Source organism: Rhinoderma darwinii, chromosome 5 (genome assembly GCF_050947455.1).
Source record: "Rhinoderma darwinii isolate aRhiDar2 chromosome 5, aRhiDar2.hap1, whole genome shotgun sequence".
In the NCBI taxonomy this organism is placed as follows: Eukaryota; Metazoa; Chordata; class Amphibia; order Anura; family Rhinodermatidae; genus Rhinoderma; species Rhinoderma darwinii.
This window is the reverse complement of record NC_134691.1, coordinates 338756841-338824831: the sequence shown is the minus strand read 5'-3', so window position 1 is coordinate 338824831 and position 67991 is coordinate 338756841. Positions and strand designations below refer to the sequence as shown.

The 67991-nt window shown below is 42.4% G+C and overlaps 1 protein-coding gene across 4 annotated transcripts; it reads left to right on the top strand.

The window, feature by feature from the left end:
* The first annotated feature begins 31319 nt into the window (after positions 1-31319).
* On the top strand, positions 31320-65594 carry CCDC13 (coiled-coil domain containing 13). 4 transcript variants are annotated; one of them, XM_075827812.1, is made up of 16 exons: positions 31320-31438; positions 34528-34740; positions 37973-38121; positions 40102-40244; positions 40689-40772; positions 44420-44536; positions 44622-44726; positions 47030-47194; positions 49746-49922; positions 51601-51807; positions 52418-52545; positions 58858-58941; positions 59927-60192; positions 60471-60573; positions 62423-62599; positions 65468-65594. In XM_075827812.1, the coding sequence occupies exons 1-15, from the start codon at positions 31374-31376 to the stop codon at positions 62586-62588; spliced, it is 2172 nt and encodes a 723-aa protein (XP_075683927.1). In that variant the 5' UTR covers positions 31320-31373; the 3' UTR covers positions 62589-62599; positions 65468-65594. The 4 variants fall into 4 exon arrangements, with proteins under 4 accessions (XP_075683927.1, XP_075683926.1, XP_075683925.1 ...); XM_075827811.1 differs by having other exon boundaries at positions 65463-65594; XM_075827810.1 differs by lacking the exon at positions 65468-65594 and having other exon boundaries at positions 62423-63093.
* Positions 65595-67991: the final 2397 nt, after the last annotated feature.

Sequence of the window (67991 nt, the reverse complement as noted above, 5' to 3'; positions counted from 1 at the left end):
GCCGCCGATGGGTGACAGAGGGAGCCCACTCCTTTTGTAAATTACTCAGATGTAGCGGTCGTCAATAACCGCTGAATTTGAGGGGTTAAATGATCGCGATCTAAGTAAACTTCGATCGCTACCGTTGGAGCAGGAGCCCGGCTGTCATCAGACAGCCGATCCCCCGCTCCAACGTGTAGGGGACACCCGTGCAAGACATTGATTAGACCGCCGTGAAAAGGCGGAGAGGCCTAGAATAAAGCCCCTTTGACCACCATGAGAAGGCGTATCGGCGGTCATTAAGAGGTTAAAGGAACACTCCAGGACAACAGAGTTATTCCTAATGCTAGTTGCACACGACCGATGTGTCACTCAGGCCGTTTTTAACAGCATCCGAGTGGCACCCGATAGTCTTCATGGACTCTAGCGAGTGAATCGGGTTCGTGAAAACTGACCCGACTCTCCGATCCGATATTTCCACGGATCACTGACGGGACTCGGACGGCGCACAATGTCGTGTGCATGAGGCGTAAGACAGGGCAGAACATGAGGGGGCACAGCAGGACTCATATATCCAAAAAACACCAAATATATGACATGCTCCGGGATCCCCCTCGAAGCTTCTGACTGTCCCATAGGGATTATTAACCCTTTCAGGATGCAGCCATTTCTTGGATTTTCGTTTTCATTTTTTCCACCCCAACTTCCAAGAGCCATAACTTTTTTTTTTATGTCTATATAGCCGTATGAGGGCTTCTTTTTTTGTGGGACAAGTTGTAGTTTTCCACGGCACCATTTATTCTACCATATAATGTATTGGGATACTGGAAACAAATGTTCGGTGGAATAGGAAAAAAACAGCAATTCCTCAAACTTTTGAGGGGTATAGTTTCTATGGCTTACACCATACGGTATGGTGCGTACGCTATTGGTACCATTTTGGGCTACATGAGACTTTTTGATCACTTTTTATTTTTTGTGGGACATGAAGTGACCAAAAAACAGCAATTCTGGCGTTTTATATTTTTTTCTTTTTATGGTGTTCACCGTGCGTGTTAAATAATGGTATATTTTAATAGTTCAGACTTTTACAACGCAGCGATACCAAGTTTGTATATTTTTTTTATTTTTGACATTACTTCAGAGGAAAAATTTACTTTTAATAAAAAAAAAAAATAATGACACTACTAAAAACTTTATTTTACTTTTTTTTTTACACATTTGATTACGGTAGTCCCCCTAGGGGACTTGAACCAGTGATCATTCGTATAATACACTGCAATACTAATGTATTGCAGTATACTGTCATTTTACAGGCTCCCGGACACACTGCTTAACAGGAGATGAAGAAAGGCAGCCCTGGGGGCCTTCATTAGGCCGCTGGGCTGCCATGACTACTATCAGCACCCCGCCTCCCCCCCCCCCCCCCCCGATTGCGTTGCAGGGGGGAATGAGCTGCCTGAGGGGGTGCCCACTCTTTCTAACGTCTTAGATGCTGTGATCACACTACTGCGATCGCAGCATCTAAGGGGTAAAAACGGCCAGAAACAGCACGATCGCAGCATCTAAGGGGTAAAAACGGCCAGGAACAGCTCGATCGCAGCATCTAAGGGGTAAAAACGGCCAGAAACAGCGCAATCGCAGCATCTAAGGGGTAAAAACGGCCAGAAACAGCACGATCGCAGCATCTAAGGGGTAAAAACTGTCAAAAACAGCGTGATCGCTGTTCCTGGCCGTTAGTCCCGGGTATCGGCTGTAAAACACATCTGACACCTGATTCGCGAACATAGGACATTTTAACGAACCCTTAATTTAAAGAGGGGGTCCGTGAACAGGACGGCTGCTATGATTTAAAGGGGACTTAACGCCGTCGCTTAGCAACAAATGCCAAAGTATGCAAGGGAGACCCACAGACCTCCGTGGTCCTGTGTCGCCGTGTTGTCATTGTCTCTACCACTGGTGAACATAGAAGAGAGGGGGCACGATAGCACAGAAAAATATGTGCCCCCTCTTATGATGCCGGGTTTTACCACCCAGGACAGAAGGACCTGATGTTTGCCTCCCTATCTATGACCCTTGGGTCATTTTTTAACCCTCTTGTTTGCTAGTAATGTATTTCCTCTGATGACGGGAATCCTGCAGAGGGATTCGCCAATGTATAAAAAAATGGGAGGAGTCAACTAGAGCTGGGCCCCCTCTCTCCAGGGGCCCAATGCAGTCACATTGGCTGTATCTATGATACATATACCATTGCACACAGACGTATCACTGCGTCCATAGAATTTGAAGGGATATTTCTCTTTCTGTCAAGGTTCTTTGGGGTTTTATTTTATAGCTTCACTTTTTTTTTCATTTCTCTTAATAATTAAAGATTTTGTTCCACATATTTAAGTTCTTTTCTTCTCTGTTATGATATGATTAAGAATTGGGCAACGCCGCTTCTATTTAAATGTAAATTTTTGGAAATGCAATGAATTAAAACAGTCGTTCCGTGTTTCTGCCCTGAGAATTCTTCTTTCTATGAAACAATTCTGCGGCACAAATCTCTTACTGATCGATGGGAACGCGCGGGAACTCCAAATAATTCATATTTGGCTCAGTTAATTATTGCACCATATGGCGCTCGTCACTTAATCGGGAGGGGGGGAGAAAACGATAATTTGTGTAAATATATTCATGGGTTCTCTGGATCCGGGTTTTTATTTTAATCTTTGCCAATACCAATCTCCGTGTCTCTTCATCTCTGCGTGCTCCGACTCTCTCCAGATTACTGCTGAATTATTCATCTGTGCTCCATGCCAGGCACTAGGACCGACGTTAACCCGTCTGCTGCAAGGGAAGGCCCAGGGGGAATCAGCGATGAGGACGGCTATAAGCGTGCCCAGAGCATTCCCTCAGACTGCACAAGGCACATTATGAAGGACAAAAAGATGATTTCGGTAGAACAAAGATTTTAATAGCACAAAAAAAACAAAAACTAAAAAATAATTAAAAAAAATTAATTGTAATTTAAACAGAATTAAAAAACTTCTGCAAGCATTTAATTGACCGTATTAATTATATATTTTTATATATTTTTAAAAAATTTTTTATTATTATTTCCATATTCTCTATGAAAGAATGTAAAAAAATTCCACTTCTTTTTTATATAGATTTTTAACATTATTTTTACTGACATTGAAACATTTCTATAATATCAGACTGACATGGAGGATGTTAAATGTGTTATTAACATATACTATATTATTTAATCTAAAATATATATCTATACAAATTATTTCTTTTTTTATTTTTTTTTATTTTTTTATATTTCCAGATTTATTTTTTGGAGTTTTAAAGAATCAAATACCAAAAATAAAATTTTTTTAAAATATTATTTATTTTTCTATTGTCTTTTTTCATACCAGTTTTCAATACTGATATTGAAAAATCTCCATAATGTCAGGCTGGGGTATTCACTGACAGGAAGCAAATTACTGGTCATGGCTATCAGATGTTTGGGATCTGCTTGCGGTCCAGCAACTAAAAATATTGCACACATGGCCAATACTGTAAAATCCCCTTTGGAATTCATGTATACGGCCCAGTCCCTACAGTCCCATATTAAGGAGTCCTAGGCATTCTATGTGCCAGTGTATGGTGCACAGTATTAGGGCATGACCAGACGTGGCACAATTGCTCTGGAAATCCGCAGCGGACCCGTTTCTCCATTGCCTTCCACAGCTTTTTAGTTGGGTTCGTTTGCACGTTGCGGACAATTCCGCTGCGGAGCATAGGCTGCTGTGCGGAATTTGGTGTCCGCAGCATGCTCTGTCTGTTGCGGACGTGTGGCGGACTGGTTGCGGACTCATTGCGGAATTTCTCCATTGACTTCAATGGAGAGTCAAAATTCCGCAATGAAGTCTGCAGATGTCATGTAGATGTTATGTGTGCTGCGGATGCGTATTGGTTTTACTAACATGACATTTCTTCATTCTGGCTGGACCTATGTATTTCTAGGTCTACAGCCAGACTGAGGAAGTCAATGGGGCTCCCGTAATTACGGGTGACTACGTGTGTGCACCCGTAATTACGGGAGCGTTGCTAGGCGACGTCAGTAAATAGTCACTGTCCAGGGTGCTGAAAGAGTTAAGCGATCGGCAGTAACTGTTTCAGCACCCTGGACAGTGACTTCCGCTCACAATATACAGCAACCTGTAAAAAAAACGAGAACTCCCTGCTTCTTCCTCCAGTCTGGCCTCCCGGGATAACGTTTCAGTCTAAGTGACGGCTGCAGCCAATCACAGGCCAATCACAGGCTGCAGCCAATCACAGGCCAATCACAGGCTGCAGCCAATCACACGCCAATCACAGGCCAATCACAGGCTGCAGCCAATCACACGCCAATCACAGGCCAATCACAGGCTGCAGCCAATCACAGGCCAATCACAGGCTGAGCCAATCACAGGCCAATCACAGGCTGCAGCGGTCACATGGACTGCCGCTTCATCCAGGGAGGTCGGGCTGGATGGCGAAAGAGGGACGCGTCACCAAGACAACGGCCGGTAAGTATGAAATTATTTTTACTTTCACTAGGGAAAGTGCTGTCCCTTCTCTCCATCCTGCACTGATAGAGAGAAGGGAAGCACTTTCACCTCAATACGCAACGGCTAGTCCGCATCAATTTAATGCCCATTTTAGGCAAAGCCGCAACAGAATCTGCAACGCAATGTATGCAGAACTCCGCCGCGTCTGGGCATGCCCTAACAGATATGTTCTCCTCAATGCTGTTATGGGAGAATATGTCCGTTATTTAGCATCAGGGGGAACATAGAACGATTTTTATCTTTCGGACTCCGTTGCTACAGAATGAGCCCATAGACTTTTATGGGTACCGTATTACATCTCCATACAACTGGGAACATGTTTGAAGCGATAATATGTGTCCATTAATGTTACCTGCTGGATTATCAAAAATTCTGGATTAAAAAGGACCATAAAAAAATATATAAAACTCATCCGTAAGGCAGGAAAAGCAGCGTTATTTACAATTGAATTACGGCTGACACATAAAATAACACTATATATCAATAGAGACTTGTAATAAGAAATGACAGCGCTGCGAGTTGGCACTGTAACTGTCTCGTCACACCGAGAGGACCTCCAGCTGTGGTGCCACACATGCCGCATAATAGCTGAGATTTCCATCAACAGGTACAGGGAGAAATACGATTTTACATTCCCAGCCCGACAAGGTTTCCCGAGCGTCCTGTCAACTATTGAGCTGCCTTCTGCCACCGCCACATTATTACTGCCGACGCTTCATGCTTTATTGCTTCAAACCTGACACTGGGTCTATTATTATTTTATCGTATTCATTAAGGAAGCGCCGCAGCGGAGATCCTAATAAAAATCCCATGTGTAAAGGAGGCTAAAGTCATAACTGCGGCAAAAGACACATTTACACAAAGGATAATAGACATGATGTCTTATAATGGACAATCCAACTCAAGCAGATCCTCTTTTATTAAAACATAGAAGGCACCTTATATCAAGCACTGTATGGGTCCCTTGTTTTTGCTTGGAAATGAAGATAACTTATATAATACTGCCTCCAAAGCACAAGACTATAACTACTATAAGGGCATGCCCAGACGTGGCGGAGTTCTTCCGCCACTGTCCGCATCAATGCCGTACAGAATCTACGTTGCAGATTCTGTTGCGGCTTTGCCTAAAAAGGGCATTAAATTGATGCGGACTAGCTGCTGCGTATTGAGGGGAAAGTACTTCCCTTCTCTCTATCAGTGCAGGATAGAGAGAAGGGACAGCACTTTCCCTAGTAAAAGTAAAAGAAATTCATACTTACCGGCCGTTGTCTTGGTGACGCGTCCCTCTCTTGACATCCAGCCCGACCTCCCTGGATGACGCGGCAGTCCATGTGACCGCTGCAGCCTGTGATTGGCCTGTGATTGGCTGCAGCCTGTGATTGGCCTGTGATTGGCTGCAGCCTGTGATTGGCCTGTGATTGGCTGCAGCCTGTGATTGGCCTCTGATTGGCTGCAGCCGTCACTTGAACTGAAACATCATCCTGGGAAGCCGGACTGGAGGAAGAAGCAGGGAGTTCTCGGTAAGTATGAACTTCTATTTTTTTTACAGGTTGCTGTATATTGTGATCTGTTAACTCTTTCAGCACCCCGGACAGTGACTATTTACTGACGCCGCCTAGCAACGCTCCCGTAATTACGGGAGCCCCATTGACTTCCTCAGTCTGGCTGTAGACCTAGAAATACATAGGTCCAGCCAGAATGAAGAAATGTCATGTTAGTAAAACCAATACGCTCCGCAGCACACATAACATGTACATAACATCTGCGGACTTCATTGCGGAATTTAGAATCTCCATTGAAGTCAATGGAGAAATTCTGCAATGTGTCCGCAACAAGTCCACTACACATCCGCACCACAGCCTATGCTCTGCAGCGGAATTGTCCGCAATGTGTAAACGAACCCAACCACAAAGCTGTGGAGGGCAATAGAGAAACGTGTACGCTGCGGATTTCCACTGCGGACCATCCGCAGCTGTATTCAAGAGCAATTCCGCCACGTCTGGTCATGCCCTAAAACTGCCACTTTATACAAGAATATAACTACTATAATACTGCTCCCTATATACAAGAATATAACTACTATAAATACTGCTCCTATATACAAGAATATAACTACTATAATACTGCCCCTATATACAAGAATATAACTACTATAATGCTGTTCCCTATATACAAGAATATAACTACTATAATACTGCCCCTATATACAAGAATATAACTACTATAATACTGCCCCCTATATACAGGAAAATAACTACTATAATACTGCCCCTATATACAAGAATATAACCACTATAATACTGCCCCCTGTATACAAGAATATAACTACTATAATACTGCTCCCCTATATACAAGAATATAACTACTATAATACTGCTCCTATATACAAGAATATAACTACTATAATACTGCCCCTATATACAAGAATATAACCACTATAATACTGCTCCTATATACAAGAATATAACTACTATAATATTGCTCCTATATACAAGAATATAACTACTATAATACTAGCCCTATATACAAGAATATAACTACTATAATACTGCTCCTATATACAAGAATATAACTACTATAATACTGCCGCTATGTACAAGAATATAACTACTATAATATTGCTCCTATATACAAGAATATAACTACTATAATACTGCCCCTATATACAAGAATATAACTACTATAACACTGCCCCCTATATACAAGAATATAACTTTTATAATACTGCTCCTATATACAAGAATATAACTACTATAATACTGCCCCTATATACAAGAATATAACTACTATAATACTGCCCCTATATACAAGAATATAACTACTATAATACTGCCCCTATATACAAGAATATAACTACTATAATACTGCCCTATATACAAGAATATAACTACTATAATACTGCCCCTATATACAAGAATATAACTACTATAATACTGCCCCTATATACAAGAATATAACTACTATAATACTGCCCCCTATATACAAGAGTATAAACTTTATAACTACTATAATGCTGCTCCCTATATACAAGAATATAACTACTATAATACTGCCCCTATATACAAGAATATAACTACTACAATACTGCCCCTATATACAATAATATAACTACTATAATACTGCCCCTATAAACATGAATATAACTACTATAATACTGCCTCCTATATACAAGAATATAACTACTATAATACTGCCCCCTATATACAAGAATATAACTACTATAATACTGCTCCCTATATACAAGAATATAACTACTATAATACTGTCCTTATATACAAGAATATAACTACTATAATACTGTTCCCTATATACAAGAATATAACTACTATAATACTGCCCCCTATGTACAAGAATATAACTACTATAATACTGCCCCTATATACAAGAATATAACTACCATAATACTGCTCCTATATACAAGGATATAACTACTATAACACTGCCCCTATATACAAGAATATAACTACTATAATACTGCCGCTATATACAAGAATATAACTACTATAATACTGCTCCCTATATACAAGAATATAACTACTATAACACTGCCCCTATATACAAGAATATAACTACTATAATACTGCCGCTATATACAAGAATATAACTACTATAATACTGCCCCCTATATACAAGAATATAACTACTATAATACTGCCCCTGTATACAAGAATATAACTACTATAATACTGCCCGTATATAGAAGAATATAACTACTATAATACTGCCCCTATATACAAGAATATATAACTACTATAATACTGCTCCTATATACAAGAATATAACTACTATAATACTGCTCCTATATACAAGAATATAACTACTATAATACTGCCCCCTATATACAAGAATATAACTACTATAATACTGCCCCTGTATACAAGAATATAACTACTATAATACTGCCCCTATATACAAGAATATATAACTACTATAATACTGCTCCTATATACAAGAATATATAACTACTATAATACTGCCCCTGTATACAAGAATATAACTACTTTAATACTGCCCCCTATATACAAGAATATAACTACTATAATACTGCTCCTATATACAAGAATATAACTACTATAATACTGCCCCTATATACAAAAATATATAACTACTATAATACTGCTCCTATATACAAGAATATAACTACTATAATACTGCTCCTATATACAAGAATATAACTACTATAATACTGCCCCCTATATACAAGAATATAACTACTATAATACTGCTCCTATATACAAGAATATAACTACTATAATACTGCCCCCTATATACAAGAATATAACTACTATAATACTGCCCCTGTATACAAGAATATAACTACTATAATACTGCCCGTATATAGAAGAATATAACTACTATAATACTGCCCCTATATACAAGAATATATAACTACTATAATACTGCTCCTATATACAAGAATATAACTACTATAATACTGCTCCTATATACAAGAATATAACTACTATAATACTGCCCCCTATATACAAGATTATAACTACTATAATGCTGCCTCCTATATACAAGAATATAACTACTATAATACTGCCTCTATATACAAGAATATGACTACTATAATACTGCCCCTATATACAAGAGTATAACTACTATAATACTGCCTCCTATATACAAGAATATAACTACTATAATACTGCCCCCTATATACAAGATTATAACTACTATAATGCTGCCTCCTATATACAAGAATATAACTACTATAATACTGCTCCTATATACAAGAATATAACTACTATAATACTGCTCCTATATACAAGAATATAACTACTATAATACTGCTCCTATATACAAGAATATAACTACTATAATACTGCTCCTATATAAAAGAATATAACTACTGCTCCTATATACAAGAATATAACTACTATAATACTGCTCCTATGTACAAGAATATAACTACTATAATACTGCTCCTATGTACAAGAATATAACTACTATAATACTGCTCCTATATACAAGAATATAACTACTATAATACTGCTCCTATATACAAGAATATAACTACTATAATACTGCCCCCTATGTACAAGAATATAACTACTATAATACTGCTCCTATATACAAGAATATAACTACTATAATACTGCTCCTATATACAAGAATATTACTACTATAATACTGCTCCTATATACAAGAATATAACTACTATAATACTGCTCCTATATACAAGATTATAACTACTATAATGCTGCCTCCTATATACAAGAATATAACTACTATAATACTGCCTCTATATACAAGAATATAACTACTATAATACTGCCCCTATATACAATAATATAACTACTATAATACTGCTCCTATATACAAGAATATAACTACTATAATACTGCCCCTATATACAAGAATAAAACTACTATAGTACTGCTCCTATATACAGGAATATAACTACTATAATACTGCTCCTATGTACAAGAATATAACTACTATAATACTGCTCCTATGTACAAGAATATAACTACTATAATACTGCTCCTATATACAAGAATATAACTACTATAATACTGCTCCTATATACAAGAATATAACTACTATAATACTGCCCCCTATGTACAAGAATATAACTACTATAATACTGCTCCTATTTACAAGAATATAACTACTATAATACTGCTCCTATATACAAGAATATAACTACTATAATACTGCTCCTATATACAAGAATATAACTACTATAATACTGCTCCTATATACAAGAATATAACTACTATAATACTGCCCCCTATATACAAGATTATAACTACTATAATGCTGCCTCCTATATACAAGAATATAACTACTATAATACTGCCTCTATATACAAGAATATAACTACTATAATACTGCCCCTATATACAAGAGTATAACTACTATAATACTGCCTCCTATATACAAGAATATAACTACTATAATACTGCCCCTATATACAAGAATGTAACTACTATACTACTGCCCCTATATACAAGAATATAACTACTATAATACTGCTCCCAATATATAAGAATATAACTACTATAATACTTCCCCCTATATACAAGAATATAACTACAATAATACTGCTCCTATATATAAGAATACAACTACTATAATACTGCTCCTATATACAAGAATATAACTACTATAATACTGCTCCTATATATAAGAATATAACTACTATAATACTGCCCCTATATACAAGAATATAACTACTATAATACTGCTCCTATATACAAGAATATAACTACTATAATACTGCTCCCTATATACAAGAATATAACTACTATAATACTGCTCCTATATACAAGAATATAACTACTATAATACTGCCCACTATATACAAGAATATAACTACTATAATACTGCCCCTATATACAAGAATATAACTACTATAATACTGCCCCTATATACAAGAATATAACTACTATAATACTGCTCCTATATACAAGAATATAACTACTATAATACTGCTCCCTATATACAAGAATATAACTACTATAATACTGCTCCTATATACAAGAATATAACTACTATAATACTGCCCTCTATATACAAGAATATAACTACTATAATACTGCCCCTATATACAAGAATATAACTACTATAATACTGCCCCTATATACAAGAATAAAACTACTATAATACTGCCCCCTATATACAAGAATATAACTACTATAATACTGCCCCTATATACAAGAATATAACTACTATAATACTGCCCCTATATACAAGAATATATCTACTATAATACTGCCTCCTATATACAAGAATATAACTACTATAATACTGTCCCTATGTACAAGAATATAACTACTATAATACTGCCCTCTATATACAAGAATATAACTACTATAATACTGCCCCCTATATACAAGAATATAACTACTATAATACTGCTCCTATATATAAGAATATAACTACTATAATACTGCCCCCTATATACAAGAATATAACTACTATAATACTGCCTCCTATATACAAGAATATAACTACTATAATACTGCCCCCTATATACAAGAATATAACTACTATAATACTGCTCCTATATATAAGAATATAACTACTATAATACTGCCCCCTATATACAAGAATATAACTACTATAATACTGCCTCCTATATACAAGAATATAACTACTATAATACTGCCCCTATATACAAGAATATAACTACTATAATACTGCCCCTATATACAAGAATATAACTACTATAATACTGCCCCCCTATATACAGGAATATAACTACTATAATACTGCCCCTATATACAAGAATATAACTACTATAATACTGCTCCTGTACACAAGAATATAACTACTATAATACTGCTCCTATATATAAGAATATAACTACTATAATACTGCCCCTATATACAAGAATATAACTACTATAATACTGCCCCCTATATACAAGAATATAACTACTATAATACTGCCCCTATATACAAGAATATAACTACTATAATATTGCCCCCTATATACAAGAATATAACTACTATAATACTGCTCCCTATATACAAGAATATAACTACAATAATACTGCTCCTATATATAAGAATATAACTACTATAATACTGCCCCCTATATACAAGAATATAACTACTATAATACTGCTCCCTATATACAAGAATATAACTACTATAATACTGCCCCCTATATACAAGAATATAACTACTATAATACTGCCCCTATATACAAGAATATAACTACTATAATACTGCTCCCTATATATAAGAATATAACTACTATAATACTGCCCCTTATGGTTCTAAACAAGAAAGCTACTTTTAGATCTGACTATATAGTACTTCAGCTCCAGGTGGTGGCAGTTTCTCAGTTAGTATTTATAGTTGCGCCAAAATATAGGAAAATGTAAGAACTAGAATTGTATATATATTTTCTTCTATTTCTACAGAAACAGTTCCCGTGTTGTGCGTAAATCTCCCTCGTGTCTTAGTGATTATTATAAGACTCGGCACACTTCTCGTATTCATTCACTCTTAATCTTAACAGAATAATCCGACAATTATAAAACATTTTTGACATTTACAGTCGGCGCAGGACGCAGGCACTGGGAGCGCTATCCGTCTGAGCGTCTCATTTTACACCGTTATATTTGTTTTGTTTACATGATTTCTACCAATTCATTGTATGAAACGTTCTCTTTTACAGTGGGGGAGGGGGATTCATCATTAGATTCGCGGCAGTTTTTTTTATTTTAAACAGTCGCATATCATGCCACACGCCTCTAATAAATTTGGCGCAATTCACTCAGACGCACTTTGTTTCACCCTGGCGTAGAAATGCTAGTCTTCATAAATCTGCTTCTTTGTGTTTAAATTCCTCATCATTTTTAAAATCTCTGCTTACTGTCAATGAAAGGAAACATTCTTTTGAAACTCTATTTAAAAAGTAATCTTGCTTTCCCACCTGCTGAAAAGAATGGAGCTGATTTGCAGTGTTGATTTTCTCATGCAGAATTTAAATGGACACTAACTTTTCAAACAACTGCTGATAATCTAATATTATGCCTGATATAGATCAACTTTGTAATTTACTTACTGTTAAAATGTAGTTGTTTTATCCATGTAATTCTCTGTCAAGTTACTGCCACTAGCTGTCCCCCTTCCTGTAATCTTCTGTCCACCCTCCTGTTGTCAAGCAAAATATGACCCTAGTTACAAAGCAGAATTGACAGACTGCAGTAGGTGGGAGAGGATTGTCTCTCCACTGCCTGCTCATATAGGTCTATGGAGATGGGAGGGGGAGCCAAGTGAGACAAACGCACACAGACATGCTCCAGCCTCTAGTAAGTCTTTTATCTCACCCCAGTGCTGGATTCTCTGCTACACTGCTCACTACTGCCAAAGGATCTCCGCAATGCTGCTGCTTTTATATATATATATATATATATATATATATATATATATATATATATATATATATATACATACATACATATTTATATATATATATATATATATATATACATATATATATATATATATATAAATATATATATATATAATTGCCACTACTGCTCATGCGCCGATGACATCAGACTACACCTGGATGAGAGTGACCTCTTCTGCTTCGCGATGCCGGAGGTCCATCTCTTCCGGGTGTAGTCTGATGTCATCGGCGCATGCGCATTAGTGCCGATCAGAATGGTGAATGTAAAGGGTGTACTGCGCATGTGCCGATTAACAAGCAGAGCCGCGCGCGCGTTCAGGTCAGGCGTGAACTCGCCTATTACACTGCCTGGCCCTTGTCAATCAATGAAAGAAGGGAGGAAGGGGGGTTTGGACTGGGGAAAGAAGAATTTTGGAGCAGTGGTGATGCTCTCGTTGCTCCAAAATGCTCATTTGCATAAACTGAATAAAACTATTTTCTTTGCAAAGGAGGTGCTCATGTGAAAAAGGTAATAAATGTTAGATTCAGGTGAGCCTACACTATATTACCATGTTGCTAGTTTGATAGGTACATTTCTGGTGACGGACTCCCTTTAAAATCGGCAACCAATCAGCTTTCATGTTTCCTGGGCAGGTCGGAAAGCAGAACTCCGGTTGGTTGTTGTGGGCAACAAGGACAATATATACACTATATACATTCATATATATATATATATATATATATACACTACCGTTCAAAAGTTTAGGGTCACTTAGAAATTTCCTTATTTTTGAAAGAAAAGCCCAGTTTTTTTCAATGAAGATAACATTAAATTAATCAGAAATACACTCTATACATTGTTAATGTGCTAAATGACTATTCTAGCTGCAAACGTCTGTTTTTTAATGCAATATCTACATAGGTGTATAGAGGCCCATTTCCAGCAACCATCACTCCAGTGTTCTAATGGTACATTGTGTTTGCTAACTGTGTTAGAAGGCTAATGGATGATTAGAAAACCCTTGAAAACCCTTGTGCAATTATGTTAGCACCGCTATAAACAGTTTTGCTGTTTAGAGGAGCTATAAAACTGACCTTCCTTTGAGCTAGTTGAGAATCTGGAGCATTACATTTGTGGGTTCGATTAAACTCTCAAAATGGCTAGAAAAAGAGAGCTTTCATGTGAAACTCGACAGTCTATTCTTGTTCTTAGAAATGAAGGCTATTCCATGCGAGAAATTGCCAAGAAACTGAAGATTTCCTACAACGGTGTGTACTACTCCCTTCAGAGGACAGCACAAACAGGCTCTAACCAGAGTAGAAAGAGAAGTGGGAGGCCCCGCTGCACAACTGAGCAACAAGACAAGTACATTAGAGTCTCTAGTTTGAGAAATAGACGCCTCACAGGTCCTCAACTGGCAGCTTCATTAAATAGTACCCGCAAAACGCCAGTGTCAACGTCTACAGTGAAGAGGCGACTCCGGGATGCTGGCCTTCAGGGCAGAGTGGCAAAGAAAAAGCCATATCTGAGACTGGCTAATAAAAGGAAAAGATTAATATGGGCAAAAGCTCAGACATTGGACAGAGGAAGATTGGAAAAAAGTGTTATGGACAGACGAATGGAAGTTTGAGGTGTTTGGATCACACAGAAGAACATTTGTGAGACGCAGAACAACTGAAAAGATGTTGGAAGAGTGGCTGACGCAATCTGTCAAGCATGGTGGAGGTCATGTGATGGTCTGGGGTTGCTTTGGTGCTGGTAAAGTGGGAGATTTGTACAACGTAAAAGGGATTTTGAATAAGGAAGGCTATCACTCCATTTTGCAACGCCATGCCATACCCTGTGGACAGCGCTTGATTGGAGTCAATTTCATCCTACAACAGGACAATGACCCAAAGCACACCTCCAAATTATGCAAGAACTACTTAGGGAAGAAGCCGGCAGCTGGTATTCTATCTGTAATGGAGTGGCCAGCGCAGTCACCAGATCTCAACCCCATAGAGCTGTTGTGGGAGCAGCTTGACCGTATGGTACGCAAGAAGTGCCCATCAAGCCAATCCAACTTGTGGGAGGGGCTTCTGGAAGCATGGGGTGAAATTTCTCCCGATTACCTCAGCAAATTAACAGCTAGAATGCCAAAGGTCTGCAATGCTGGAATTGCTGCAAATGGAGCGACCAAAGCAAAGTCTGAAGGAGAAAATTATTATTTCAAATAAAAATCATTATTTCTAACCTTGTCAATGTCTTGACTATATTTTCTAGTCATTTTGCAACTCATTTGATAAATATAAGTGTGAGTTTTCATGGAAAACACAAAATTGTCTGGGTGACCCCAAACTTTTGAACGGTAGTGTATTTATATAGTATTTGAATACAAGTCCGTGTTTGATTTGATTAACCCCTTTAAGGCCACACTCATTTTGCCCAAAACTAAAGTTACTACTAGCAAGAATAACTTTTTTCAGCTTCAAAGGACAGCCCTGGGGGTCTCATCCTGATTGGGACGTTAGGCTTTGTCCCCTCACCCACCTTGATCTGTATTTGTCTGCTCTTCTCCATGAAAGAAACTTCAGACATGGGTGGCGGGCCGAAGATACCAAAATTATATGGGTTATGTGGGTGAAAGAAGTTGCAGTTTTTGAATGCCTGTTTGGGACTTGAAGCTCCTCGGCCCCAATAAAAACTTTTAACAGCCCCCCCCCCCACGATCTGCGATTAATAATACTTCTGTCATCTTCTTCTAGTGTCCGGGTGCAACAACTACCTCTGCACCCAATCTAGGCCCACCCCAGGTTGGGTGCATCTTGAATTTGCTATGAGGTCCAGCCACTATTGGGTATGTCACCCAGCTTACCACAGATCCAGAATAGCATAGCAATCATATTTGTCAACCCTCTCATATTGTCCAGGAGTCTCCCAAAAAAGGGGGAGACCTCTTGGACCTTTCAAGCAAATTGCTTGTGGGGGGGGGGGCAATCCCTGGGCACTCTCTGCCGAACACTGTGTATAGGGGTATGTTATTTCTGGGACTGTTTAAGGGGGTTACTCGTTAGCTAGCAATGTTTATGAGGACACTCTGCTTGGCACTATTGGGGGAAGTCTGGCACTGCTTATGGGATTACTGTGGCACTTCATATGGGGGTAGTTTGGTTGTCCTTATAGGGGCACGGCCCAGACTTAAAATCTGCGCCCCACCGGTGTAGTCTCCACTGCAGTTCTGATAATGTATTCATCATGGACGCTTAGGATGAGCAGTGTCATAGGTTCCTACCAAAGTCCTGCTGAGTATGACATTGTAAGAGGAAAAAGGTGACTATAAATAATAAAACTAAGACACGATATAAGATGAATCCTGATTTTCTCATCACCGGCAAGAAAAGTTCGATCATTTTGCAGAAGTTCTACTTTGCAGCCATATGTTAATTTGGCAATTTACCCAAACTCATGTAATGAAATGACGCAGCACCGGATGTTTGCCATGATTTACGGCTCCTTATTATGCAGCTTTTATCACAGGTAAAACAAATAAGCCCAGTCCCCGGCGGCTGCACATAAAGCCGGGTAATCTTCTGCATATTCCTAACTTTAATCAGCTGCCTCTAGTGCGGGGGATTTTCTTCAGCTCTGATTCCTTCATTTTTCTTGCGGCTTTTCTTCTCCCTGAGGAGTCGCAGACAACAGACATCCAAATTACCTGCTTACCCCAGCGCTGCTAGTTTACAACTAAGGAACGGCTCCTGCCCACGTGAATAAAGGACGATTTCATTCTCTAAATTATGTCTTTTATGGTCTTGGCAAATGGCGCGGCGGCAGATGGTAAGATAAACAGCGAGGAATGAGCCGCGCGTCATATACTGGGACATTCCTAGAATCGTCCTCTTCTATTCAGTTGTGAATTGTTAGTTATATCTAATTCTGGAAAAGCAAAATGACCATCATTGCCGTTCCCGTCATCCAGCTTTCCCAGCTACAAAAAGGGTCTTTGTCTCTAGAGGACCAAACACATCACACTAACAGCCATTGTTTTTAATGGGCACCTCGTAATTCTTCATTTGACCTGTGGTGGCGCTGCAGGAAAGATGATCACTTTTTGCAGGGTTCTCCACAGATTACAGCTGATCACTGGGGGTCGCAGCAGTGGTTCACTCTGTGAGGGTTAATAGAGGGGGGTACATGTTTCCTAATGGGTCTCAGGAACAGGCGTTGTATTAATAAGACAAACTTTTAAATTATTGTATAAGGAAAAGTTCTGAAACTTTTAATTCTATACTATTTGCAAAACCTCTGCTTGCTTACAATAACAATAATCTAAGTTTTTTAATTTACATTTTAATAATTTGCCAAGAATAATAGTAAGTCAATTTATATGTGCCTTAAAATGCAGGCTAAAAAAAGCACAAAAAAATAATTGAAAATAAAAAATATTACAGGAATGAATGTAGACTGAACAATAAATTCAGACATTTTCCTTTTCCTTTATGTGTTCTTTATTTATTTTTTTGCTTGCAGTACCTCTGTGTACCACCATGAAGAAAGCGTGTCCTTGCCTTTAATTCCAATACAACAGCGCCACCATCAGTTATAAACTCAAAACTAAGGTCTTAACTAAGGCGCAATGAATTTGAGAAATAGAAAAAAGTTGAACCAATTTGACAGAAGAAGACGACTCAAGGACTTCTACTTACTGGAGATTCTTTTTATTTTAAGGGGAAATGTCCTTTAAGAATTATTATTTTTTTTTTTACTCAATATTAGGCAGCGGTACCACTGATACAAAATCTCTACCTGACCCCCCAACTATGACATAACATTTATATGTGCTGCTATTCTCTTGTGTGGTAGGGGGGCTATTGGGACCCCTCAGACACAAGGTCCCAGGTGCGACTGTAACCTCTGCCCCTCCCCCCACAGCACCGTCATGAGGCTCTTCTCTATAAGGACCTATTAAATGAATGAACACGTCCGTATAACAACAAGCGTTGCGCTCCATGATGTTTCTATTAAAGATTTAAGTACCATGGAGCAGCATATGGCGAAGCCTCGATTTTTAATGTTTAATCCCACCGCGTTCCACAGGGATCGGTAAATGCGCTGGATATCTCTAGAACATCGAACATCCTGTTACATATACAATGAATCTGTTATCTGTTTCGAAGAAGACGCCTCTAATGTGTCCAGGGATTGTAATGACATTAACTCAGAACCATCTGTTGAGCATCTGATTATCGGGGGGAGAGGGGGCCCAAAATTATCCGGTCAATTTATTACAAATAATTCTGATGTATAAACCGTGCGTCATAATTCTCTGCGCTCCATGCGAGTGAACAGAAGGCCGGAGATCTCATTACCGGGGAAGATTGAAGTAATGTAGTGGAAGGAGTGAAGAATTCTGATTGTGTTGTCAGGGTAAACTTCCTTTTCCCTGTTATTTCACACCGAATAACCACCTCTGAAAATTGAAAACTGAGGGCATGCATGGAAGAAGTATACCAGGCAGACAAATGGTGGTACACATCCTCCCTCAGTGAAGTAGGAAGTGAAGACTAAACTTTATTGAACAAAGAATGAACCTACAAATCTCCTCCCTAGAGATGTGGGACGTGCTTAAGCCCTATTGGCTCTATTTAGCTGTAAGTTCTTCTGTACACTCCTCTTGCATTCCAGCGGTGGTGTCTCCATAGGTGTGTCCCTCATACAGGTTCCATCTTGTTTCATTTACAAATATTTGTGGAATATACTGATATAAAGCAATAATGTTCCTGACAGTGTGAGACTTTTCCGACAAGATGAAGTGATTAAAAAATTTATACTGGCCGATGATGACTCAGGGCGCCCGCCCTGGGGGTCAGATAAAACCAGTGGCAGCTTCTACCCGCAGCGAGGGAAAGTAATGGCAGCTCTGCAGGTGACAACCCTGGGGGGCCGAGCGAGGTTCTAGGGTGAAGAACAGGGAGATCCTTAGAACTCTGTACTCTATCTATCTATCTATCTATCTATCTCATATCTATCTATCTATCTATCTCATATCTATCTATCTATCTGTCTATCTCATATCTATCTATCTCATATCTATCGATTTCATATCTATCTATCTATCTATCTCATATCTATCTATCTCATATCTATCTATCTATCTATCTCATATCTATCTATCTATCTATCTATCTATCTATCTCATATCTATCTATCTCATATCTATTTATCTCATATCTATCTATCTATCTATCTCATATCTATCTATCTATCTATCTATCTATCTATCTATCTATCTATCTATCTATCTGTCTGTCTGTCTGTCTGTCTATCTATCTATCTATCTATCTATCTATCTATCTATCTATCTATCTATCTATCTATCTATCTCATATCTATCTATCTATCTACAGTGATCAAAAAGGTAGGCAGCACACCATCGGATTTAGTGAAAAAGAGGGTACTTTATTAACCCTAAGTGCGACGTTTCAGCTCTATCCACTAGAGCCTTTCTCAAGCAAATGACAAGTGGAACAACAGTGGTATAAAACAGGTTCACAATTGAAACAATTAATAACAGTAATCAAATACAAATCAGAACATACTGTATAGAAATGTGAATATAGTGTAAACAAATCAATGGTGATAATATATTGATGCACACATAAACAGAGAGCAATAGTACAAAAAGGTGCTGAGGGATACACTAACGCATTAATGCATCTAATATGTGTAAATGGTGATAATATCCACACACGTGTACATAATCATAGGATCAAAACAAGTTAAAACAAGGGGATATCACCTGGGGATGTTAGATCATACAGCCGCCATAGCGGCGTCCACGAGGCGCAACCGCGCATGCGCGGACATATGACTGAGGGCGAAGGTCACCCAAGACGAGTGACATACTCGGCGCATGCGCACTGCGCAACTAAGTGTATCGGCGCCATCTTAGGTACTGGCTGTAAAGAGGTAAAGGCAATTACTCGGTAATGTGCCTAAAAATCAAACAAATATTCGTGAGCCGAACGAGGACAGAGGTGGTAGACATAAAGGTCCATGGATATCATGAACCCCGACATTTAGAGAAGCTCTTATCCAGTAAGGGGACACCGTCCAGAATAAGCTAGAGGAAGGACAGGAGGACATAGATCAGCAGAACGCCGATCCCTGCCACTCTCATATAGGGAAAGCACTGTCATAAATGCGTGTAGAAACACACAAATGCATATAAGCGCAATCCCAAAACCCCCCAATAGCAACATGGGACGTGTATAGGGAGCGAAACCGGAGAGCACTTATGTCAAAGACGGGTTATGGTCACATGGGAGCATATACGTCAATGATCACCACCAGTCATCTCCGGACCCAGATTACATAAATTTAATAAGACAGTACCATACAGTATAGCACCAGGATAATCAGTCATAAAAACGAAATAAAACAATGATCCAACCGATCCATATAAGTGATATCCCAAAAGATGAATCTTCATCTAGAAAAAGAGAAACAGAGCTAGTATATAATCAATAAAACATTCTTGTCAAATATACGGAACAAGAGGTCAGAGCATACCACCCCTGGGACTCAATGTAAGGGGTCTACATCAAACCACCCAATGCGAAATCAACATTTAAACCCCTTGGTTTTAAAGTATCCAGTTTCCCAATCCATTGAAGTTCTCTTAGTTTCAGGAGTTTAGTCCTGTCACCGCCCCTTCTAGGTAGTGGAATGTGATCTAGAATTGTAAATCTAAGTTGCTGTTCGGTATGTCCAAGGTCGGAAAATTGTTTGGATACAGGAAGATCCAACCTCTTTTTCCTGATGGTGTACCTATGTTGGTTGAGTCTGGTTTTTAAATCTAAAGTGGTCTCACCCACGTACAGAAGCTTACACGGACATTGCAATACATAAATAACAAAATCACTGTTACATGTTAAAGGGATCCTGTCATCAACATCTTACCTGTTAAACTCGCCTGACCCCTCAATGGCCGCAGCTGTCCAGAGTTCGTTCCTGTTCTCTTCTTTCCTGAAGTCCTCCTCTGTCTGTAAATATCGTCGTTTAAACTCTTCCCGCCTTTTATGGTAATTATTTTTCCCTCTGGGATGCAGCTTCTTAACCCCGCCCACCGTTGCCACCTGTCTGGCCCTGACTGGCTAAGGAGCTGTCAATCAAAAAGAAGGAGGTGAAGTCCACTCTGAGACGCTGGAGGAATGAAAATCTGACTCTTTTCAGATGAAGATTTGACTCTTTTCTGCTCATTTGCATACGGCGTGGGACCACTGAAAAACGGAATACTAAAGCTACAGAGCTTACTTAGAACATATTTATAGCTTAGATGACAATGATTTTTCACCCACTTTCACCAGGTATTGCTGGCTTTATAGCTAAAATGCTGGTGACAGGTTCCCTTTAAGTAATGTCTAATATGAAATTGTTTGCCTGTGCCAGGATGTTCAAAGATTTGCCCCTTGCACATAAGGTTACAGTTGACACAGCACAAGCACGGATAACATCCAAGTCTCGGTTTGGATAGAAACATTTGTTTCTTGGCTCTAATAGGGCCAATATCGGCTTTGACTAACTTATTTTTAAGACACGGTGGTCTACGATATGAAAAGAGTGGAGGTTTGGTAAATTCATTGACACCGGGAAGACATTTGCCCAACATGGGCCAATGTCGCCTGATCACATTAGCGATCTCTTTGCTATCTATCTATCTATCTATCTATCTCATATCTATCATATCTATCTCATATCTATCTATCTATCTATCTATCTATCTATCTATCTATCTATCTATCTATCTATCTATCTATCTATCTATCTATCTATCTATCTATCTATCTATCTCATATCTATCTATCTATCTATCTATCTCATATCTATCATATCTATCTCATATCTATCTATCTATCTCATATCTATCTATCTATCTATCTATCTATCTATCTATCTATCTATCTATCTATCTATCTATCTATCTATCTATCTATCTATCTATCTATCTCTCATATCTATCTATATATCTATCTATCTCTCTCATATCTATCTATCTCATATCTATCTATCTATCTATCTATCTATCTATCTATCTATCTATCTATCTATCTATCTATCTATCTCATATCTATCTATCTATCTCATATCTATCTATCTATCTATCTCATATCTATCTATCTATCTCATATCTATCTCATATCTATCTATCTATCTCATATCTATCTATCTATCTATCTCATATCTATCTATCTATCTATCTATCTATCTATCTATCTATCTATCTATCTATCTATCTCATATCTATCTATCTATCTCATATCTATCTATCTACCTATCTATCTATCTCATATCTATCTATCTATCTCATATCTATCTACCTATCTATCTATCTATCTATCTATCTATCTATCTATCTATCTATCTATCTATCTATCTATCTATCTATCTATCTCATATCTATCTATCTATCTATCTATCTATCTATCTATCTATCTATCTATCTATCTATCTATCTATCTCATATCTATTTATCTCATATCTATCTATCTATCTATCTATCTATCTATCTATCTATCTATCTATCTATCTATCTATCTATCTATCTATCTCATATCTATTTATCTCATATCTATCTATCTATCTATCTATCTATCTATCTATCTATCTATCTATCTATCTATCTATCTATCTATCTATCTATCTACCTATCTATCTCATATCTATCTATCTATCTATCTATCTATCTATCTATCTATCTATCTATCTATCTATCTATCTATCTATCTATCTCATATCTATCATATCTATCTCATATCTATCTATCTATCTATCTATCTATCTATCTATCTATCTATCTATCTATCTATCTATCTATCTATCTATCTCATATCTATCATATCTATCTCATATCTATCTATCTATCTCATATCTATCTATCTATCTCATATCTATCTATCTATCTATCTATCTATCTATCTATCTATCTATCTATCTATCTATCTATCTATCTCTCATATCTATCTATATATCTATCTATCTCTCTCATATCTATCTATCTAATATCTATCTATCTATCTATCTATCTATCTATCTATCTATCTATCTATCTATCTATCTATCTATCTCATATCTATCTATCTCATATCTATCTCATATCTATCTATCTATCTCATATCTATCTATCTATCTATCTATCTATCTATCTATCTATCTATCTATCTATCTATCTATCTATCTCCTATCTATCTATCTATCTATCTATCTATCTATCTATCTATCTATCTATCTATCTATCTATCTATCTATCTATCTCATATCTATCTATCTATCTCATATCTATCTACCTCATATCTATCTATCTATCTCCTATCTATCTAGCTATCTATCTATCTAATATCTATCTATCTATCTATCTCATATCTATTTATCTCATATCTATCTATCTATCTATCTATCTATCTATCTATCTATCTATCTATCTATCTATCTATCTATCTCATATCTATCTATCTATCTATCTCATATCTATCTATCTATCTATCTATCTATCTATCTATCTATCTACCTATCTATCTCATATCTATCTATCTACCTATCTATCTATCTATCTCATATCTATCTATCTATCTATCTATCTATCTATCTATCTATCTATCTATCTATCTCATATCTATCTATCTATCTATCTACCTATCTATCTATCTCATATCTATCTATCTATCTCATATCTATCTATCTATCTATCTATCTCATATCTATCTCATATCTATTTATCTCATATCTATCTATCTATCTATCTCATATCTATCTATCTATCTATCTCATATCTATCTATCTATCTATCTACCTATCTATCTATCTATCTCATATCTATCTATCTATCTATCTATCTCATATCTATCTATCTATCTATCTATCTATCTATCTATCTATCTATCTATCTATCTATCTATCTATCTATCTATCTCTCTATCTCATATCTATCTATCTATCTATCTCTCTCATATCTATCTATCTATCTCATATCTATCTATCTATCTATCTATCTATCTCTCATATATCTATCTCATATATCTATATCTATCTATCTATCTATCTATCTATCTATCTATCTATCTCATATCTATCTATCTTTCTATCTATCTATCTATCTCATATCTATCTATCTATCTCATATCTATCTATCTATCTATCTATCTATCTATCTATCTATCTATCTATCTATCTATCTATCTATCTCTATCTATCTATCTCATATCTATCTATCTATCTATCTATCTCATATCTATCTATCTATCTATCTATCTATCTCATATCTATCTATCTATCTATCTATCTATCTATCTATCTATCTATCTATCTATCTATCTCATATCTATCTATCTATCTATCTCATATCTATCTATCCATTTCTCCATTTGTCCATCATTGTTTTATCCCGTCCATAGATATCATTAAGTAACATAAATTTCTTCAGGGCTGTGAGAACCTAGATCAGATGGAAAGCCTTCTGGGATTTATTAATGAAGTATTTAAGTAAAGTAGCCGGAGCTGTCTCAGCCCATGAATTATTCATCGGGGAGGACAGCTTCTCTTCTATATTTATAGCTCCTGCCAATTCATAATCATTACCGACAATATGTCATGGCGACTGGTGGCGAGCAATCATATCAGATTACAGTGACGTTATCTTGTGACAGAGTTGTCTGGGCCGGCGGGAAAAAATCCAGTATTTTGGATAGAAATATATATAGCCGATGTCATGATCCGTGGGAATGTGGACCCACTGTGCCGCACCGCCGTAGCAGCTGGCCAAATCACAGTCTATACAAAGTCCTAGCACAAGAGTACCTGAAATAGTTCAGACAGTAGCAGAGGCCTGGGCACAGATGGAACTTGAAGGTAGATGGCACCAAATGTGGAAGATGATATCAGGCGTGGCAGGTGGCACAACACGAACAAACACAGCACAGGATACAGGTAGCAGGGCACGGGAACACTGGGAACAGGATACGACTAAGGGACCATTTGCTAAGACTAACATGGGAATACACAACAACGCTCAAGCAAGGAGCAAAAGGGCAGGGTCCTTTTTATAGTCTTGGGTGATCTGGAAATAATTCATTAATTAAATATGCACGCGCTGGCCCTTTATGGCCGAGAACAAGCGCGCGCCCCCTAGCGGACACTACAAGGCTGAGTGGCCGGATTTGCTGACGTCTCCGGGGAAGGAGACGTCGGCCACAGGAGAGAGGTCTGCGGTCGCGGCACTCAGAAGGTAAGGGGAGGCGGCGGTCCTCAGCCGTTACGGTACCCACCCCTTACGCCCCCACTTCTGGGGTCCAGAGCGAGAGAGGATTTTTTTAATGAGGGTAGGGGCATTAAGGTTCCCTTCTGGTTCCCAGGACCTCTCCTCAGGACCAAACCCTCTCCAGTCCACCAAATAGAAAGTCCTTCCTCCTACACTCTTGCAGTCCAGGATCTCCCTCACCTCAAACACATCAGAAGAACCGCTGGGGGCAACTGCAGGACTAGGAGTTTTACTGTAGTGGTTCAGGACCACAGGCTTCAGGAGGGACACATGAGAGGAGTTGGGTATTCAGAGGTTAGGAGGCAGCCGAAGCATATAGGAGACAGGATTAATCTGTTGTAGGATCTCAAAGGGTCAGAGGAACCTGGGAGCAAATTTGTATGAGGGCACTTTCAAATGAATGTTCCTTGAGGACAGCCAAACTTTAGCTCCCAGAGAAAACTGAGGCGACTCTCCTCTTCGTGTTTCACCACTTCTTTGTGTTTCACCACTTCATGTGATCGACTGCCAGCAGAATAGAGGACAGGGTCTGTTGCCAGATTTGCAGAAAGTTCCCAAATGCAGAGTCAGCAGCGGGTACCTGAGACGTAGCCGGAACAGGAAGAGGGACTCTAGGATGTTGGCCGTAGACCATGTAGAACGGAGTGGAGGTGGTGGACTCACTTGTGTGGTTGTTATACGAGAACTAGGGCCATGGAAGAAGCTGTACCCAGTCATCATGCTGCAAGGAGATGAAGTGACAAAGATAATTTTCAATGATTTGTTGATCCTCTCGACTTGCCCATTGGACTGGGTGTGATAAGATGAGGAAAAGTCCAATCTCACATCCAGGAGTTTACAGAGGGCTCTCCAGAATTTTGAGGTGAACTGAACCCCCCGATCTGACACGATATGAAGAGGCAAACCATGCAAGCGGAAGATGTGCTGAATGAAGAGACTCGCCAGTCGGGGAGCAGAAGGTAGACCGGTCAGCGGGATAAAATGTGCCATGTTCGAGCACCGGTCCACCCAGACCGTATTGCATCCTGCTGAGGAGGAAAATCAGTGACAAAGTCCATTGCAATGTGCTGCCAGGGAGCATTGGGTACAGGCAGAGATTACAGCAGGCCGCAGGCTTGGAGTGAGTAACCTTATTAGAAGCACAGACAGTGCAGAAAGAGACAAAGTCCACAATATCTTTGGTCAGCGTGGGCCACCAGAAGTGACGAGCAATCAGATCTCCAGTCTGTCGCACACCAGCGTGCCCAGCCAGTTTGGAGCTGTGCCCCAAGCGAAAAAACTTTCTCCTGTCTGCCAAACGAACAAAGGTCCTCCATGGAGGGATGTCACTGAAGACCCTTTTGCACCGGCCGATAATTCCTGGAACACTGCTGGAGCATTGCCTAGTCCAAAGGGCATTACGAGATACTCATAGTGACCGTCCTGGGTGTAAAATGTGGTTTTCCATTCGTCACACTGGCGGATACGGATCAGGTTATAGGCCACGTGTAGATCCAGCTCAGTGAAAACCTTGGCTCCACGAATTCTGTAAAGATAAGCTGCAAAAGGTACTTGTTTTTGACTGTGATTTGATTCAACCCACGGTAGTCGATGTAGAGACGAAGAGATCCATCCTTTTTTCCCACAAAGAAGAATCCAGCCCCGGCTGGCAAAGTAGACTTCCTGATGATCCCCCTCTCTGGGTTCTCTTTGACATACTCTGACATGGCCTGGGTTTCTGGCAAGGAGAGAGGCTTCAAGAACCAACTCGATTGGAAAGTCATACGGACGATGAGGAAGGAGCTCTGCCTCCTTTTTGCTGAAAACATCCACGTAATGAGCATAATGTGGAGGTCGTCCAAAGAGAGAAGAGGCAGAGGAGAAACAACAGGTCGAACCTGAGGCAGACAGTGGTGAAGACATCGGGGCCCCCATTGGTGGACCTCTCCGGAATTCCAATCAAGGACTGGGGCGTGCTGGAGAAGCCATGGCAATCCCAGCAGGAGGGGGATAATAACTTTGGTTAAGACATAAAAGGCTATTAGCTCGGAATGGAGGACTTCAATCTGTAGTCTCAGCGGCTTAGTAATAGACAGAATAGGGACTGGCAGGGGCTGTCCATCAACTGAAGCGACCGCCAGAGGTTTCTCCAGAGGGACAGGGGCCAAGTGGAGACGGTCTATCAAGTCCTGCTGGATAAAATTTGCTGCGCTCCTGAATCCAAGTAAGCAGGCACATTGTGCGATCCTTCATCGGTGACAATAAACACAGGAATAGACGGTCTGGGAGAGAATTTAGTAGCAGAGATGGATTCACCTAGAGTCATCTCTCCAATCAACCCTGGGCGCCGGATATTTCCCAGTTTCTGAGGGCATTGGCGCACAAAATGTGACATGGCAGATCAGAGAATTACGGGCCGTCACGTTCCAAGATGGGGTTCGCCCATGGCAGGGCTTTGCCAGAGAGGAGAGAAATAACAAAAGCGACCTTGGCCTCATCAGAGGGGAACAGATGGGCACGTAACTTGAAGTGGATCATACACTGGTTAATGAAACCCATACAGGCCTTCGGATCCCCGTCGTAGCGCGGAGGTAGGTGCAACGAGATTGCAGACCCTGCACAGGCAAAAGGGCTAGCAGGTGGTGGAGCAGCGGTAGCAGCCAGAAGAGGAACAGATAGACGATCCAAACAGTTAATGACAGAGTTCACAGCCTGTAAGCCTGGAGGTCACGCATGTCCACTTGCATCAGCTGGATCGCAGTTTTAGGTTGACCAGCGGGATCCATGTCCTGAGCGCGCTGTCACGGGTTCACCGGTATGTCGACCCACTAGGCCGTTCAGCCGTAGCTGAGTAGCAGCTGGCCAAAATATAGTCAATAACAGTCTCTAGGACAAGAGTACCTGGACAGATGATTTGGCAGACACTCAGCGTAGTAGACATGAGGAGTAGCAGACACTTGGCACACTTGGCACAGATGACACGTGGCGTGGCAGATAACATGTGGCACAGAGGATGAACACAACTCCAACACTAGACTTCGCTCAGGAACAAAGCACAATTACTGGATACGAGATTCGGGAACACAGGATACAACTAAGGGACCATTTGCAATAACGAACATGGGTAGACAGAACAATGCTCAGGCAAGGAGGAAGGGGCAGAATCCTTTTGTAATACAGGGTGCTGTTGGGATTGGGTATATTTACAGGCGCACCTTAGGAAACACTACAGGGCAGTGCAGCCACAGTGCAGCCACGGGGAGGGGGACACCGGCAGGAGTTCAGAGGTCTGCGGAAGCTGGAGAGTAAGAGAAGCCGGCGGTCTGCGACTGTGGACACTACAGGATGCAAATTCAATGGTTATTTCTCTGTTTACTACATAAGCAAGTATGTCTATGAATCGCGATGTGTACAATTAAAGGAGTTGTCCAATTTAGAATTTCTATTTCCATGTACTCTGTTAGGGAATTCTGGGATAATAGAATAGTTAATTCGTTGTTCAGGGCCCTTATCTCTTGGCCAGAGTGGAGAGTGGTCACAAAGAGTGTCTCCCCTGTAGTGGCGCTGCAGGTTTCCCTACAGATTACAGCTGATTGCAGGGGGTCCCAGAAGGGGAATACTTTGTGATCAGATTATTGTCAAGACACCCTTTTATTAAGTAGAGAATACCCAAAGCAGAGAAGCCTTTTAATCTACATATAAAGTGAATTTCCTTTGTAAATCCATTACATTACTTATTCTGCACTGATCCTGAGTTACATCCAGTATTATATATACTCCAGAGCTGCACTCACTATTCTGCTGGTGGAGTCACTGTGTACATACATTACATTACTTATCATGTACTGATCCTGAGTTACATCCTATATTATACTCCAGAGCTGCACCCACTATTCTGCTGGTGGAGTCACTGTGTACATACATTACATTACTTATCCTGTACTGATCCTGAGTTACATCCTGTATTATACTCCAGAGCTGCACCCACTATTCTGCTGGTGGAGTTACTGTGTACATATATTACATTGCTTATCCTGTACTGATCCTGAGTTACATCCTGTATTATACTCCAGAGCTGCACTCACTATTCTGCTGGTGGAGTCACTGTGTACATACATTACATTACTTATCCTGTACTGATCCTGAGTTACATCCTGTATTATACTCCAGAGCTGCACCCACTATTCTGCTGGTGGAGTTACTGTGTACATATATTACATTGCTTATCCTGTACTGATCCTGAGTTACATCCTGTATTATACTCCAGAGCTGCACTCACTATTCTGCTGGTGGAGTCACTGTGTACATACATTACATTACTTATCCTGTACTGATCCTGAGTTACATCCTGTATTATACTCCAGAGCTGCACTCACTATTCTGCTGGTGGAGTTACTGTGTACATATATTACATTACTTATCCTGTACTGATCCTGAGTTACACCCTGTATTATACTCCAGAGCTGCACTCACTATTCTGCTGGTGGAGTCACTGTGTACATTACACTACTTATCCTGTACTGATTCTGAGTTACATCATATATTATACTCCAGAGCTGCACTCACTATTCTGCTGGTGGAGTCCCTGTGTACATACATTACTTATCCTGTACTGATCCTGAGTTATATCCTGTATTATACTCCAGAGCTGCACTCACTATTCTGCTGGTGGAGTCACTGTGTACATACATTACATTACTTATCCTGTACTGATCCTGAGTTACATCCTGTATTATACTCCAGAGCTGCACTATTCTGCTGGTGGAGTCACTGTGTACATACATTACTTCTGTACTGATCCTGAGTTACATCCTGTATTATACTCCAGAGCTGCACTCACTATTCTGCTAGTGGAGTCACTGTGTACATACATTACATTACTTATCCTGTGCTGATCCTGAGTTATATCCTGTATTATACTCCAGAGCTGCACTCACTATTCTGCTGGTGGAGTCACTGTGTATATACATTACATTACTTATCCTGTGCTGATCCTGAGTTATATCTTGTATTATACTCCAGAGCTGTACTCACTATTCTGCTGGTGGAGTCACTGTGTACATACATTACATTACTTATCCTGTACAGATCCAGCGTTACATCCTATATTATACTCCAGAGCTGCACTCACTATTCTGCTGGTGGAGTCACTGTGTACATACATTACTTCTCCTGTACTGATCCTGAGTTACATCCTGTATTATACTCCAGAGCTGCACTCACTATTCTGCTGGTGGAGTCACTGTGTACATACATTACTTATCCTGTACTGATCCTGAGTTACATCCTGTATTATACTCCAGAGCTGCACTCACTATTCTGCTGCTGGAGTCACTGTGTACATACATTGCTATGGGAACGCGGGATGTGTCACTAAATATTGTGGACATTCGGGTGACGGCCACTGCAGCCCCTTCAGGGGTAATCACCCAACGTTCAGTGCAACAAGTATTCCCCATTATTCAGCAATATGCGAGCAGAGGATGAATGGCCAAATAATAAGACAAATTTGGCGTCTAGGGAAGCTGGATGACGTGGGTGAATGCTGTGGTCGTCACCCAGCTCTCCCAGTTCTGATTAGTGGGGAACGTCTCCTGACGTCCCTGCGGGCACGGGCGCGCTCAGCCCCTAGGGGACGCTCTCGGCGTCTCTCACTGATGACGTCCGCAGCGCCGTTTCCATGGAGCTGGTTACCCCGGTGACGCGTCCTCCGCCTCCTTCTGAGGACGGACAACGGGAGAACGGGTGAGTGGCCCGGGAGGAGGGGGACTGGGATTTGGGTTATATCCTCCATAGACCTCTTCTCTGCTGCTCTGCCGATGTCTGTAGGTAGTAGAGGCCGGACTGCTGACACTTGTAGTTCCACTACACATAGTACAGATGAGACGAGACATCCGTGTTCCTCTCCGCTCAGTGTATAAATGATAATGGTGGATGATGTTTATAACCCTCACAAAAGTGACAGCGACAGTGCCCCCATAACACCTACAGTGTCCCCTTAGAAGCCAAACTGCCCCCATAACAACCACAGTACCCCCATAACGCTTAAAACTGCCCCATAACACCTACACTGCCCCCATAACTGCCACAGTGCCACATAACACCTACAGTGTACCCTTAGAAGCCAAACTGCCCCCTTAACAACCACAGTGCCCCCATAACGCTTAAAACGGCCCCATAACACCTACAGTGCCCCCATAACTGCCATAGTGCGCCCATAACTGCCACAGTGCCACATAACACCTACAGTGCCACATAACTGCCACACAGCCCCATTCCAGCCACAGTGCCCCCATAACAGCCACGCTGGCCCGTAACAACCACACTGCCTCGTAACAACCACACTGCCTCGTAACAACCACACTGCCTCGTAACAACCACACTGCCTCGTAACAACCACACTGCCTTGTAACAACCACACTGCCCCGTAATAACCACATTGCCCCGTAACACCTACTGTGCCCCAACAACTGCCACACTACCCCCATAACACCCACAGTGCCCCCATAACACCCACAGTGCCCCCATAACACCCACAGTGCCCCCATAACACCCACAATGCCCCCATAACGTCCACAGTGCCCCCATAACACCCACAGTGCTTTCATAACACCCACAGTGCGCCCATAACACACACAGTGCGCCCATAACACCCACAGTGCCCCCATAACGCTCACAGTGCCCCCATAACACACACAGTGCGCCCATAACACCCACAGTGCCCCCATAACGCTCACAGTGCCCCCATAACGCTCACAGTGCCCCCATAACACCCACAGTGCTTTCATGACATCCACAGTGCCCCATAACATCTGCAGTGCCCCCTTAATAGTTACAACCACGTAACTGAGGGGTTCAGACACTGACATGAGGTTCAGGCATCTACAATGTGCGTCCAAGTTACGACTGTCTGGAGAAAGTGATGTGGCCTCACCGACCGCCAGGACCTCCATCACTAGATTATGGGCCCCATACAGCCAAAGTTCCAGCCCCCCATCACCCCAGCCCCCATCACCCCAGCCCCCATCACTCCAGCCCCCCATCACCCAGCCCCCCATCACCCCAGCCCCCATCACCCCAGCGCCCCATCACCCCAGCGTCCCATCACCCCAGCCCCCCATCACCCCAGCCCCCCATCACCCCATCACCCCAGCGCCCATCACCCCAGCGCCCATCACCCCAGCCCCCCATCACCCCAGCCCCCCATCACCCCAGCCCCCCATCACCCCAGCGCCATTATCAGAACAGTTGCTTTTATTTTTTTCCATCTCATTTTTTTATTTTCTAATGAAAAAGCGGAAGCACAAAAAGATAGGTTATAAAAAGCAAAACTTTATTACACCAGGTTTTCATTTTTTCTTCTCTTTTTGGATTTTTTTTTCTCCAGAATTGCGCAGTAACAGATTCATTTTGCTTTTCTATGGTGGGACATATATAGTTATTTGAATACTTCTCTACAATGTCGATTGTTTTATCAAACAAAAAAAACATGAAAAATTCTCTTCCTGCAGAATATTTATGGTCCAAACAATTCTGATTGGTCCGATAGTCCTGGGATAAGGTCCACGGAGCGGTCGCGTTGCTTGCGTGGTCAGTTCTATTACGGTTTACAGAATGTGACATATAAAACAGTCGTCCGCACTTTGCTGTTTCCGCATTTCCCAAAGATAGAAATGGAGAGTTCCACGCTGGACCACATGTCCTCCAGGATCCGTGACCAGCAGTTCTCGAGATCAGTGTCAGCTCAGCACCCAGACCCGACCATTGAGAGTCCATGCAGCGATATGGGAATGAGATAGCATGACATTCATCAAGGTGGAGGGGTCATACTATAACAAGGACCAAGGGGTCATACGTGTGCAGTGAGGAGGCAGAATACAGGGGGCAAAGGTCACTATTGGGGAAAGTGGGCCCAATGGAGGTTGCACAATCTAAGGCCCCATGCACATAACCATAGTTTTTGTCCGTAATTACGTATAATCTGAGTGGCGTCCAGCCGTCCGTGTCGCAGCTTTTGTACCTGAGTGACGTCAGCGTCCAGCCGTCCATGTCGCAGCTTTTGTTGAAGCTGCATTGACCACCAAGAGTAACTGTTGGCTATGGAAGGTTCTCCATGCTCTTTACCTCCACCCCCTCACCTGCGTTTCATCAGCGTCCATCCGTAGTTTAGGGCCCGAGTGGAGAAGCTTCTATTGAAACCTTAGTTACCAAGAGTAACTGATGGCTGTCACCGACGGGCCCCATTTTTTTAACATTTTAGCCAAGCCCCTGACGGCAGTACTGGCTGTACTGCCCTAATGGTGGCCCTGCCCACCACAGTCATACGCAGGCCCCTGAAGGTAATAGACACTTATCCCACCACCATATCACCCCATTTACTCCTCCCCCTAGTAGAGGAAGGGGCAGCACGACCCTCTGGCTGGTTCCCCACCCTCCTGATTGCTAATACTAAGATGCTCACAGAGGTGGAGGCCTGTGAAGTGTCACCTCGCCCATGGGGATGGAGCCAGACTGAGCTGCGGACCCCTGTCCTGAGGATCTGCGGGGGAGGAGTTTTTTCAATAATGTATTCCTAGAAAAACATCCGACCAAGATTGGAAGTTGCGCTCCTGACTCCTTGTGCGCTCAGCTGTGTGCGCTCCTGACTCCTTGTGCGCTCAGCTGTGTGCGCTTGGACTCCTGCAGTTTCTGGGACTCTGACAACCACTCATGGGGCTAGTTTCTCTGTCAGCCGGTCACTCAGAGGCTCCTCCCCCTCTCGGTTTTTGAGGTCTCCCCTGTTACCTTCCATCCTATGTAATTGGAGACTATGAATGAATCTTTTCTCTCTCCAGGATCATCATGGAGTCAGACGCCACCGTGAACGAGAACCTGCGGCTGCAGTTCAGAGCGTTACAGGAGCAGCAGCAGAAGCGTCTACAGAGACTGACGGAGCGCAAGAGAGAGAAACACAATCAGGGTGACCACAAGGCTGACGCGTTTGGCGTTCGGGACCAGCTGAACCTGCTGCAGACTGACGCTGAGTCCTCCAATGAGCTGCGCAGTAGGTAGGAACGTCCGGGTCACTGCCACTTTTACCGCAACCGTCACATTACAACAAAGTCTGCTGACTTGTTTGGTATCTATAGGTATTTGGTAAACATCAGTCCCAGGGGCGGATACAGAAAGCATAGCCCCCCCCCGTACAAGAACAGGGCCCCTCGCTCTTTATATCTAAGCATAGAACAGCATCTTTTGTTTCTCTAAAGCCGGCCTTATATTTCAGATAGCTGTCGGTAAGACGCTCGTTCGCCTGGCAGCTATTCCTCCAGACCCACCACACGCATGCGTTCTCAATAGGAAGGAGTAAATCTGCTGCCAGATTCCTCTGGCATCGGCTCATCTACTCGCACACAAACGGATCGGCAAATGTTGGAATCCAACAGTCCGATCCTTATCTCCCCCGACATCTGCCGTCAGGGTAGAGTCGGGTCAACGTCATACACAATAGATGGTCGGCCGGTCTCGCAGAGATTGGCGGGTTCGGCCGGCATACATGTAATGTGTATGACCAGCCTAACAATTCACCAGTAATTTCCAACCATGAAGTTCATAGCCCAGTCTCCTACATGCAATCTAATTGACCAGGGGTACTCATCTACTTTTAGCAAAGATCCACTTACCGGGGTCTGTCGTCAGGCGAAGGTCAGAGCTGAACACCAGTAGTAAAGATTTGTAGATAGTGCCACACAGAGTGTCCCCTGTAGATGGGGCCACACGTAATCCTCCTGTAGATAGTGCCACACACAGTCCCTGTAGATAGTGCCACACATAGTGTCCCCTGTAGATAGCGCCACACACACCCTGTAGATAGCACCACACACAGTCTACCTTTACAAAGTGCCACACACAGCCCCCCTGTAGATAGCGCCACACACAGTGCCCCTGTAGATAGTGCCACACACAGCCCCCCTGTAGATAGCGCCACACAGTCCCCCTGTAAATAGTGCCACACACAGCCCCCCTGTAGATAGTGCCACACACAGTCCCCCTGTAAATAGTGCCACACACAGCCCCCCTGTAGATAGCGCCACACAGTCCCCCTGTAAATAGTGCCACACACAGCCCCCCTGTAGATAGTGCCACACACAGCCCCCCTGTAGATAGTGCCACACACAGTCCCCCTGTAAATAGTGCCACACACAGCCCCCCTGTAGATAGTGCCACACACAGCCCCCTGTAGATAGCTCCACACACAGCCCCCTGTAGATAGCACCACACACAGCCCCCCTGTAAATAGTGCCACACACAGCCCCCTGTAGATAGCGCCACACACAGCCCCCTGTAGATAGCACCACACACAGCCCCCCTGTAAATAGTGCCACACACAGCCCCCTGTAGATAGCACCACACACAGTCTACCTTTACATAGTGCCACACACAGCCCCCCCTGTAGATAGCGCCACACACAGCCCCCCTGTAGATAGCGCCACACAGAGTCCCCCTGTAGATAGTGCCACACACAGCCCCCCTGTAGATAGTGCCACACACAGTCCCCCTGTAAATAGTGCCACTAACAGCCCCCCTGTAGATAGTGCCACACACAGCCCCCCTGTAGATAGTGCCACACACAGCCCCCCTGTAGATAGTGCCACACACAGCCCCCCTGTAGATAGCTCCACACACAGCCCCCTGTAAATAGTGCCACACAGAGCCCCCCTGTAGATAGTGCCACACACAGCCCCCTGTAGATAGCTCCACACACAGCCCCCTGTAGATAGCACCACACACAGCCCCCCTGTAAATAGTGCCACACACAGCCCCCTGTAGATAGCGCCACACACAGCCCCCTGTAGATAGCACCACACACAGCCAAAAATCTGGGGCTTCGGCCCCGCATACCCGGTGCTAGCGGTCCCACTGGTCGGGACAACTGGCACCCGCGGTCTGTGTTCGGACCGCGGTCCCCCAGTTTACCCCTGTAATAGACAGTAGGAAGCTGCTTTTAAGGTGACAGTGGCCCCCTACCTGCTAGGCTGCATGTATGGTCTATCCAGTTTGTATCGGCATATCGTAGACATTCTGGCCGTATGCACTAAATGGGGTGTGTACAGATTCTTGACCTCCAGAATGCAGTACATGTAGGGGACCGGGGGACCCCGCCTTCTACTGCCCATAAAGGGTATTGGAAAAGGGTAGTTATAAACTAGACAGGCATAACTGGGCCACGTGTGTACAGAATTTCAGACTCCAATAGGCAATGCAGTAAAGCTGGAGTCACAGATCATACTTGTACCCGAAGGGTAGTTACACACACGGCGTGAAGCTGCGCAGCGTATCCGCCCTGAACACCGCAGGGAATGCCAATCAAAATTCCGCACCACACTGGTGTGTTTTTTCGGGCGTAAATTATTGCACATACTTACCCCTCCCTCCTGGACGTCCGCTCCGACCTCCCTGGATGACGTTTCAGGCCAGGTGACCGCTGCAGCCTGTGATTGGCCCGTCATTGGCTTCAGCGGTCACATGACCTGCTACGTCATCCAGGGAGGCCGGACTGGAGAAGAAGCAGGGAACTCTGGATAAGTATAACTTTTTTATTTTTTTTCTTATTTGTGATTTTTGCGGCGTAACGTCTGTGATTCCGCCGCAAATATCGCAACACACACCACTTTGTTGCGGGTTTAGGCGCCCCATTGAATTCAGTGGGAAAACCCGCAACAGAAGAGCCGCGATTTCGCAGCATTAATTGACATGCTGCGGTTGAAGAAACCGCGCCGCAGGTCAATTTATGTGCGTTTTTTTTCGGCGGATTTGTTGAAATATCACCCAGACCGCTGCTACTGTAATACGCTGCGGATTTTCCGCAATTAAGCCATTGCAGGAAATCCGCAGTGTTTACGCCGTGTGTGTTCGTCCCCTCATAGTGCAGAGCAAAACATCAGCCAACACTACAGGCAATAAATGAGCATCACATTTTTTGAAGACCCTCCTCAGCTTATTGGCTCTTGCTGAGCTCCGTTCAGTACCTCTGATAACACTTCTGGATGCCAGTCCTCAGATCGCACCACTTGTCTGTCTTCTATCGGTCTGGGGTCTCCTGTTTCCTGCAGGGCATCGACACCACCACTGCTGTGAGCTTTCCCTCTGGAGTGAGATGGGTGTGGGTACAGGTCTTATAAACCCAGGTGACTCTCCAGCGCCATCTACCTTCCTATTAGTATGAATTTGCCATTAGAAATGCTGCATTGTGGGATATACCGTATATGACCTGAATACTAAACCCTTCCTCCTCCGCAGGCTCCTGGAAGATGAGAACGAGCAGTTGCAGGGTCAGATACGGGAGCTGCAGGATGAGAACGGGCGGCTCTACAAACTTCTCAAGGAGAAAGAGTTTGAGATTAAACATCTCAGAAGGAAAGTGGAAGACAACAAGATAGCGCTGACAGGTGACTCCACCCTGAACGTACCAACATCACAACGTAGCTAAATATCCTATATAAGGTTTTCCAGCTACGCTAGAACGACAAGACTTATGATTAGGTTAAAGTATAACATAATGCATTATACTCCAGTCACATCCAGAGCTGCATACTGGCTTCTTATTATCTTTTAGTTTCTTTGTACCTAATGTGCAGCATGGGAGAGGCAGCCACCCAACCATAGTGGTAAATGCAACAAAATGTTCTAGCTACCACAAGAGGGAGCTACATACAGCTAGTATAGTGTTCAATGGGACCAGCGTAAATCTGTATGTAGTGAGCTCCCCCTAGTGGTGACTGCAGGCAGTAGAATGTTATCATGTAAATCTATGGGAGCTGTATATATCTGTATGTAGTGAGCTCCCCCTAGTGGTGACTGCAGACAGTAGAATGTTATCATGTAATTCTATGGGATCTGTATATATATGTATGTTGTGAACTCCCCCTAGTGGTGACTGCAGGCAGTAAAATGTTATCATGTAAATCTATGGGAGCTGTATATATCTGTATGTAGTGAGCTCCCCCTAGTGGTGACTGCAGGCAGTAGAATGTTATCATGTAACTCTCTGGGAGCTGTATATATATATATATATATATATATATATGTAGTGAGCTCCCCCTAGTGGTGACTGCAGGCAGTAGAATGTTATTATGTAACTCTATGGGAGCTGTATATATATGTATGTCGTGAACTCCCCCTAGTGGTGACTGCAGGCAGTAGAATGTTATCATGTAGCTCTCTGGGAGCTGTATATATCTGTATGTAGTGAGCTCCCCCTAGTGGGGACTGCAGGCAGTAGAATGTTATCATGTAACTCTATGGGAGCTGTATATATATATGTATGTAGTGAGCTTCCCCTATTGGTGACTGCAGGCAGCATAATGTTATCATCTAACTCTATGGGAGCTGTATATATCTGTATGTAGTGAGCTTCTCCTAGTGGTGACTGCAGGCAGCAGAATGTTATCATGTAGCTCTCGGGGCGCAGTATATCTGTATGTAGTGTGTTCCCCCTAGTGGTGACTGCAGGCAGTAGAATGTTATCATGTAACTCTATGGGAGCTGTATATATATATATGTATGTAGTGAGCTTCCCCTAGTGGTGACTGCAGGCAGCATAATGTTATCATGTAGCTCCCTGGGAGCTGTATATATTTATGTAGTGAGCTCCCCCTAGTGGTGACTGCAGGCAGTAGAATGTTATTATGTAACTCTATGGGAGCTGTATAGATCTGTATGTAGTGTGCTCCCCCTAGTGGTGACTGCAGGCAGCAGAATGTTATCATGTAGCTCTCTGCGAGCTGTATATATTTATGTAGTGAGCTCCCCCTAGTGGTGACTGCAGACAATAGAATCTTATCGTGTAGCTCTATGGGAGCTGTATATACTGTATGTAGTGAACTCCCCCTAGTGGGGACTGCAGGCAGTAGAATGTTATCATGTAATTTTATGGCTGTGTGACTGGTAAGCAGAGGATTTGGAGCTCTGTATCAGAAAAACTAACCCCCTACAAAGACATATTATGAAATAATTCCGCACAGAACCTATATAGATATATAGAATGACATTTTATGTACAGTTTAACCCTTTTCTGCCCTTGATCACTGCAGATAATACCATTTAACTATCCATCCTAAACCACCAGAAATATTATATGTTAACCCCTAGCTCACCCTAGACTTCCAGGAATACTACCAAATAACCGTCATAGAGCACCATGGATACTACGATTAACCCCTTCGCCCCCATAGACCACCTCAGATGTTAGGTATTAACCTATGAACCTCTCTAGACAACTAGGGATCTTCGCAGGAACACTGTCACTAACCTTTAAATATCCATTTATAAAAATAGGTTAAGAGCCTGTAGAAAGTCGCCAAAACGAGTAGTTTGCCCTTGTAAAGCGCGTCGTGATACACGGTAAACATTTCAGCCTTCGATCGCAGGGACGGCGGGCATGACTGGAGATGTCGCCGCCACGAAAATCGTAGAATTGTCCAAAAAGAACCGGGATCTGACTGCTGAGATGGAAAGCGAGAAAACGAAAGTGCGACAGCTGAATAACAAAGTGAAGGAGCTAGAGAGGGAGGTAAAAACACGAGACCCAGATTTGGGGGGCACATTTATGGGGGTCGTTTTGTTGACAGCTTTCCTTTAGCAAAAATTGGGCATTTTTTTTTTCTTCGATAAAACAAGGAATGTCACGCAGATTTCCCAAAACAAATGAAATGTCACATCCAGCTTAGTAAAAACCCTTTCTACAATACCGTTTTGTGCACACAGCTCCCATGCAGTCCTATGTGTTTCCATGGTTACAGACTGTAAACAAAGAAGCCTGTATAGCCTGGTTATCAAGAAGAGGAGGCTAGGGGGAGGGCGTCACGGGACTGTTTGCACCTGCGCGGTATTCCCCATGTCTCTAAACCCAGCAGTTGGATAAGGGCACGGGTTGTACAAGGAGAGGGGGGTAAACGATACAATGAATTTCATTTGGGGTTTTCAGATTGAAAGACTCGTGATATTTGTTTTGCAGCTTCAGAACTCAAATCCTCCAGATCACACAGGGAAAGACTCAGGAGCCGGGCTGAGGGTCCCCCACTCTGCAGACGTAACCCCGGTGAGTTTACAGCTGTCTAACGGATCTTCTAATAGGCCACAGCTATAGCCTGAGATCTCGGACCACCACTGACGTACCAAAGGGCTCCACAGAGAACTTTCACCCCTTTGACACTGCTCGGAGATTTCCACAACTTAAAAACCAGTGACCTTTTCCTTAGACTTTTGTATCAGATATTCACTAGTAGAAATCTCTGAGCCGTGTCAAAGGGGTGTAAGCTCTGTAGAGCCCTGTGGGACTTTGCCTTTTATACATGAGGCAGCTATTGGGCCGAACAAGCCGACACCTCCATAGAAATGCGTGTTTGCCCCATCATGATTATTTTATTGGGGCAGAAGCTGCAGATGGATCGACCTCGGGAACAAAGGATCAGGCGTGCGGAAACCCAACATGTCCCATCCTGTTTTCCCTGGACATTGTTCTAACATCCGCCGGGGCCTCGTACACATACGGCTGCGTTTACATCTGAGCTAGGGCTCCGTTCCTGGCAGACGCAAACGGAAACCATATCTTTCCGTTTCCATCACCATTGATTTTAATGGTGACGGATCCGGTGCCAATGGTTTCCGTTCGTCTCCGTTGTGTAAGGGTTCCGTCGTTTTGATGGAATCAATAGCGCAGTCGACTGTTATCTAATGTGTATCGGCAGCTTAATGGGAATGTCCGCCGAGTCCGCTGCCCACACATAGGCCCATCAGAAGTGACCTCATGGCCACCAATGTCTAATAGATACGTGTTCCAGCTTCGGGACCCTCGCGTATCTCCTGGACGGGGGTCGTCAAACCACTGGTCGTCACATCAAGGCAGACAAGTAATGGAGAGGGGGTTGCGCGTGCTGGCGGCTCTCTCTATTCGTTTCTATGGCCGTTCTGGAGGTAGGCGCCAGTCTCAGAGCTGTGACCACGTCTATCAGACATTTGTGGCATTTATGTTGTGGACGTGCCATAAATGTCGGAGTGGGGTAAACCCCTTTTAGAGCTCACTGCATATTGTCAGGGTATGTTCACACAGTGAGGATTTGCACCAGACCAGGTAAACCACAGCATAAATCTACAGCTGAACGTTTCAGGATTAATGTGGGGATCGGCTCCTTTGAAGGTCAGTGGGGTAAACGTGTGATCATGGCCTCATGCATTGAGCCTAGTAGTAACATAGTATACAGTGAGCTCCCTCTGGTGGCCGCCGTAGGTTTCCATAACTTGTAGGGTATGTGCACAAAGGTCGGATACGCTAAGGAAAAGCAAGCAGTGTATTCGACCTAGGGAATTCCAGCCGAAAAACAGCACCGAATGATAGTGCAGATTTTTGTCCGGAATCACCGCTGCGGAAAGCAAAGCAGAAAAAGGTCAATGGTGTTGCAACAGTGATGCCTCCCTGGTCCATTCTCTTCTGTGATGACGCTGCAGCCCATGTGACCGCTACAGCCTGTGATTGGCTTCAGTAGTCACATGGAATGAAACTTCATCCCAGGAGACCAGCAGCGCGTAAAACAGCCAAGGAACAAGGGGCCGTCGCTAGGACAAGGCCAGGGGGTAGGGACTTCATCAATTCAATTTAAACAAGAAAAAGATGGACGTTTTCTTCAGATTCGGGAATTTTGCGGTGGATTATTCTACGGCAAAAACTGCTACATTTGCTATTTTTTCCCCTTTTTATCCCGAATTCAATGGGGAAAGATCGCAACAAAAGTTGAGCGATTCCGCAGCGTAAATTGACATGAGGCGAATTAATCATTTGCACCCCAGGTCAATTTATGAACGTTTTCTCAGCAGATTTTTTCTGCAGCGTGTGGGGGAGATTTGTTCAACTGCTACCGTAATCCGCTGCTAATCTGCCCAGTGTGCACAGTCCCTCAGTGTATACCAATAAAGGTTAGATTTCAAATATATTTACCAGGACCCTTTAGTGATCAGTTACAGTCACTACCAGGGGAGTATCTACCATAGAGGGACACCACACGACTGCTATGGGGCTCGTGGCGAGAGAGGGCCTGGCAGTGAGATGCTTCCCCTGCTTCATGTCACATAGTCCATGCGTTTACTGGCAGCCGCCACTAGGGGGAGCTCACTGCATAGAGATTTTTACAGCTACTTTTAACGGGTAACTAAACTTTTAAAAACCTTTTCACATGTCAGAAGTTTTGACCGGTGGCGTCTGAGCACTGAGACCCCCACTGATTGTTGAAACGAAGCGGCAGAAGTGCTCCGGTGTGCGCTGTGCTGCTTCGTTTCTGATCGGCTTTCCTCAGAAAGCCGAGCAAGCGCTGTACGGACTTATAGACACCACTCGCTCGGCGTTTAGAGGAAAGTCGATCATAAACAAAGCGGCACAGGGCTCACCCGAGCGCTTTTGCTGCTTTGTTTTAGTGATCGGTGGGGGTCTCAATGTTTGGACTTCCACCGATCAAAACTTCCGACATGTCACTTTGACATGTCGAAAGTTTTTTTAAAAGTTTAGTTACCCTTTAAGTTCAGTAATAACTTTATAATTCTATATGCGCGGGCTCTGTCATGGGGCCCGTGGGATTTTCTCTCATGAGGCCAGCAGAGGGCGGTGTGAACCCACCTTGTCACCAAGGGATTTGACATGGGGCTAAATCGGGGAGAGGTGTCTAAGGGTACCCCTGGTCTTTACCCATTAACCCCAGTACAGGGATCTGGACATTGCTGCTGAGGAACCCCAGGTCGCTACCCTCAGAGTAATCTCCTTTGGTGATGGCCAACATAACAGGTGTGGCGTCAGTGAGCAGGGTCAGGTATAGCAAAAGGTTAGGCAAGGTTCGTAGCAAGTCACGTAGCTGATGGTTTGGGCAGGTGGCAGAAGTTCCTCACAGGTAACTAAGCAAAAGGTCAAGGCAGGCATAGATGGTCAGAGTACAGACTAAGGTCGAAACACAGGAAATCTAATAAACAAGATAGCTGAAACTCTAGGAACACAGGGAACACTAGAAGAATCAAATTGATCTGGCAAAGAGCATGGAAAGGGGAGGAACTTAAATACCCAGGGAAGCTGGGTGAAAATAATTTTGGTGCACTGGCCCTTTAAGAAAGCAAGTGTCAGCGCGTGTGCGAACTAGGACCCAGGCAAAACGCCCTCAGATGAGGTAGGCCGCCAGACGCGGACCTCAGAGCAGTGGTGCGGCAACGGGCAGAAGGAGAACACTTATGGCAGTTAAGTACACCTGAGCGGAGTGAGGCGGCCAATACAAGCTCCCCCTAGTGGTGGCTCTAGGTAGAGAGTTTTCAGGAAAAGCAGAAGATTTGAAGATCTGCACCAGAAAAAAAGCCACAAGTTCACCCCTGTAGCGATATATTATGAAATGATGGTGGATATTAAATGTAATATAGAAATATTACATGTATCGGAGCGGTGAGTGAAGCTCTGGGGCCCGTTCTGAGTTTTGCTATGGGGCCCTATGATTTATGTGTACCCCACTGGTCATTTCACAACATCTTTTCTAAATACCATTATTTCTTTTTATTCTGATTGTCCCTCCCATCATGCCTCAGGGTGGAGCACAGATTTCATATTCTGGGAGGAGCTTTCTCCTGTGCTCATTATCGCCCCCTGCTGAGTGATCCTGACAAGGGAAGGGAAATGACAAATGTATAATACAAATGATTGTGTAATCCCTTATCTGTCTGCAGCCGGACAGCTCAGAGATGAAAGCTTTACAGGAGAAGCTGGCGGCTGCCAACCTCAAAGTGGCTGAATATCGTAACCAAATCCAGAGCACAAGGCAGGAGCTGAAGGTGGCGCACAAGGTATAACCCCGCCACGGAGAGATGCCCCATGTAACGTGCGGGCTTCTTGAGAAGGGAACATTTACATTATCACATGAACCTACAGGTGATAGTCGGCGAGGTCGGTGAAGATGTGAACATTTCTCAGATGGTTTCCTCAGGAGGCGGCTGGAGAGGGCGAGCACAACAGATCCTTGTGTTACAAGGCAAGGTGAGTAGAATCAGGGATATGTGTGCAAGTAACTTTTTTTTAACGTTTTTTTCCAAACAACCCCTGTGTGGGTAGACCAATTGTGGCTAAACGTTAACTGGGGTCTAAGATCCATATGACTTCTTCTTAGGAAGGTCACTAACATTTTGCAGGCCACATAAAGAAATAATCTACAGAAGAGATGACATTACTTATCCTGTACTGATCCTGAGTTATATCCTGTATTATACTCCGGAGCTGCACTCACTATCCTGCTGGTGGAGTCACTGTGTACATACATTACATTACTTATCCTGTACTGATCCTGAGTTACATCCTGTATTATACTCCAGAGCTGCACTCCCTATTCTGCTGGTGGAGTCACTGTGTACATACATTACATTACTTATCCTGTACTGATCCGGAGTTACATCCTGTATTATACTCCAGAGCTGCACTCACTATTCTGCTGGTGGAGTCACTGTGTACATACATTACATTACTTATCCTGTACTGATCCTGAGTTACATCCTGTATTATACTCCAGAGCTGCACTCACTATTCTGCAGGTGGAGTCACTGTGTACATACATTACATTACTTATCCTGTACTGGTCCTGAGTTATATCCTGTATTATACTCCAGAGCTGCACTCCCTATTCTGCTGGTGGAGTCACTGTGTACATACATTACTTATCTTGTACTGATCCTGAGTTACATCCTGTATTATACTCCAGAGCTGCACTCACTATCCTGCTGGTGGAGTCACTGTGTACATACATTACATTACTTATCCTGTACTGATCCTGAGTTACATCCTATATTATACTCCGGAGCTGCACTCACTATTCTGCTGGTGGAGTCACTGTGTACATACATTACATTACTTATCCTGTACTGATCCTGAGTTACATCCTGTATTATACTCCAGAGCTGCACTCACTATTCTGCTGGTGGAGTCACTGTGTACATACATGACATTACTTATCCTGTACTGATCCTGAGTTACATCCTGTATTATACTCCAGAGCTGCACTCACTATTCTGCTGGTGGAGTCACTGTGTACATACATTACATTACTTATCCTGTACTGATCCTGAGTTACACCCTGTATTATACTCCAGAGCTGCACTCACTATTCTGCTGGTGGAGTCACTGTGTACATTTATTACTTATCCTGTACTGATCCTGAGTTACATCCTGTATTATACTCCAGAGCTGCACTCACTATTCTGCTGGTGGAGTCACTGTGTACATACATTACATTACTTATCCTGTACTGATTCTGAGTTACACCCTGTATTCTACTCCAGAGCTGCACTCACTATTCTGCTGGTGGAGTCACTGTGTACATACATTACTTATCCTGTACTGATCCTGAGTTACATCCTGTATTATACTCCAGAGCTGCCCTCACTATTCTGCTGGTGGAGTCACTGTGTACATACATTACATTACTTATCCTGTACTGATCCTGAGTTACATCCTGTATTATACTCCAGAGCTGCACTCACTATTCTGCTGGTGGAGTCACTGTGTACATACATGACATTACTTATCCTGTACTGATCCTGAGTTACATCCTGTATTATACTCCAGAGCTGCACTCACTATTCTGCTGGTGGAGTCACTGTGTACATACATGACATTACTTATCCTGTACTGATCCTGAGTTACATCCTGTATTATACTCCAGAGCAGCCCTCACTATTCTGCTGGTGGAGTCACTGTGTACATACATTACATTACTTATCCTGTACTTATCCTGAGTTACATCCTGTATTATACTCCAGAGCAGCACTCACTATTCTGCTGGTGCAGTCACTGTGTACATACATTACATTACTTATCCTGTACTGATCCTGAGCTGCACTCAATATTCGGTTGCTTTCACACAAATCATAGTGCACCATAGCAAAACTCAGAATGAGTCCAACACTGATTCTACCGAATGTCCTCTGCCTTTATTACCATTAATTTTCACCATTACACTTTAGGTGTCACATCTTTTTTTATACTCCAGAGCTGTACTCACTATTCTGCTGAATGCTTTGAGTGATCAGGATCAGTACAGGATAATTAATGTAAAGTATTAACAAATTGACTCAATGTAGAATAATTCTATATACAAACTGTAATATGGAGTTTAATATTGCACGCATGTGTTAATGTGAATGATAACTGCAGGAGCAACCAAATTCTCGGATTCTTTCCTGTAGGCGCTGTCAGCAGAATACAATCATTTATATGAGGCGGGACACAAGATAAAACATGAAGATTTGCCAGTCACATTTTACTAGCCCGGTTCTTCGTCTTTCCTCCAGGTGCGGGAGCTGGAGAGTCAACTGGGACAAGGGAGGAGTGCGGTCCCCGAGCTCAGCCTGGAAGAGGAGATGTTGGGCATTTCAATACCAAAGAGATTCGCTGCTCAAGAAAAGAACTTGTTCAGGATCCGCAACCTGGAGAAAGAGAGGAAAGAAACCTTAGAGGTGAATAATCCGCCCCTGTTACATATGATCTGTATGATCGCCACTTCCTGTTCATCCGTTTTGTAAAAATGGCTGCCATAAATGGATAGAAATGTGCCAATATCTCTGTGAGTAAAAATAACAAAATTACCAAACTGTGACTACTGCCGAAACTTCTGAGTTACTAATATCTGTCCAATCTACGATATAATGAGGGCCCCCAGGTCTGACAATTTGGTCCTTCTATTAAGCCCTAGTTTAACAGGACTACGCTAAAGGCACATTGCAAGTAATGTAAACAATAAGGGTAAACGTAATTGGTAGAAGTAAAGGGGGGAGGAATCCTCCAGCTCACCGATCCTATGTCCGAGCCCAGATGGCGCACGGATCCTCGTGGCGGCACACGATGAAGATCAAAGCAGTAAAAGGGAAACTTGATTCAGCGCTGGCTTTAAAAGGAAGTAATCCAACTTTATTCAGAATATATTAAAAAGTTCATATCCATAGGAGTGGATGCATCAGATAGCAGGCCCACGCGTTTCAGACAAATCAACACGCCATGAGTGAGGACAAGCAGTTTGTCTGAAACGCGTGGGCCTGCTATCTGATGCATCCACCCCTATGGATATGAACTTTTTAATATGATCTGAATAAAATTGGAATATTACTTCCTTTTAAAGCCAGCGCTGAATCAAGTTTCTCTTTTTCTGCTTTAAACACAATATAGCCTTATTTGTTCCGCTATCTATTCCGCAAAAAAAACAAAACAATCCGCCAGAATTGTCACCTTACCGACCCAAAAAATGTTACAAAACGGAAACATAAAAAAAAGTTATGGCTCTTAGAATTTGGCGACAGAGATGTCAATGTGTTGGATGCGTAAGGCAGGACAGGACCAATCTTTAACCCCTTAGTGACCAGCCGATATTAAAATTTCACCGACCAATTTTTTACGTTTTTCCATCGTCGCATTCCAAGAGCTATAACTATTTTATTTTTGCGTCGACATAGCTGTAGAAGAACTTTCTTTTTGCGGGACAAGTTGTATTTTTTAATAGCACCATTTTTGGGTACATGTTATTTATTGATTAACTTTTATGAACTTTTTTTGGGGCGGAATAGAAAAAAACCAGCAATTTCGCCACTCTTTTTTGGTGTCCGTAATTTACGCCATTTACCGTCTGGTATAAATAACATGATAACTTTATTCAGCGGGTCGTTATGATTGCGACAATACCAAATTTATATGGTTTTCTTATGTTTTTCTACTTTTACACAGTAAAAACAGTTTTTTTTTAATTATTTGTTTTTGTGTCTCCATATTTGAAGAGCCGTAACTTTTTTATTTTTCGGCCGATGCAGTTGTATGAGGGTTGTTTTTTTTTTGCGGGACGACTTGTAGTTTTTATTTTGGAGTACGCAAATTTTTGATCACTTTTTATCACATTTTTTTGATGGCAGAATGCACAAAAAACAGCAATTCTGGCATTGTTTTTAATTTGACTTTTTACAGCGTTCGCCGAGCAGGTTAAATAATGTAATAACTTTATAGTTGGGGTCGTTACGGACGCGGCGATAACAAATATGTGTAATTTTTTCACTTTTTTTTTCATAATAAAGCATTTTGTAAGGGGAAAAAGTGGGTTTTTCATTTTATTTTCTTTGGGGGTTTTATTTATTTATTTAACTTTATTAAACTTTTTTATTAGTCCCACTAGGAAACTTTACTGTGCTTTTATAATACACTGCAATACTTCTGTATTGCATCGTATTATTGGCTGTCAATGTAAAACTGACAGGCACCTGCTCGGCTATGCCTCTGGCATGTCACTAACGGGTTAAGAGCGAGAGACGATCTATGTAACTGCTCTCCACTCTGGTCAAGAGATGACGATCCTGATCAGAGGACCCCCCCCCCCCTCTATTAACTCACAAGTTAGAACTCCCTAGTAAGGTGTATAAAAATAAGTTTTCTAAACTAGACAACCCCTTTAAATTAAGCAACTTTGCACATAGTCTTGATACAAAATCTACTGTTTTGAGTACACAGTTCCTATCCAGATCTAGGAGTCTCCATGGTTACAGACTACAAACAAACCCTGTGTGTAGTCTGATCCTGCATTCATATGTTATTTCACTTCCCTCTGCCCTCTTCTTCTACTATCTGAAAGTTATCAAGAAGAGGAGTGCCATGTAATGCAGGTCTTTTCTCTGAGCGTGATCCGGTCTCTTCCTCCCAGCAATACCAGCTGATCGGGAGGGGTCCCAGCAGTGGGATCCTCGGCAATCAGTTCACCTTCAGGGTAGCTGTAAAGAGCAAAGGGGCTGTCGAAATTGGAGATCCACTTTTACTGGAGTCCTACTTAAAGTATAAAAAATGGTATAAAACAAATAGTAATATTTTCAAATCCCATCCACTACAATGGAAATAACTGCAACTACAATGGAAATGACCGTAGTGGGCATGCCGCATAAAGACTGTACCCATGGCCGCACCTCTTCAAACATTGTGTTGACAAAGTATTTCATCAAAGCGTTGAACCAACTTCATTTATGTTTTGTGTAATCCTAGAGGCTGACAGGAGAACACGACGCTCTCAAGAAAGAACATGAGGAACTGAAAAAGAAGTTTGATGCCTCAAAAGCCAGAAACAAGTCCTTGTCCAATGACCTGAAGACCCTGAAGATGCAGATGGTGACGCTGCTAGAGAAGGGAAAACATGACGATGAGCTGATTGATGCCTTACTGGTAACATCTCATTGATAGTTGTGACATTAGGACTGTGTTATTTACTTATTTACATGATTTCCAGCGGGACCCTCCTTACCACTGCACCACATGACTAAGAACTTCTTGTAGGGATGTAGCAGCATTTATTGTAACAGTGTCTGTCAGTGTTTCTAAACCAATTTAAGCTACATTGTAAATCATAGATGGTGTGAACACCCATTGCGGTTCCTCTGCTATTACTTACAGCATCAATCTCACCCCAATCATTTTCTTGGTACAGGACCCAAAATATAAGATGGAGTGGTTCCCTTTCAAAGGGACAAAGAGGTTAGCTAGCAGAGGGAGTTTATTGATACTGGAGGACTTAAAAATCGTTTATTCTACTCAATGGATGGTATGAGCACCCATTGCGGTTCCCCTGTCATGGCTCCCAGCCTTAGGATCAGCACGATTATCTTCTACACAACCGTTATACCGTTCATTCTTCTTCATTTTCAACGTATTGTATATGACAAATCTATTCCTGTCAAATAAATATGTGTTACATAAAATTGGGTTACCATATTTTCTGGACAATAAGATGCACCCAAGTTTAGACAAACAAAGACAAGTGGGTAATGCCCCTTCCTTGGTGGTCGAGGATAGAAGTGAGGGTTTTTTGGTGCCTTAGGGTAATGTTCCTTCCTTAGTGGTGCAGTGTAGAAGAAAGGTTTATATTTTATTTCCTTCTAGTCTAAGGTAATGTCCCCTTCCTTGGTGGTATAGGGTAGATGAGGTGTTAATATTTAATTCCCTGGTGGTCTAGGGTAAAAGACAGGTTAATACCTGGTAGTCTGGTTGTTTACTCACCTCCCCAGGCTTCAGCGATGTGTCCTGCTACATTTATCTTTTCCACATCTATCTATCTATCTATCTCTAGATCTATCTATCTATAGATCTATCTATCTAATATCTGTCTATATAAAAGAGTATCCGGCACACCAATATATAAAAAAAGGTATTTTTTTTAATTTTGTTTCTAATGCCAGTGGCAGAGTGCGACGTTTCGGTCTATGTATCATGAGCGCCATGATACAGCGGCCAGCCGCTATCAGCACCACTAGCGCTCGTCAATTCAGTTGCCCAGCACGGCTCAGTGCCTGATGAAGGTCACCTAGACCGAAACGTCGCACTCTGCCACTGGCATTAGAAACAAAATAAAAAAAATACCTTTTTTTCTATATTGGTGTGCCGGATACTCTTTTATATTTATGTTTGGGTTGGGCCCCTATCCGTGCAAAACCTCACCCTTCCACGTATCTGGTGCTATCTGAACCTTTACACTAATATCTGTCTCTATCTATCTATCTATCTATCTATCTATCTATCATACAGATCAGTGCCAGGCAGGGACAGAGGGGACTGTGAATAGCTGCACGGGTCTGTGCTTGGTCGGGCAGATCGCTTTATAAGTGTAATGCCTGTTCATTAAGGTGATGATCGGAAGGGGGGGGGGTCTTTTGCTTTCGGGCCCCCCTGACTGTAATCTGAGACAGAAACTTTTCAGCAAAATTCCTTCTTGCTATAAAGTGTGTCTTATTATTCCTAATAAGTCATTCATACATCACGTCCACAACATGGAGAACACGCTGCCTTTTTTCCCATTGTACATATAATAGTGCGCTGCAGACGTGTTATAATAAGCGTGTCCTTCCAGAGTCAGCAGAAGAACCTGCAGGAGATATTAAACCGTCTGAGTCAGCAGGACCAAAAGCAGAAAGATTCCCAGCAAACGCTGAACCTGCAGCTGAACAGTGACAACCAGAAACAGAACTCCCTGGTCACCCGGCTGCAGCAGACAGTGGCGGAGAGAGAGGCGAAGGTCAAAGAGCTGGAGGAGGAGGTCCGACAGCTGACGCTACAGGTGACAGTCCTGCTCATTGTCCGTCAGTCATCACTGTATATAACATAGCTGCTCGGCTAATGGACTGTTGGGTCTATTATGCATTTACCGATGTGCAAAAATAAATATGGAGACAACGCCTAAAGGGGTTGTACAAGATTCTAAAAAAAAAAAAAGGATATTATTTCCAGAAACAGCGCCACTCTTGTCCATGGGCTGTTTCAGGTACTGCAGCTATTTATTTGAATGGGGCTGTGCTACCAACAACCTCCATCAATGACAATATGGTCAGGAGTTGTTGTTAGAGACGACGCCTTTAAGCTCCACTAGAAGTGGAAATAACTTGACCGAGGCTTTATCTTACTTTGGACATATGAAAAGTGTAGGGAGCAGGAAAGAGGGCACCGTTCATATACAAAGTTATTTACAAGCCTGATTACCCAAACTTAATCAGAAAATTCTGGAGAAACTCTTCATGCGGCAGCCGGGGGTCAAAATTGACATGACGGCTTTTAAAGAGCCCCTAACACAGGGAAAAAGCAAATGAGATGCCCATGAAGTATGAGCTGAGATTTTCTATATGTAACAAGATGCACTGATTGATGTTGAACTTACTGATTTTTATTGACAGAGCCCCCCTGAGAAGCAAGAAGCTAGAAGTAAAAGTGTTGACACCAAAAAGGCAGAAGGAATGAGATCTGAGAGATGGGGGCCTGTGCGGTCACTGTCAGACAGCGTCGATTCCCTCAGCTCGGCAAGGTAACATATAGCTCCCCAGTGTATGATCACTGTTTTTTACTTTTCTTCTCATTTTTGTGTGTGTGTCTTCAATATACAAGTCTCTACCACATCTGCCAGGAATCTGTGTGGAAGTATAAAGAATCGTGTAACTATCTATCTATCTTTCTCATATCTATCTCATACATATCTATCTCATATCAATCTATCTCATATCTATCTCAAGCACGCGAACCGCAGGCCGCTTGCGGCCCCTGGGGCTGTCATCTGCGGCCTGCGGGACACAAAGCCGCTACAGGCTCTGCTCCGGGACTCTGTGGAATTCCCTGACATCGCTGTCCATATATGGACAGTGTTGTCAGGGTCTTCCCCATAGCGGAGTCCCGGGCAGAGCGCTAGTATAGGCTCTGCTCCGGAACTCTGTGGAATCCCCTGACATCGCTGTCCACATATGGACAGCAATGTCTGGGGCTTCCCCAGAGCCAGAGTCCCGTGTAAAACGCTAGTATAGGCTCTGCTCCGGGACTCTGTGTAATTCCCTGATATCGCTGTCCATATATGGACAGTGTTGTCAGGTTCTTCCCCAGAGCCAGAGTCCCGTGTAAAACGCTAGTATAGGCTCTGCTCCGGGACTCTGGGGAAGCCTCTGACATCGCTGTCCATACATCGACAGTCATGTCAGGGGCTTCAGAGCAGGAGTCCCAGTGCTGTCAGGAGCACAGCTGAGCCTACTAGCGCTCTGCCCGGGACTCCAGCTCTGGGGTTGCCCCTGACATCCCTGTCCATTTATGGACAGTGATGTCTGGAGCAGAGCTGTAATCCCAGGCAGAGTGCTAGAAGTGTCTCTGCTCCGGGACCCCAGCTCTGGGCAAGCCCCTGACATCACTGTCCATATATGGACACTTATGTCAGTGGCTTCCCCAGAGTTCAGTCGCAGAGCCTATACTAGTGCTCTGCTCTGGGACACCGGCTCCGAGGTTGCCCCTGATATCACATTTCGGTCCAGGAGGATCCCCTGACGTCACTGTGTATGGACAGTGACGTCAGGGGATCCGACAGCAGGGGAATTCCTAGCCAAAGCGTCGGCAATGCTCTGGCTGGGGATTCCACTCCTAGAGGGAGCCCCAATGGAGCTATCTACTTGGGGTGTGTGTGGCAGCATCTGCAGAGGTTACTGTGGCAGCATCCACAGAGGGCACTGTGACAGCATCCGCAGAGGGCAATGTGGCAGCATCTACGGAGGGCACTGTGGCATTATCTAGGGGTGTGTTGCATTATCTGCAGAGGGCACTGTGGCACTATCTACAGAGGGCACTGTGGCATTATCTACCGAGGGCACTGTGGCATTATCTACAGAGGGCACTGTGGCATTATCTACAGAGGACACTGTGGCATTATCTACAGAGGACACTGTGGCAGCATTTACAGAGGGCACTGTGGCATTATCTACAGAGGACACTGTGGCATTATCTACAGAGGACACTGTGGCAGCATCTACAGAGGACACTGTGGCATTATCTACAGAGGGCACTGTGGCATTATCTACAGAGGACACTGGCATTATCTACAGAGGGCACTGTGTCAGCATCTACAGAGGGCGCTGTGGCAGCATCTACAGAGGACACTGTGGCATCATCTACAGAGGGCACTGTGGCATTATCTACAGAGGGCACTGTGGCATTATCTACAGAGGGCACTGTGTCAGCATCTACAGAGGGCGCTGTGGCATTATCTACAGAGGACACTGTGGCATTATCTACAGAGGACACTGTGGCAGCATCTACAGAGGGCACTGTGGCATTATCTACAGAGGGCACTGTGGCATTATCTACAGAGGACACTGTGGCATTATCTACAGAGGACACTGTGACAGCATCTACAGAGGACACTGTGGCAGCATCTACAGAGGACACTGTGGCATTATCTACAAAGGGCACTGTGGCAGCATCTACAGAGGACACTGCGGCATTATCTACAGAGGGCACTGTGGCATTATCTACAGAGGACACTGTGGCAGCATCTACAGAGGGCACTGTGGCAGCATCTACAGAGGGCACTGTGGCAGCATCTACAGAGGGCACTGTGGCATTATCTACAGAGGGTACTGTGGCATTATCTACAGAGGGCACTGTGGCATTATCTACAGAGGACACTGTGGCATTATCTAAAAAGGGGCTGCCCAATCTTGACATGTGTGTCTGCCAAACACTGCTAACTGAGCCTCCGGACTGCATTCAGTGACACTTAAACTGGAAAACTGGATTGTTGAAATAAACACGTGGAGAAATATCTCAATCTATCTATCTATCTATCTATCTATCTATCTATCTCATATCTATCTATCTATCTATCTCATATCTATCTATCTATCTATCTATCTATCTATCTCATATCTATCTATCTATCTATCTATCTATCTATCTATCTATCTATCTATCTATCTATCTATCTATCTATCTCATATCTATCTATCTATCTATCTATCTATCTATCTATCTATCTCATATCTATCTATCTATCTATCTATCTATCTATCTCATATCTATCTATCTATCTATCTATCTATCTCATATCTATCTATCTATCTATCTATCATCTATCTATCTATCTATCTATCTATCTATCTATCTATCTCATATCTATCTATCTATCTATCTATCTATCTATCTATCTATCTCATATCTATCTATCTATCTATCATCTATCTATCTATCTATCTATCTATCTATCTATCTATCTATCTCATATCTATCTATCTATCTATCTATCTATCTATCTCATATCTATCTATCTCATATCTAAATATCTATCTATCTATCTATCTATCTATCTATCTATCTATCTATCTATCTATCTATCTATCTATCTATCTATCTATCTATCTATCTATCTCATATCTATCTATCTATCTCATATCTATCTATCTATCTATCTATCTATCTATCTATCTATCTATCTATCTATCTATCTCATATCTATCTATCTCATATCTATCTATCTCATATCTATCTATCTATCTATCTCATATCTATCTATCTATCAATTCAATTCAATTCAATTCAATTCAAAGAAGCTTTATTGGCAGGACCAAATACATATTAGCATTGCCAAAGCAAGTAAGAAGTAAGGGAATGAGGGATAGGGACTGAGGGCTTGGGGATAGGGACACATCTAGGGTCGGGGTTATACAAGTCCATGGCATATCATGTCTCTCTCAGTTTATGGCATGCAGTGACATATTGTGCCGCTGTGCCCACTGTGGTTTCCTCTTCACCCAGCAGGATGTAGAGTTTCTCTTCCTCTTCCATGGAGCTGAAGTCCGGTAAGAGGTCAGAGAGTTTCCTGAAGTGAGTGTCCCTCACTGCTGAGTATTTGGAGCAGTGTAGCAGGAAGTGGGCCTCATCCTCCATGGCCTCCTGGTCGCACTGTTGGCACAGTCGGCTCTCCTTGGGCTTGTAGGTCTGTCTGTGGCGCCCGGATTCGATGAGCAGGTTGTGGGCGCTCAGTCTGTAGCGGCTCAGGATCTGTCTGTCTCTGGGGTTTGGCAGTTTCTCCAGATATGGCGCCAGTTTATATTCCCGCTGTAGACTCCGGTATATTGTCAGTTTCTGGGATGTCTTTATGTCGTTCCTCCAGTCACTGATATACTCCTCTTGGCCTTTGTTTATTGTCTCCTTGATTTCGGCTTTTGTGAGGCCGCGCTGAGTGACATTTTCTTCAGGCCGGGTCAGGGTGAGATGTTCTGCGGGGCCTGGTTTACCTGGGACCCCTTGGTGTAGCAGGGCTTTATGGTGATAGGAACTTTGCCTGCTGCTGTGTAGATGGGCCCAGAATGATAGCGCCCTCTTCTGGATTGTGAGGTGTAGTGGGAATCTGCCTAGTTCTGCCCGACAGGCCCTATTTGAGGTGCTCCGATGGACTTGGAGAAGGTGTTTGCAGAATTCTAGGTGGAAGATTTCTGTTGGGCTGGAATCCCACCTTGACCAGTCTGGGTATGTGTCCGGACCCCAGACTTCACTGGCATACAGGAGGATTGGGGAGATGATGGAGTCAAAGATTTTCAGCCAGACCGTCACTGGTGGTTTGAGATGATAGAGTTTTCTTCTGGTGGCATAGAAGGTTTTGCATGCCTTGTCTTTCAGTATCTCTATGGCTTGTTTAAAGCTTCCTGATTGGTTGATTTCTAGGCCCAGGTAAGTGTACCTGTCGGTCGCTGTGATTGTGGCGTTATTTAGTGTGAAGGTCGGGTGCCTGGGGGATTTTGAGTTTCTCTTCTGGAACACCATGATGTTGGTTTTCTTGGCATTGATGGGTAGTGCCCACGTGGAGCTGAATTTTTCTAGGATTTGCAGGTTGTCTTGGAGACCTTTCTCGGTTGGTGATAGTAACAGAAGGTCATCTGCATACAGCAGGAATTTCACTTGGGTGTCATGGAGGGCGAGACCTGGTGCTGAGGAGGATTCCAGAGCTGTGGCCAGTTCATTGATGTAGATGTTGAAGAGCGTTGGACTGAGGCTGCAGCCTTGTCTGACTCCTCGGCTCTGCTGGAAATCAGCCGTTCTTCTCCCGTTCACCTTCACGCTGCATCTGTTCTCTGTGTAGGAGCTTCTGATGACGTCATCTATCTATCACTATCACTATCTATCTATCTCATATCTATCTATCTATCTATCTATCTATCTATCTATCTATCTATCTATCTATCTATCTATCTATATCTATCTATCTATATCTATCTCATATCTATCTATCTATCTCATATCTATCTATCTATCTATCTATCTATCTATCTATCTGTCTGTCTATCTATCTATCTATCTATCTATCTATCTATCTATCTATCTATCTATCTATCTATCTATCTGTCTGTCTATCTATCTATCTATCTATCTATCTATCTATCTATCTATCTATCTCCTATCTATCTATCTATCTATCTATCTATCTATCTATCTATCTATCTATCTATCTATCTATCTATCTCATATCTATCTATCTCATATCTATCTATCTCATATCTATCTATCTCATATCTATCTATCTCATATCTATCTATCTATCTATCTATCTATCTATCTATCTATCTATCTATCTATCTATCTATCTATCTCATATCTATCTATCTATCTATCTCATATCTATCTATCTATCTATCTATCTCATATCTATCTATCTATCTATCTATCTATCTATCTATCTATCCCATATCTATCTATCTATCTATCTATCTATCTATCTATCTCATATCTATCTATCTATCTCATATCTATCTATCGCCTATCTATCTCATATCTATCTATCTATCTATCTATCTCATATCTATCTATCTATCTATCTATCTCATATCTATCTATCTATCTCATATCTATCTATCTATCTCATATCTATCTATCTATCTATCTATCTATCTATCTCATATCTATCTCATATCTATCTATCTATCTATCTATCTATCTCTATCTATCTATCTATCTATCTATCTATCTATCTATCTATCTATCTATCTATCTATCTATCTATCTATCTATCTATCTCTATCTATCTATCTATCTATCTATCTATCTATCTATCTATCTATCTATCTATCTCTATCTATCTATCTATCTATCTATCTATCTATCTATCTATCTATCCATCTATCTATCTCATATCTATCTATCTATCTATCTCATATCTATCTATCTATCTATCTATCTATCTCATATCTATCTATCTATCTATCTATCTCATATCTATCTATCTCATATCTATCTATCTCATATCTATCTATCTATCTATCTATCTATCTATCTATCTATCTATCTATCTATCTATCTATCTCTCTCTCTATCTATCTCATATCTATCTCATATCTATCTCATATCTATCTATCTATCTCATATCTATCTATCTATCTCATATCTATCTATCTATCTATCTATCTATCTATCTATCTATCTATCTATCTCATATCTATCTATCTATCTATCTCATATCTATCTATCTATCTATCTCATATCTATCTATCTATCTATCTATCTATCTATCTATCTATCTATCTATCTATCTATCTATCTATCTATCTATCTATCTATCTATCTATCATCCTGCAGATGTCACTGTTACTACTTAGTGGCTCAGCCAGAGACTAAAGCAAATCCTCATTGACAGACATTAAAAAAAAACAATAAAAAATATTTCAGTGCAAAGTCAATATAACGTATTAATAAAAATGCTGTTCTGTAATTTCTGGAATGTTTTGCTGTCATATATAAGTGTGTTCTGTAGATATAAATAATCATAATCTATATGTGATGTTATTTATAGCTCTTCTCATTTTATCTTCCAAACCAGGACGGCATCAAAACTGGGACATGAACTAGTAGAGACAGCGGCAGCCTCCTGTGCGGTTATCAGCGCTGGATCCTCACCTCGCAGGTATAGAAGGGCCCGGGCATTGAGTTCAACTCATTGCATCACACGTAAAGATCCTGAAATAATATAAAAATGGCAATGCTGGTACACCCATGATACCATGCCAGGCATTACTAGTACACCCATGATACCATGCCAGGCATTACTAGTACACCCATGATACCATGCCAGGCATTACTAGTACACCCATGATACCATGCCAGGCATTACTAGTACACCCATGATACCATGCCAGGCATTACTAGTACACCCATGATACCATGCCAGGCATTACTAGTACACCCATGATACCATGCCAGGCATTACTAGTACACCCATGATACCATGCCAGGCATTACTAGTACACCTTATGATACCATGTCAGGCATTACTAGTGCAAACTTGTTGACATGCCAGGTATGCTAGGCTTTACTAGTACATTCATGTTGACATGTAAGGCATTATTAGTACACCGATGATGACATGTTTGCCATTACTAGTACATCGATGATGACATGTAAGACATTAATAGTACATCCTTGTTGACATACAAGGCATTATTAATACACTTATGATGACATGGAAGACATTACTAGTGCACCGATATTACATGACCGGCATTACCAGTGAAATTATGTTGACATGTAAGGCAACGCTAATACACCAATATTTAAATACGAGACATTACTAGTCTATGCTGACATGCCATACCTTACTAGTACACCCATGCTGACATCTAAGGGATTAATAGTAAACCAAAGGTGACATGCCAGGCATTACTAGTACACCCATGATACCATGCCAGGCATTACTAGTACACCCATGATACCATGCCAGGCATTACTAGTACACCTTATGATACCATGTCAGGCATTACTAGTGCAAACTTGTTGACATACAAGACATTACTAGTGCACCAATGTTGACATTCCAGGTATGCTAGGCATTACTAGTACAACCATGATGATAAGACAGGATTTAACCAAACTATTGGTCTCTGGTGTGACAGCTCGGAGCTGCGGGTTTGGCAGACACAGGCTGTAGAGTTCAGAGCGCTATGCCAGGCCGCCGAGGTGGAGAGAGATCGCCTGACGGAGTTTGTGTCCGTCCTGCAGAAGAGGGTGGAGGGAAGCAACACAAAGGTCCTGGAGGCGGAGAAGAGGCTTCAGGAGGAGAGGAAACGCTCGGTCTTCCTGGAACAGCAGCTGGAGAAAGTAAAAATGGAGGCAGGCAAAAACGGAACTACTCAAAAGATGTCTGCTCGCGGTAAAGCCGGTACGTTCACTACATCGGGTATATCCCATAATACCTGTGGGGCCGGGTTATAATATGTGAACTTGGTGGGGGAACTCAGACCCCATAGTTTAATAAAGCCCCTCACTAATTCACAGCCGATTCACAACCTCGCGTCTTCCTGATGCCCCCTGCTGGTTCAGGGTCTTTTACATAACATGCTGTTCCTCGCCTCTCTCCAAACGTTTATATTAAAACCACAGATAGCCTGCAGTGAATGGAATGTGTCTCCCCCTAACGCCATGTTTTTTTCTCCGCAGCTCAGTCTCTCAGCAACTCCAGACACTACGTGAATTTCATTGACACCAGCGAGCTCTTGTCTAACGTCCCACTGGAGACACAGATAGAGGAACTCCGCACAAAGTAAGGCGGCCCCCTGCTCCGTCACTGCCCTATATAACACTGCACCCAGGTCTGCGTTTTATTTATCACACCTGCCCTCCTACCCTGCAGCCACAATGACCCTGCTGCAGCCACTCATAAAACAGATTGTGCAGCACGAATAGATCTGTGAGGACGTCCAATAATTAAAGGGAATGTGTTGCCAGAAAAACATGTTTTTTTTTTAAAAATTAAACATTTAGTGTGTGGGTGATTAAAGATTGTTCAAATTTTTTTTATTTTTTTCACGAGTCAGGAAATAGTCAGGAAATATTATAAATTAATTCTAATTTATAATACTACCCATTTTTGGTCACTAGATGGAGCTATTCCCAAAATTGCAGCATTGCAACAATGGGTTAAAAGCCCTCGCTCTAGTGAGCTCTCAGCATCCCCCCCTCCTTTATCCTGGCTAGTGCCGGGATAAACGAGGGGTTTGAACGGTGTAACCTCCTACGCTGTGTGTCGCCATTTTCTGAGCTAACACACAGTGTAGTAGGTTTACATACAGTAGTAAACACACACAAACACGAACATACATTGAAATCTCTTACCTGCTCCTGCCGCCGCGGCTCCCTCCGGCCCGTCCGCTCCGTTTGCTGCCGCTGGTCCAAGTGCACAAATCCGGAAGCCGCGACCGGAAGTAGTAATATTACTGTCCGGCCGCGACTTCCGGTCCACAGGAAAATGGCGCCGGACGGCGCCAATTTCGAATTGGACTGTGTGGGAGCGGCGCATGCGCAGTTCCCACACAGACGCCGTACACTGAAGTCAATGGGACGGGAGCCGTTCGCAGTCCCTATGGGACTGTGGCTGCCGTATTCCATGTCTGTATGTGTCGTTAATCGACACAGACAGAAATGGAACAAAAAATGGCAGCCCCCATAGGGAAGAAAAAGTGTAAAAATAAGAAAAAGTAAAACACAAACACACAAATGAATATAAACGTTTTTAATAAAGCACTAACATCTTTAACATATAAAAAAATAATTTGTGATGACACTGTTCCTTTAAGACTTTCTATTGAGCCCGCACACCACTCCAAGGAGAGACGATCAGAATCGAAGCGGCACAATGTTCACCCAAGCACTTCTGCCGCTTCGTTTTAGCGATCGGTGGGGTCTCAGTGCTCGGACCCCCACCGATCAAAACTTCTGACATGTCACTATGACATGTAAATAGTTTTTAAATGTTTAGTTACGCTTTAAAGGGGTTGTCTTCTCTGGATAACCCTTTTCCATATGACCCCTTTCCGCACAACCCTTATTCAAACTGAGGACCCGCTGGTGGTCAGCAGATTGATGACGGTACGGCAGCTGAAACCCCACCGATCAGCTGTTCTCTGCAGCCTCTGCAGGAGAAATGTGGTATTACATGCTGCTCTTTTAATTGAATAATACACGGCTATGCTGATTCCTTCCTTTTAGCAGATTTCCACTCTGACTAATAGATAGGGGTCCCTCTATAGCATCCATATGTCCTAATGGGACAACCCCTTTAAGCCCCTCTTTTAGTAGCATTTTCCTCTATTTTAATAGGGGTTGTCCCATGAAGACAACCCCTTCTATATTCCCTGTAAGGCATATGGACGTTATAGAGAGGGTGTCTCTTGCTTGGCACCCCCCCTCCCCTTCTATAAACTTGAAGAGAGAGCCGGTCTGGGCTCCTATTCTGGCAGACTCGAGCTGTCCCTCTATTAGAAGGACGGGCCTTCATCTGAATAGCTGCCACGTAATGCTACGTTTCCCCTGCTGCGGCCGTGGCTTTCATGAGACGATGGGTTGATTGCCAGAGAAGCCGCATACTTAAACGGGTCGTCTCTGTATTCCAGACTCGCCATTCAGGTCGATGAAAATGAGGCTTTAAAAACAGCTGTAAAGAGCGCGCTGAAGACCAAAGAGGACGACCTGCGGCTCTACCACGACATGATCACCCAGGTGAAGCAGATCTTCCTCCAGGCCCTGCGGCAGCACAAGCAGGAACGCAGCGCCCTCTAGGGTCCCGGAAGGTGACGTCCTGAACTTGTCGGGTTCCCTGAAATGTATCCAAGGAACTTTTATGCCGAACCTAACAAGTCATCCCACTGTATATGTATATAAATAAGCACTTTACATATAGACTCGACACCGGAGGCATGTGTACTGGACATCATACTGGTCACCTGACCTCTAGTATGGCCGAACTGGAAAGACTGGAGCTGTCAAGTTTTAGATCTCAGCAGCCCCATTACTCTTAAGAGGTTCTGCAGTTTTTATGACCCTTAAGCCGATCATTGAGGAGCAGGTAGACCCCGCTCCTTCTGATCAACAGGACTACTCACAGTTCAGGGACTATACAACAATAAGTCACTATCTTTACTGCATTGTCCCCACATGTGTTTGGAGCGGGGCCCCGGCTAAGATTGGCCCTGTCCTGGTGTCCATTGAAGATGACAAACGAGAACCTTAGAAAGACTCCCTTCCCCCTCCTCGGAAAACGGGGGAGGGAACGGGAAGTAAAGGAGTATTGGGCACTTCATGGAAGAGGTTGTGCTTTTTGCTGAGCCTTCCCGACCCTGTACCCCGCTGACATGTGTATGGCAACATTACGCGGCATACAATCGTAGTAGCCACCGTCGTCTTATGTAGTTTGTTTTATATAGCAGGCAACAAATTCAGGAAAAAATGTCAGATTCGTACACATTATATAGCCGGACTGACGAATCCGCTGAAACCTACAGTAACGTATCGGAGAAGTGCATAAAGGGCAATTCCCTAATATACTTCTATTATCAGAGTCTCTTCCTTCACAAGCAGCAGAGATCTAATAATGGAGAAGAGGGGAAGAAATCTAATTTCCCTATGAGCAGACAGAACACAGGCTGCCATAAACAGCACCTACATCCCGCTAGTGCCGGCAATAGACCGGCTCTCCTCTGCCCTCCAGCTTTATTATCACATCTCTCCTGAACAGAAGTTTACTAGGGAATCTTTATTTTTGCATTTCCCTAATTTAGTAGTGTCATTAGTGACCCACAGATATCAAGTCCCGAAAATGCATCATGTGATTTAGTGGCTGCCAATACTATATATAACCCTGTCAGATGGCAATTATACGCTACATGGCCAAAAGTATGTGGACCCCTGACTATCACACCTATAGGAGTTGCTGGATGTCCCATTCTAAACCATAGGTGTTAATATGGAGTTGGCCATTTTTGCACTTATAACAGACTCCACTCTTCTGGGAAGACTTTCTCCAAGAGTTGGAAGCTACAATTGTGTAAAATGCCTTTGTATGCTATAGCATTAACCCTTCATTGGAAATAAGGGGCGAAACTCTGAAAGACAGCCCCTCCTCCGCCAAATGTTACAGTGGTCACTATGCATTCTGTTAGGTAACCTTCTCATGGCATCCACAAAACCCAGATTCCTCCATCAGACTGTCAGATAGTGAGCTGTGATTCATCACTCCAGAGGACACGCTGCTCCAGAGTCCAGGGTCAGCGTTCTTTACACCACTCCAGCCGCCACTTGGTATTGTTCATGGTGATCTTACGGTTGTCTGCAGCGACAATACAGGTGACCAAGCAGATCTAGCAGATAATAGTAACACAGATGACCGGGGCCGATCTAACAGATAATAATAACACTTACAGGTGACCGGGGCAGATCTAGCAGATAATAATAATACTTACAGGTGACCGGGGCAGACCAACTACATAATAATAACACTTAACAGGTGACTGGGGCAGATCTAGCAGATATTAACACTTACAGGTGACTGGGGCAGATCTGACAGATAATAACACTTACAGGTGACAGGGGCAGAACTAGCAGATAATAATAACACTTACAGGTGACCGGGGCAGAACTAGCAGATAATAATAATGACATTTACATGTGACTGGGGTACATCTAGCAGATAATAATAACACTTACAGGTGACTGGGTCAGACCTAGCAGATAATAATAACACTTACATGTGACTAGAGCAGATCTAGCAGATAATAATAACACTTACAGGTGACCGGGGCAGGTCTAGCAGATAATAATAACACTTACAGGTGACTGGGTCAGATCTAGCAGATAATAATAACACTTACAGGTGACTAGAGCAGATCTAGCAGATAATAACACTTACAGGTGACTAGGGCAGATCTTGCAGCTAATAATAACACAGGTGACTAGGGCAGATCTAGCAGATAATAACAATTACAGGTGACTGGGGCATATCTAGCGGATAATAATAACACTTACATGTGACCGGGCAGATCTAGCAGATAATAATAACACTTACAGGTGAGCGGGCAGATCAAGCAGATAATAATAACACTTACAGGTGACCGGGCAGATCTAGCAGATAATAATAACACTTACAGGTGACCGGGCAGATCTAGCAGATAATAATAACACAGATGTCTGGGCAAATTCTGGCAGATCAGAAATTTCATGAACTGACTTGTGGTAAAGGTGTCGTATAAAGTCACTGAGCTCTTCCATAAGACCCTTTCTACCAGAAATATTTGTCTATGGAGAGGACATGGCTGTGTGCTTGATTTTCTACATCTATTTGCATTAAGTGTGGCTGAAACACCTGATACCAATAATAAGGAGGGGTTCACATACTTTTGGTCATATACTATATGTGGATTTTAGACAGAACATTTCTTCCGCACTGCCAAAGCTTCTTCTCCGCATTGTTTAGAAGAGAATTGATGTGAATAATTCAAATCTTATTATTTTTAAAATAAAGTCAAAACATACGGAAAAACTGCTTCAAATAATTGTATTTAAAAAAATAAATTGGTCTCGCTGTCATGAAATACATTGTGTTTATAATTAAGTAAAATACTGCAGTCATCATAAAATGTCATATTTATGTCCCCCCAGTACAGACCAGTGATGACCAGTCTTATAATGGAAAGTTAAATCCCAGGATGCATCATTTTCAGCTGCCCTGTAGCTATTTCCTACCACGGGCGGAGCTTAGGTGTCACATGACTGTGGTGTGCGCCTGACAACTAATCCCTATCTAGGTAAAGAAAATAACACAAGAAAGCGGAGTCTGATCAATGTATTCTAGCGTGGGAAGATAGTTGTCAAGGAGAAAATAGCCAAACAATGCATTTTCTGGCATCTGGATTTTGGTTTTCACCCTTTACCACGAATCCAACTACTGTTCTTTGGAGATTCCTTGAAGGATAGGCCCAAATTAATATATCAGGACCCCCCCCAAGAAGGAATCTATCTCTGGGCGAGTCAGTGAAAAAGCTATAGAGCAGTGGTCCGCAGCCTATGGCTTTCCGGCTGTCATGAATCTACTGCTCCCAGCATGCACTGGTGTTCTGCGGCTGTCAGGTCACCCATGCTGTAGACCACTTGTATAAATGCTGCAGAGGTTCCAGTCTGTTGAGCCCTTCCCCCACAGCGCTGGGTGTTATTATAGGGTCACAGAATACTATAACACTGTATCGGGGAGTTGCTACTTGGGCGATTCCCTAATATTTTTTGACTGTAGATCAGACACTGAGTGTGAAAACCCTGAGTCTGAAGATAATCCTTCTGGCTAGGAACATTGCCTTACTCAAGGAGAGAGGGGGCCGCACTGAAACTAATATAGACTGGAAACTGATCTCTGCTCTATAATAAGCCCGATGTGAGCTAGAAGAGGTGTATGATTACTGACCCACAGCCTCACCAATAGACCTGCACCTGCTGTCTAGAGAGCTAACGGGGCTGCTACTCACTCCTCAGGGAGGAAAGTCACCTTTCATGTGTACAGCACAGAGTATATATATATATATATATATATATATATATATATATATATATATATATATATATATACACAGTACTGTACAAAAGTTTTAGGCAATTGTAGAAAATTACTGCAAAATAGAGGTGTTAATAGTTTTGGTTTTTTTTTATCAACCAAATACAAAGTGAACGAACAGAAGAGAAATCTATATCCAATCAATATTTGGTGTGACCGCCCTTTGCCTTCATACTGCATCACTTCCTCTAGTTACACTTGCACACAGTTTTTGCAGGAACTCGTCAGAGAGGTTTTTCCGAACATCTTGGAGAACTAACTACAGATCTTCTGTGGATGTCGTTTTCTAAAATCCTTCTGTCTCTTCATGTAATCCCAGACAGACTCCATGATGTTGAGATCAGGGCTCTGTGGGGGCCAAATCATCACTTCCAGGGCTCCTTGTTCTTCTTTACACTGTAGATAGTTCTTAACCCCTTCCCGCAAAATGACGGGTCTGGTACGTCGGCATAACAAGCAGCTTCCCGCAATCCGATGTACCAGACCCGTCCTGTAGAGGAAGCGGGCACAGGAGCTGTACATGTGTACTACAATGGTCGTGTGCTTGGCCCCATAGGAATGAATGGGGCCGCAATTCTCCCGTGTGCATGGGGCCTAAGCCCCACCATGGGCCCAAGCAGCAGTTTATTGTCACATATGGGGTATTGCTGTGCTCAGAAGAGATTGCTTGACAAATTTTAGGTGCTTTTACTCCTTTATTTTTTGTGCAAATGGAAAATCTGAGCTAAAACTACATTTTATTAGAAAAACATGTAGCTTTTCAATTTCATGGCCTAATTCCACTAAATTCGGCAAATAGACTGCAAAATGCACCCTATGCCCCTAGATAAATTCCTTCAGCGGTGTAGTTCCCCTAATGGGGTCAGTTGTGGGGGTTTTCCCACTGTTTTGGTCCCACAGGGGCTTTGTAAATGTGACATGGCATCCGAAAACCATAGCAGAAAAACTTGAGCTCCAAAAGCCAAATGGCGCTCCTTCCCTTCTGGGCCCTGTCGTGTCTCCAAACAGCAGTTTATTACCACATATGGGGTATTTCCGTAATCTGGAAAAATTGCTTTTCAAACATTGTGGTGTTTTTTGTCCTTTATGTCTTGTAAAGATTTAAAATTTCTAAGTTTTTTCTAGATTTTTATTTTCACAGCCTCGTTCCACTAAATTCAGCAAAAAACCTGTGGTGTCAAAATGCTCTCTATAACCCTAGATAAACTCCTTGAGGGGTGTAGTTTGCCAAATGGTGTCTTTTTGGATGTGTTTCCACTGTTTTGGCACCACAAGACCTCTTCACACCTGACATGGTGCCTAAAATATATTCTAATAAAAAGAAGGCCCCTATATCCCCTAGGTGCTCCTTTGCTTCTGAGGCCGGTGTTTCGGTCCATTACCGCACTAGGGCCACATGTGTGATATTTCTGAAAACGGCAGAATCGAGGCAATAAATATTGAGTTTCGTTTCTCTGGTAAAACCTTCCGTGTTATAGAAATTTTTTTTTATTAGAAATGAATTTCTGCAAAAAAAATTAAATTTGTAAATTTCACCCCTACTTTGCTTTAATTCTGGCGAAACGCCTAAAGAGTTAAGAAACTTT

Coding starts and splice junctions, on each gene's coding strand:
- CCDC13 (XM_075827812.1), top strand. CDS start 31,374: ATGGAGCTGGTTACCCCGGTGACGCGTCCTCCGCCTCCTTCTGAGGAC. Junction 47,195..49,745: donor AGAGGAAAGAAACCTTAGAG/GTGAATAATCCG, acceptor GTGTAATCCTAG/AGGCTGACAGGAGAACACGA. Junction 52,546..58,857: donor GATTCCCTCAGCTCGGCAAG/GTAACATATAGC, acceptor CTTCCAAACCAG/GACGGCATCAAAACTGGGAC.